Below are 72,089 nucleotides of genomic sequence, written 5' to 3' on the forward strand. Positions count from 1 at the left end.
GGGACTTCCAAGCGGCAAGTCCATACAACTGTGTGCTAAGATGACACAGTTGTATTTGGTCCTCTTAAAAATTAGTATCTGGTGAGAACTTCCAAAATTCCAGTAATATATGCACTTGGGATAAGTTTGGAATGCTTATTTTTGCTATTGAGAGAGTGATGGTCCATTAGCAAACAGAATATGAAATATTGCTGCCTTATCTGCAAGGCAAGAAAAAGGACTGGTGATTGATGTGACTTTGTTCATCCTTTTAGAGCAGAATTGGGTACGAATTGGGATTGGCTGTCTAATTCTGATAACCTGGATGTTTTATTGAATTACCTGCATGTATGCCCAGATGCTATCTTTTTATGTGTAAATTCAGTAAACGAATATGGATGAAGGCAGCTAAATTATAGGTGGCAAGCATGTCAATTTAGCATTTGAGTCATCAGGAGCTTCAGAAAAGGAAACCTCAGTCCAAATGTTAAACCCCATGCCCTTTGATTTTGGGGTGGGTAAGGTGGTGGAAATGGCAACATGAAATCAGGAAAGTCAGCATGAGGTGATCTAAATTATTTTTGTTTTGATGATGCAATAGGAAAATGGGGCAGCTACTTTATTTATTGCAATCAATGCAGATACTCTGAGAAACAACAACAATGTAATAGTATGCTTGACATGTGTCCCAGAGTGGGTCTAGCTTTCTTTTGAAACTGAAAAGGCAACCCTGCATACCTTTAAACAGAACACTGGCTACCTGCCTTGTCCCATCTTCCTTTTTGTATTTTTAAATGCACTGCTTGAAAACTACACGAAGCTTCATTTGTTGCTGAATGCTGCTGCTAAAAGTTTGACTAGAGTCAAACATTCACATCATGCATCCTCCTTGTTGTACAAACTTCCTTGGCTCCTAAGTTTAATTCAAAGTCCTAGTCATTACTTCACCATAAATAGTCCAGAAGCAGAGTACAGTGGTACTTTGGCTCACGAACTTAATCTGTTCCAGGACTCTGGTCATGACCAGAATTGGTCACGAGCCAAGTCAAATTTCCCCATAAGGTTCAATGTAAATAAGGTTAATCCGTTCTGTATATTTTTTTTTAGCACAAAAATTTGAAATAAAGTAACAAAGAACAACAAAGGACTTGTAAAGTACGGTACAGTAGAAAACACTAACCTTTGTGGGATGGGGAAGGTTATTGTTTGGAGGGAGAGTCCAAACGATAATTGTGTGATAGTGATCATGCTCGGGGGGTGGGGGGGAGATGGCTGCAATTGTGATCACGCTTGTGCAGGGAAGATGGGCGCTATCACGATTGTGTTCGTGCGGCAACATGGCCGCGATTGCAGTGGTCACCCAATGCAGAGTTCGCGAACTGAGGCAAACTTCTGAAATTTCTGTTCGCGACCCGATCTGGTTGTGAACTGAGGCATTTGAGAGCCTAGGTACCACTGTACTTGATGAACCATTACTTCTCACTGTAAGCTGTCCATCCTTCCAAATCAGTCCCTGCAGCCCTTCTACACATGTCCTGTCCATGTGAGTTATCACTGGTGACAACAACTGAGGGGTTCTTTCTGGTGGCTGCATCCCGTATATGGAAATTCATGTCCCAAGAACTTGGTTGATCAGCATTTGGCTTTTTCTGGCATTTGAAGACTAGTCTTTTCCAGCAAGCCTTTATTTTTGTTGCTGTTTCTGTTACTATCTCATAGTTCAGCTGAATTCATTTTATGCTGTCTTTCATCTGGTGACCTGTTCTTTTATTATTTTAATTTATTGGGGTTAATATTGTTTCTGTATTTCCCGTGATTTGTTGAACAGCAGGGGTCCTCAAACTTTTTCACCAGGGGGCCAGTTGAAAGGTGGTGCTGGCTGTGTGCGTGGACCAGCAAGGGGGTAGGGGTGGTGCGTGCGGGTGGGGGCACACGGCGAGGTGAGGAGTGGGTGGGTGCGTGCGGCAAGGGGAAGCAAGGCGAGGCAGGGGCAGGCACGCACCGAGAGGCGGGCGCACGAGGCAGAGGCTTGCTTGCTTGGAGATAGTTTTTTCTGAGCAAGCAAACTGCTGCCTCCCCACATGCGAGGCAAGGGGGGGTGGCGGCGGGTGTGCGTGTGGGCACGTCCGTGGTGGGTCCAAATGGGCATGGCGGGCTGGATAAATGGGCATGGCGGGCCAGATCTGGCCCCTGAGCCGTAGTTTGAGGACCCATGTTGTACAGTGTTAGCTGCTTTGAATATCTCCTGTGGTGGGGGAAAGCAAAACTTAGCTGGCCCTGCAGATGTTGTTGGATTGGACCTCCAATAATCCCTGGACATGCTGGCAGGGGCTGGTGGGAGTTGGAATCTGGTGGCATCGACAGGATTATGGCTTCCCCACTGGTTTATATGTTTTGGAAATCACTATATCTGAGGAATGAAAGGCTATAGGAAATTCATATACTGCACAGAAATAATGAACCATTACCATGGATTAACTACCCTGGAGGAAAATTTCCAGGATAGTAGGGAAGGGAGGGACAGAGTGCTGGTAAAGACCACTTCAAAGCCTATTTCATCTGCACATGCCCTTCCCAAACGGGCAGGAGAATGATATTTTATTATTTTAATACAGTTTATATTTAAATTTTAGAATTGTGATTTTATTAGGATATCCTTTTGTTATATTTTAAGTTAAATTGGAACAATTTAGATCTTTAAAGATGAAATATAAATAATTGTAACAAATGAGCAGTATACATCTAGCATACATAGCAATGAATTGAAATATGTATGTGATTTATTCATTTATTACTTTAAAGTATTTTTTTAAAAGAACAATCCTTATTTCAAATGAAAACATTTTCCTGAGGATGGAGGATGGGAAAGTTTTTGTGTGGCTATGCCATTAAATTAATACTTATCAGTACTGGGAACAGCTGATTTCTTCCTGAAACCAAAAGAGAGCTCTCCTCCCCACTGTCAAGGCTCATGAAGGCAATGGTATGTCTGGAATGAATGCAGAACAGACTCGTGACTGTACTCGTTATGCCTAGCCTCAGTCTGTTTTCCCACTTCCCCCATATTATTTCCTGAAATCTGGAAGTTTCCATGGGGGGTGGTTGAAGCCCCATTGATGAGGCTGTTCAAGGACACGCTTGACATAGTAGGCATGCCATGAGCAGAGCTGACTGGAGCCAGGGGTCAGATTGGATGGCTTGGGAGGTCCCTTCTGACTCACTGTTTCTATACCAGTGCTGGATTCTTTGCTTGTCAAGTTGCAAGTTTCCTGCTCAGCCACAGTTTAACAGGAATTGCTTTTCTTTACTAAAGCCGACTCATGCCTGCTCTATACCTTTTATATCATATGTGCACATGACAGATACATGCTTCAGGATGTACATACCATCCAGTTAAACACAGTAAGGACTGAGACTAGCATTTGTAAACCAAGCCTAACCAGAATTTTGCTTTAAACTCAGGTCACTGCCAGTACTATAAGAAATAATAGCGTATGTACAAACTGCTGGGCATGTACAAACGGCTGTCCCCATGTCAGTAAAGCAAGGACCACAGACATCCTGGTATCCATCTTGAACAGCAGAGACCTTTTTCGGGAACCTGTTAGGAACGGAAGGGGCCTTTTCTTGCTGATAAATCCAAGCATCGTTATCCCCGAGACTCCAAATACTAGAATATGGTACGATAAATGGACAAAGTTTTTCTACGTAGTGAAGCTGTGGCTCTCATCTTATGCACACCTGAGAGTAAGCCCCGTTGAATTCTAAGGTCTTTACCTCTGAACACAGGATCGCGCTGCAAGTTTAGGCGCTTTCATTCAACTGGCGTGTTTAACTTTTAAATCCTTTTTCGTCGTGTATTGTGCTACGATACGACCCCAGAATTAAAAGCTTGAGCCTGTTTGGGAGGGTATAGACCGGAAAAAGCGGTATCAACAGGCAAACACTAGATTAAAAAAGAGCCTTTAATAATGCATACTTGAGGCGCAGGTCGGCAAGTGAATTCTCAATCTTTAGTTTATATAAACGCATTCCACCCTAAGTCTTGGAGCGTACGGGCAAATTAAGGGCGGAAGCTAACTTCAAACGGCGGGATCTCTCTGAGCATGCGCCTTTGGATAGCATGCCCATCCTTTTTTCTCAGCTCTATGACTTTCCTGGCTCGGAACTTTGGCGCATGCGTACTGAAGATCAAGTGTTCCTGGCGGCTCTTCGAGGAGCCTCTGCGGGCTGTGGTTCGTTTGTTGCCAGTCGCCGCTGCTGCGGGCGCGGGGCGGCGGCTTCTCCCCGCCAAGGATGGAGAGAGCCATGGAGCAGCTCAACCGTCTCACCCGGTCCCTGCGCCGTGCCCGCACCGTCGAACTACCCGAGGGTGAGAGCAGGACGCCAAGGGGGTTGTGCAGTCCGGGCTCGGTGTCCGCGTGCCTCGTAAGGGGCGTGGGAAGAGGCCGTGGCCCTGGAAGTCTCCCGTGTAGGGTGACTTGGGGAACCTGAGCGTGGGAGGGCATTTTGAGGGGCAAGGGCCAGTTAGGACCGTGGGAAGAGCTGGGACTAGGCGAAGCTTGGCGTGAGGATGTAATTAGCAGCAACGTCAACTTTTGAGAATTGGGACCATTGCATTAAATCGAGAGTTACTACTCAAGGCTACCTGCCAGGTGTAGTCTCCAGTCTGGAATTCTTTGCCTCTAATTCCAAAATCCTTGCAATTTTGGAGTAATTATTACTTGCGGATAAAGGAATCGCAGTCGGCACATGATCTGAACTCCTTTTGTGATCCTGTTTCTGGTATGAGCTTTGCTATTGGTTCTGGTTGGTGATCTGTGGCTGAATAGTTGAGGGGTGTGTGTGTGTGTGTCAAACTCACGTGAGGATTAATAGCAGCTGGGAATTGGAGCAAGGATGCACTTTCCAATATGATTCTCTTCCATTCAGTTACCAAGTTTTAGACTTGGAGTTTGTTTTTACTGCCATGCTTTACCCATAGTTCTTGTGAAATTGGGCCTTAGCTAAGTGATAGGTCCTATGCAAAGCATACAAAAGGCCTTGGACTGAATACATCCAATGAATGCCAAACCTTATTTGCATTGAATTTTCTTACTTGATTTCTATACCGATCAACAGCCAAAGCTCTCTGAAGGGTTGTATTCCCTGGGGGCAGTCTATCAGATGGGCAGGACCAGAGGCAAAAGTCTCCACTCTTGAACCGTTTTCTCCCCTTTAGTCTTCTATCACTCCCTGCCTGGGGAAGTGGGGAACTACTTGCTCTTGCCAGGCCTGAACTTACTGTTTGCTAAAGGCTTTTGAAATTAAGCTGAGGGCCAAATGAGTTTAGACCCAGGGTTGCCCATTCCTGTTTTAGGCCACAGAGAGTTGTTGCCAGTCAACAGAAGAATAGTGTACTAGATAGGGTATGTGTGTACACATTTAGATCAGTGGTGAGCAACTCATTCTGTTCTACAGCTCCCATAAATAAAATGGGTTTTTGAGAATATGCAGACTCATTTTCCTTCAGCAGTAGTTAACAAGTTATATGCATTTAAGAAGAAGGGCTTTCTGGTCAGCAGGCTAGCATTACTCACCCTAGAAACCAGCAGCTCCCCTCCTTTTTGCCAAGTAGCTTAAAGAAAAATAGGGGTTCTGCTAGCACAGCTTCTGTATTCAGTAGTGACCAAAATAAAACTGTTTAAATTTTATTCCCTTGTAGAGGTGTTCAAGGAAATAGAGGCTTGTATAACAGGGACTTCTAGGCAAGGGGATAATGTAATTCAGCATATGCACATTGTAGCTTCCTTTAGTTTTATTGTCTTCATACCTGTTCAGATTCTTCATCCCTTTCAGATGTTAGCCTGGTTGAGTAACATGGCTAAGTGTGTATTTGTTTGTGGTGAGCATAAAACATACACACCTTGGGCTGTGATGACTCTAAAAATGAAATGATGAAAGAGGAAGTCTTATTTCTCAGTTACTAGAAGCATGTACTAACTGCATGTACACAATACTTGTTAAGTGACTCAGGCTGCACTCCTGCAATCCTCTGAACATATTCTCATTTGTTTAAAAGTGGGTATTATTATTATTATTATAACATTTCTATGCCGCCCCTTGCCGAAACCTCGGGGCGGCTTACAACATGATAAAATACATTGAAATACAATAGTACATAATAAATTACCATTAAATATAACAATACAAAAAATACATTGATTTACAAATACAAAATTAAAATTATCAGTATAAAATAAAAATATAGGAGGAGAAAGAGAAGGAAGAAGAAGTTGCCCAGGCCAGATCATATGTTTTAACAATTGAAATGATGTTTAAATAAAAAGGTCTTTACCTGGCGCCGAAAAACCAGTAACGACAGTGCCAGGCGGACCTCTTTGGGGAGTGAATTCCATAGGTTGGGCGCCACCGCAGAGAAAGCCCTCCTCCGGGTACTTACTCTCCTAATTTCTTTCATGGAGGGTTCCCGGAGAAGGGACTCTCCCGCAGATCTCAAAGGGCAGTCGGGCATATACGGACGTAAGCGCTCGTGCAGGTAGCCAGGACCCAAGCCATTTAGGGCTTTGTAGGTCATAATCAACACCTTGAATTGGGCCCGGGCTTCAATGGGAAGCCAGTGAAGCTGATGGAGGACTGGAGTCATGTGAGCATAACGCCCCGTCCCCGTCAGCAACCTGGCAGCTCTATTTTGCACCAATTGAAGTGTTCGGACTGTCTTCAGGGGAAGCCCCACGTAAAGCGCGTTACAGAAGTCTAGGCGGGAAGCCACCAGCGCGTGTGTCACCGTCGCCAGGCAGTCGTATTCCAGGTAGGGGCGCAGCTGATTAATCAGCCGAAGCTGAAGGAAGGCGTTCCTCGCTACCGCTGTCACCTGAGCTTCTAAAGAAAGCTCCGGGTCGAGGAGTACACCTAAGCTGCGGACCTTATCCCTAAGAGGGAGTGTTGCACCATTCAGGACCAGGTCAAATCCACCCTCTCCGAAACCCGATCCGCCAACCAACAGGACCTCCGTCTTGTCTGGGTTGAGTTTCAGTTTATTGGCCCTCATCCATTCCCTTACCTCGGCCAAGCACCGGTTCAGCACAGCCACTGCCTCACCTGGATTAGTGGAGAATGAGAGGTAAAGCTGGGTATCATCAGCGTATTGATGATTCCGCAGCCCACACCTCCTGATGACCTCTCCCAGCGGTTTCATATAGATGTTAAATAGCAGAGGGGATAGAATGGAGCCCTGTGGTACCCCATGGCATAGCTGCCATGACGTAGTCTGAAAAGGGGAGGATCCATGTCAAGTATTAGCTTCACAGATCTTATCTGTATTCAGATTATTTCTGTTGATGGATAGCTTTGCCATTTTTACTTCTCTCTTGTTAATTTTATAATTTCATTCTGTAGTCATCTCTGGACTTAAGAATGTTAGTTATGGAATCAGGTAGACTCAAGTAAATTGATTTATTTGACAGATCTCTCACTGGCCACAGTCAAACCTTGATGCTCCTGTATGTGGGGAGTTTTTGTATATACTTCAGAATATTGCAGTTATGTATGTCTCATATCGCAACATAAATATCATTTAATTTCTATGCAGATAATGAAACTGCAGTCTACACTTTAATGCCAATGGTAATGGCTGACCAGCACAGGTGAGTCTTCAGAAAACCTTTCTTCTTCAGTGTCTTTTATACCCTGACCTGCAAGAGAAGGCATCACTGAGAGCCAGTGTGGTGTAGTGGTTAAGAGCATGGGACTCAGAGGATCTGGGTTCTAGTCCCCGCTCAGCCATGGAGCCAACTGGGTGACTCTGGGCCAGTAACAGACTCTCTCAGCCCAACCTACCTCACAGGGTTGTTGTTGTGGGGATAAGATGGAGGAGATGTAAGCTGCCTTGAGCCCGTTGTAGGAAAAAGGCAGGATATAAATCGAAAAATAAATAAAATAAATAAAAACCTGCTCAGTGGCCCACTGCTCAGGACTTTGCAGACACGATTGCTGAGATCCACTTTGGCTTGAATGTAGTTGCTGTGGTCCCAGTGGCTCCTGCTTGTCGAGCATTATGGCATACTTTTCAATCTCTGCTGCCTAAGGATTTAGACAGGATCATTGGAGAGGTGAGAGTCACAGTGTGTGTTCTGGTTCCTTGTCCATTAAAGGAGCCAGAGGGAGAGTGCCTGAGTGGATGTGGGGTGTGGTTAATGCCACCCTGCCTGAAGGAGGGAGTGGTGAGTTCGATATGGAAAAAAGCCCTCCCTGAATCCCACTGTAATAGATAGTTATTGGCTAGTCTCTGGTATCCCACTTTCAGACAAGGTATTAGAGCATGTGTTGGCTGCCCAGATTCTTTGATGAGGTGGAGCATCTAGAGCCATTTCGGTCTTGCTTCAAACTTGGCTATGAGAGGTGAACAGCTTTGGTTTCCTCGGTAGATGACCTAAGCTGGGAATTAGACAGGGCAATATGTCCTTTTGGTTCTGCTGGTCTTCTCAGCTACTTTCAATACTATTGACCACAGTATCCTCTTTCACCACCTTGCTGGAATGGGCATTTTGGGCATTACGGTGGCACAGTTCTTTCCTGGAGTGGCAAATCCGGAGGAGGGTGTTGGGAAACACTTGTTCAACTCCCTGGCTGCTGGACTGTGGATTTCCTCAGTGTCTGGTCTTGTTCAGCATGCTGTTTTTACAGAGAGATGAAACTGTTGGGAGAGTTGTCCGGAGTTTTGGTGTCACCAGTATGCTGATATGGACTGGATGAGAGGAAACCAGTGGAAGCTTAATTCAGATAAGACAGAGGTGTTCCTGGTCAGTTGGAAGGGGTGCAACCTATGCCAGGTGGGGTTGCACTCCTCCAACAACACTGGTCTGCACCTTAATTCTACTCAGAGCCTGGATGCTCAGATTTTGGTGGTGGCCAGGAATGCATCTGTACAGTTACAACTAGTGTTCCAGCTGTGCCTGTGCTTAGAGATGTCTGGCTTGGCTGTGGGGACACATGCCTGCACTTCATCCCATTTGGATTACTATAACATTGTAATGTGTTGTATGTGGGGCAGCTTCTGAAAAGTGTTTGTAAACAGCTTCAGAGACTGTTTCTTGGGGCTGACTGTAAGAAGCACATAATTCCTTTGCAGAAAGAACTGCACTGGTTCCCTCTCTGTTTCCAGGCACAATTCAAAATGCTGGTGATGCCCTCTATGGCTTGGGTCCGGGCCATCCGAAAGACTGCATTCTCTCTTATGATCCTGCAAAAGAACTTTTGTTTTAGGCCCACCACCTTCACAAGGTGCCCCAGTGCTCTGGAACTCCCTCCCAAGGGAGGCCAGATTGGCACCCTTCCTGTTGTGTTTTTAGAGGCACGTAAAACCTTTCTGTCAGACCATTGGAAATAGTGAGGACCTGTAAAGTTGCCTTGGACTGAGTTGTATTCTATACATATTTAGTGTTTTTAATTTCAGTATCTTATATGAGTTTAATGATCTTCAAATTTATTATATTTTTAACTTTTGTGTATTTCTATGTTTTAATTGTATACATTTTAATGGTGTAAGTTGCCTTCAGTCCCAGTATAGGGAACAGGCAGAATATAAATATAATAATAATTTCAGTCTATCTAAATCAAGGATAGTCGTGAAAAAACATTAGGGCCATTGATTGCTTTTGCTTATGATCTAAACAATTTTTGAAAGGGCCTTTGGGCTAAGTTTTGGAAGAAACATTAATGTTAAATAAATGTGAGTTTCTCTTGTGATGCTTCTCTAAAATGGAGTAATTATTATTCATGAGAATGATAATCAAATAAAGCTGCATAATTGGCAAGGGGTCAGAACTGCATAGTTCTTTCCAGTTACCCAGCATATGATGAGTTTTGAATTCAGAACAATATACTCCTGATTTCTCTGATGAAGATAAACATATATTCTCTGATGGTTGAGAACTTAAAACTGAGTTCTAAGCTTGTTACTTGCAAGTGGGGCATCCAGCTGTATTTTGTATGACAGGCTACAGCCCTACACAGATGCATTGTCCTCTTTTTCATCTGATCGCCCCACTTGCAAGAATTCCCAGTGAGACTGTTAGGCTTCAGCTTGTTATCCATGTTTAAACCATGTGGTAAGTTAGCTTTACTTTTTTCCCTCTGTAGTATATATGGCATCAATTTGCTATTATAAAGTAACTGAAAATACAGTTTTTTGCTAACTTAAATTTATTTTAGATCTGTCTCAGAGCTGCTGTCAAATTCAAAGTTTGATGTCAATTACGCATTTGGAAGAGTGAAGAGGAGCTTGCTTCATATCGCAGCTAAGTAAGACAACATTTAAAAGTCTAGGGAATACTGCAATAATAAAGATTTTATTACTACATCTTTGATCTACATCTACAAAGATCTACATCTTTGCTGAAGAAATGTGTTTTCAATTTTTATTTAGTTTTTTGCCTGTAATGGTGAAAGTACTGGAGAGTAACGGTGCACTGGAAAGACTGCAATTTTTGTTTATGGAGAGAGTTTCTGTCTTCTGAGCTTAAGTATTATTACATGGACAAAGTCTGTGCTCATCAGTATTCCCCATCACATTTAATCTGACAATCAGACTGGAGACAAAATAATAAACTTCAGCAAACAATCCATCTAACTAAATATGTGCTAATTTTTAATGTGTTTAGCTCTGCTTTTCATGTTTCAATTAAAGTACTGTAAAAATGGAAACCTCAAATTTATTTTATTTATTATTTATTAAAACATTTCTATGCCGCCCCATTCGCCGAAGCCTCGGGGCGGCTCACAACATAAAATATAATACATAAAACAAATTAACAATATAAAATAAGTCGCCCTGGCCAGATAAAATAAGCAAATAATATTAACAATTAAAATGACGTTTGAATAAAAAGGTCTTCGCCTGGCGCCAAAAAACAAATAATGACGGCGCCAGGCGGACCTCTCTGGGGAGCGCATTCCATAGATTGGGCGCCACCGCAGAGAAAGCCCTCCTCCGAGTACCTACCCTCCTAATTTCTTTCACGGAGGGATCCCGGAGAAGGGCCTCTCCCGCAGATCTCAAGGGGCGGGCGGGCGTATATGGATAAATTCTGTGGACTGTTTAAGCTATATTTTTGAAGTTTGCATGGTAATTATTGTTTTTTTCTGGAAATTATAATTTTCTATTTAAGTTCCTTTGACTTTTTGTTAAGATCTTTCTACTTTTTTCTCCAGTTGTGGGTCAGTTGAATGCTTAGTTCTATTGTTAAAGAAGGGTGCAAACCCCAACTACCAAGATATTTCTGGATGTACTCCACTTCATTTGGCTGCCAGAAATGGGTAAGAGAGGTACTTATTATATTTAGTTATTTACTCCTGAGAGGTTAAATAAATTAAATAAGAACCTTCGATGCAGCCTCTGGTCATTTAGTAAGATTTGAATAGGAACCATAGAGAAGCTTAGATGATATAAAGAGGTTATGTGGAGCAGCCATGCTTGCCACATTGGTCTAGTATGTTATTTTTTCACTCTCTGGGTATGATGTAGATCTGACTAAAGGCCTAAAACATGAGACAAAGTAGGTCTGCTTTGTTTTGTTTTTGAGACCTGGAAGCATACAGACTAAACTGCTGTTCAGATTAAATCTAAGGATATAGTTGGTGTCATGCATTAAAATATGCCAAAATAAAATATAAAGAAAAGTTTATTAGATATTTTAATCAAGTTAAGTGTTAAAAGAAAGCATTGGAAAAGTGATTCTGGGTAGCACATTTTTAAATAGAAAAAACAAATTTTAAACAATATTCTATAGCCTATTTTTCACAATTTTATTTCCATGTCTTCCAGCTTGACTGTGAATTAGCTTGTGATAGTTCATAAATTAATAATAATGATTATTAAAAAGAAACTCTTTAAAATCTTTGGTTGCACTCCTATATGCACTTACATGGGAGTAAGATACACTGAAGTCAGTATTTCCTTCCACATACACTTCCTGAGTTCAGTAGCGTTTACTTCCAAATACACATTCCTAGGATCACAACCTCATAAAAAGAAAATAAGGGGAACCCATGTAAACTAGTTTAATATTCAGTGATAATGTGTTTTCATCTGGTAAACTGCATGTATAGTAAAGGGAAGGGTCATAACTCAGTGGTGGAGCCCATGCTTTGCATTCAAATGGTCCTTGTTATGATATTCATCATTTCCATGTAGACTTGGAAGACTCTTGCCCAGAGAGTCACTGCCGGTCAGTTTAGCTAGATGAACCAATAGTCTGACTTAGTATGAGATAGCTTTATATGCATGCTTGTCTCCAATTCCTGTTCTGTGAAGTTGCTACCATGCCACAGGCCCTCCAGTTGTCTAGCAGTACTTAGAAGACCTTTGGACATTTCTAATTGGAGAGCTGCTATCATTAACAATCCAAAGACATCATGCAGCTATTCTTAATGGATTTTTTTCTGGTGAGAGAAAAGATGGAGAATCAGTGGGAAGTTTTTTGTGAACCACCCCGAGGCTTTGGCAAATGGGGTGGCATAGAAATTTTCTAAATAAATAAATAAATATGAGAGAGTTGGAAATCAAAGATCACTGTCTGGATCTGTCTGCTGCCTATAAAATTCCATTAATAAGGCAGTGTGATTACACAATAGAAGCCTTGTCTAGAAATACACTTTCTGTGTCTGCATCCCTGAGAGATAATGCAGTGCTGGGAAGTTGCAACAACAAGGCTGTGAGACGTGTTCTAGTTATAGGATCTCTGAAGGGTACAGCAATCTTTCTCTGTGAAAGAGCTTTCCCATTAATTTTAGCTGGGAGCTAGTCTGCACATGCTCTTGTTGCTCTTTGCATGGAAAAACCTGGGAATACTAAATGTGAATGGCTTTCTGGACTCTTCTTGGACTGTCCAAGAGGAGCATTCAAGTAGAATTTATGTGGTTATGTGGAATTGGAATTTATGACTTCAGAACCCAGCTTGCAAATAAGTGGCTTGAAATCTAATTCATACACTTAGAGCATAAACCTATGCTTGTCTAGGCCAGAAAACATCCTACAAGTCCCAGCATTCCATAGCAGCCATGCTGGCTAGGGAATGCTGGGAGTTGTAAGGCTTTCTTCTGTTCAAACATGCATAAGGGTGTGCCCTTAGCCTACAGTCCTATACAGACTTAGCTGGGGGTGTCTGCATTTCTGTGTAGATACGCATAGCACAGCAGTCTTGCACAGAAGCTTCTTTGCATATTGATGTGCATCATACAGGGAATGTACATGTGAGGCAGGCGTAACGTGTAGAGAATGCTGTGCAGAAGTTGAATTGTGTAATATTTTAAAATGACAGTGATCAAGTAAATTAAGCTTTCATATGTTCAGACCACAGTATGGGGTGCCTAATGGCTGTGTGTGTGCTTTAGAGGAACAGTTATCTGCTAAATCTATAAACCAGTCCTAAGAAAGGAAGAGAATAGTTGAGGAAGTCTTGTTTTATCGGACTCATGACTGATATTTATTTTCTACACAGCCAGAAGAAATGTATGAGCAAACTACTGGAATATAGTGCTGATGTCAACATTTGTAATAATGAAGGCCTCACAGCAGTAAGTCCTGTAATTTTGTTCTTATCACTTTCTTTTTAAGCACTCCAATTGTATAAATACTCCACTGTTTCCATATTTCACTGCTTGGCCTTTTCCTGGTAGTCCTCACTGTTTAATGAAAACCACACATCTTGCCCACTGGAGATGGTGGTACTAGCTGTTCATTCTGAATTGCTGTACTCAAATTGTTATATAACAAGTAACACACACACACACACACACACATGCACATGCGTGCACACAAATACACTGGACTTTGCACTTAAATGCTGTATAGCATAGTGACTTAATTCTAAACATTTGGTCTGGCATGTGACATCTGAGTAACATCATCTGTGATGACAGACTGGTGAAACAAGCATGAAAACATATTTTTTTTCAGTTAAGATCCACTTTCCTTATATTTTCACTTCTGTATAAGTTGTCCAGTGTTTTTTAATCTCAGATATGAATGTTTAATAATTTTGCACAAATACTGGCTAAATAATAAAATTTTGCTGTGCATCACCAGTCTTGCCTTTAAAATTTGCATGCTCTTTCTGTCTTTTAAACTTGTGACTGCTAACCAATGAAATGAAGATATGGAAGATGGTGAGACAGTGGTCCCACTTTCCAGGGAGCAGTTTCTTGCACTGAGCAGTAACTTACAACATGTAATTATTTACTGACTATAGTCTTCCCCGCATCACTTCGTGCATTTAGATCCATTGGCTTGCTGTTAATGGACGAACAGAATTGCTTCATGATCTTGTACAGCATGTTACCAATGTAGACGTTGAAGATGCAATGGGGCAGACAGCACTTCATGTGGCATGCCAAAATGGCCACAAGACGGTAGGCTAAATAACAGAACTGTCATTAATCAGGGATGCTGGTAAAGAAGTCTATTTTGAGAGGAAAAATCAAGAGTTTTGATCTATTATTGAATCTCAGCTGATCATACTATCAAGAAATAGTTGCTTGTTCTTGTGAGAATGTTGAATCTTTTGATTTTACCTAGGAATATATTAATTTTAGTGTGTGTGTGTGTGTGTGTGTGTGTGTGTGTGTGTGTGTGTGTGAGAGAGAGAGAGAGAGAGAGAGAGAGAGAGAGAGAGAGAGAGAGAGAGAGAGAGAGAGAGATGCATTCAGGGCTATACCCTTACAAAACATCTTGCAGTATATAAAATGCATTTGAAAAGTGCAGTGCTCTTTCTTGCCTGCATTGTACAAAAATTAAACTACAAAGATTATATTAGGCATTCATAGTTCAGTCTCTAATTGAACCTAAATACAATATATGTATCCATATAGAATGACCTTCTATATGACCTTCTTCAGAATTCATTTATTGTCCTTTTAAATACAATGTGTGTTATGAAATGGCAAACATTTGCTATTGAACTTAAAAAAAAAGAGCTTAGAGGGAGTAGAGAGAGCAAGAAATGAAATACTTTGGCTGAGCTGGATTAAAAAAATGATTTCTTTGAATATGAAACTTTTTTGGTAACTGAAGAGAGGCCGACAGTACAGTCCCATACATGCTTCTTCAGAAGTAAGTCCTCTTGAGTTCAGGGCACCTTACTCCCAGGTGAGTGGGAATAGGATGGTGGTTGCAAACATACATTTACTTTGTTCAATCCTTTTTTTCCCAAAAGACAGTTCAGTGTCTTTTAGACAGTGGTGCAGATATTAACAGGCCCAATGTTTCAGGAGCAACTCCACTCTACTTTGCTTGCAGGTATGACTTTTTTCATTTTCAGACTCTTATATGAAATATATGACGTTAAATTCATAACCTTATGAGTAAATGGGAAGATTGTTGGACAAAGCCTGCAAGATCCATTCTTAACCACAAAGCCCACTGGATAACTTGGAGAAATTGAAGAAATTACTCTGTTTTCTTGAACATATGAAATTACTTTCATATAGGGCAGTATTACGTGTTCCAATTCAGAGTGGTTTTTTGCAGAGAGATCTTCCAGACCTGCCAAATGGTTTTTTTTCAGCTAGTGATCCTGGGGGTTACTATTGAAACCTCCTGCATGCAAAGCTGAGTTTTGCTGCTGAGCTATGGCCCTTTCTCATCATCCTTCAGTTCGTATTTGTGGTTACACAAACTAAATATGGTTTAAAGACCAATAATTAAAAAAGCTTTTTGTTTGTCCCTAATAAAACACAGTTGCTTATATACACATGTATGCTCTCTGACGTTTCTTCAGTCCCTTGCCAGTGAAGGTGTGTTACCCAAACCAAAGTCAGGATGGATAGCTGGTTAGTAAGGCTGACAGGGGTAATGCAGTGGCCAGCTGGAAATGGTAAGAAATTGTTCTTGGATCCCCAGTGCTCAGGTTCTTACCTGTGATGATAGATATACTAATATTCCAAGTCTCAGTGCAGTTTAGGTCTTGTATGACTTGAATCACATTGTGAACAAAATAGACACCTATATTGGAGTTGCTTTGCACATGCTATAAAAGTAGTAAGGCAAGAAACGCAAGTGAATTCTGCTTCTAAGTTACTGTAATAGGTGAAAAATCATCTTCCACTTCATGCCAGACTTAGAAATATGGAAAGAGAAAGCATGAGTCACGTACCTTTCCCCTCTTTCTGCTTCTGTATTAACAACATTCTAAGGAATCTTCAGTCAGATGCCCTTAGGATACCTTGTTTTGTTCATGAACTACTTAATAGATTCTAGGAGGGGTTGGCTGTGGCAGGACATTATTATGGCAGCTTTTCCTGTATGCAAAGCTGTTTAGATGGTTCACCTCTGGAAGCAAATGGATCTGGTTAGTTTCCAGAGGGCATTGGGGAGGTTTCTGGCTGATATGGCTGGTTCTTCTGCTGTAATCTTAGCTTATCTATAGATTGCAGAAATAACTTGGGCAGTTGACAGAACTGCTCCTGAGCACCCCTTCCACAGCAGAGCTAGTATTGGTTTGTAGTGTGTTCCAGAGCTGGGAGTGATGAGGAAAACTACTTCCAGTGAATGCAGCTGAGTGATAGTGGGATCTGTGGCCACATATATATATTCAACAAAGAAACAGTATCTTGCCTCCTCCAGTGTATCTTTTATGTGCTGCAGATTTTCAAGGTATCCAGGGTCCATTGCATGTTGGCCCTAAGAATACTGTTGATCTTCCTGAGGCCTACTGTAATACATTTGCTAGTAGCTTCAAGGACAAAATCTTGTCAGAGCTTAGACTCCAGTTTTATAGCAGGTGAATCCGGTCAGCCTTGTCCAGTTTTCCTGGATAAGATTCAGTTGAGAACACTGGCAAAGCACCTGAGGTTCGTGCAACCACTTCTGTATTGTATCCTTGCTCCTTTTGGTGTGTAAAAACTGGCAGGGAGGAACAGGAATTTGACCATCTGTGAGGAAGAGTGGTGCTGGGTCACATGAAGCAGGTGGTGATGAGAGCACTCCTGAAGAAGCCCTTTCTGTACCCAGAAAATCTTAGTAATTTTAGATTGTTGGCAAGTTTTCCTTTCTTTGGGCAAAGTTGTGTCAAGTTGATGTCAAGCCAGCTCCAGACATTCTTAGTGAAACTATCTTGATCTATTTTAGCTGGGTTCATACTGGGTTTTGGCACAGAAACAACCTGTGATGACTATGTCAGGAGAGAGATGGGGAAGTATGAACTTGTTGATGGGCTTTGGTTTCTTGGCAGCGTTTGATACCATTGACCATGGTATCCTGGAGCAATTGCCTGAGTTGGGACTAAGATGAATTTCACTGCACTGGTTTCATTTGTAGTTGGATGGTTAGCTTCAGAAGGTCATGCTTGGTGCTCAGCCTCATAGATTCTACAATATGGAGTTCTGTAGGGGTTGGTTTTGTTCTTGCAATACTTTTTATCTTATACGTAGATCAATTGAGTGTGGTTGTCCAGAGTTTTGGTATATGCTATCAAGATGCTAATGACATGCCGTTCTCTTTTTCATCCTCTTCATCAAGTAAGATGTGCTAGATAGGTACCTGCAACAAGGGACTAGATGAGAACTAAAGCTCAATCCAGACAATGGTTAGGGCCAATGAACAGAGGGTGAGTGTTCACTCTGTTCTGGGGGGAGTTCCCCACAAAAGAGTGACTTCATAGCTTAGGAGTTTTCCTGGAAGCCATATTTGTCACTTGAAGCTTAGGTGGCCCTTGTGGCATGGAGTGCTTTCTACCAGTTTCAGCTGGTGGCCCAGCTATGTCTCGGTCTGGACAGGGATAAACTGGCTTCCATTGCCTATGTTCTGGTAACCTGTAAACAAGATCACTGCAATGTGATCTATGTGGCATTGCCTTTTGACAGTGGTTCAGCAGCTGCGACTTATGCAAAACATGGCAGCCACATTGGTAACAGGGAACAGAAGGTCTGGTTCTGTCCTACCTGCACTGGTTGTATGTGTGTTTGTGAGTCTGAATGAAAGTGCTCGTTAAGGACCTGTAGACCTTACAAGTTTTGGGACTGCATTTCCAAAGAAGGCTCGGAAGGCAACAGCAAGTGAGAATGGGCTTTTTTTTTGGATTATGGTTGCCAGTGATGATCCCCCCAACATGGTTTATCTAGTATCAACATTACTCTGTTTTTGATGCCTGGTTAAGATCTTGTTCTCTTAGGCGGTTGGCAGCGTATGGTGAAGTTTTTAAACTAAACTTGACTTTTTCTTTTAAAATGTTTTAGATATGCAAGTACCTTTGTGTGTTGTATGTTCATGTATATATGTATGGTTTTATAGTATATTTTAAAGGTTTTAATTTTTGTGAACTGCCTAGAGAGCTTTGGCTATTTGGCAGTATCAAAATGTAATGCATGTACTGAACAGGTCTAATAACTTTCTGTGCTTCATATAGCCATGGCCAAAGAGACACTGCACAGATCCTTCTGATGAGAGGAGCCAAATATTTGCCAGACAAAAATGGAGTCACACCACTTGATCTCTGTGTACAGGTACAAACTAACTACAAGTTTATATGTTTTGCATGTTTTGCTTAAAACACATCTGGTGCCATTATACTCTTTGTCTACTGACCGAGGATGTCAAATGCTGATGGAAGATGCTCATGTGGCTATTGTATCTTCTTTCTGCTCACAAGAAAAAGGTGCAGCCCTTCTTTGCTTTCCCACCTGCCCAGACAAGATGTGTGATGTTTCTGATACAAAACTACTGGGTACCCCAGGGAGAGGCATGCTGTTTTCCTTATATTAGCCTGCAAGGATGGGAAAGAGTGTTCATGAATCACTTATGAATCCTCTGTTAGTATTTCATTATAATATACAAAGTCACAGTGTGAGGAAAGGCCTTTGAGCAGGGATTTTTGTCTTCTGTACACCTAGGTAGTTACTGAAAATAAGTAAGTTTTAAAGTCATATAGTAGTAAATCTTAGAACTTGCACCTGGATAGATAACAGATTACTTGTACATATTGTTCAGCCTTCAAGTATATTTCACCTAATCCTAGTCTGAGAGAGACATGGTAGACCAACATTAAAAAAGATACACAAGACCCTGTGTTCAAGCCACTAATAGCATAACCCATTTTCAAATGGCACTCTGGGAGTTCAGTGCACTTGCACTAACAAAGCTTTACATAATAGCATAAACATAAAATTCAGATTCAAAGCTGGATCACACTGTAAATTGAAGGTCACTAAGAGCAAACTAGTGCTTAAGTGGTCTCCGGGGGATGGTGGAGGACAGGAAGGCCTGGAGGAATGTTGTCTGTGGGGTTGCAATGGGTCGGACACGACTCTGCGATGAACAGCAACAAGAAAAAAACCCTGCATTGTCTTCATGCATTGCCATTGCCCTCAACTCATGGAGGGTGACTGTCTTAAAACAGAATGCTCTTGTATCAGTGGAGGCTGTCCACTTAAGCCAGAAGGCTCTCAATAGACCATTTTTGAAGGATATGTTTAGAATGGCTCCTCACCTAAAAATACTGTCTTTTTCAGGGTGGCTATGGAGAGACATGTGAAGTTCTAATACAGTATCATCCTAGGCTTTTCCAAACGATTATTCAGATGACACAAAATGAAGAACTCAGAGAAAGCATGGTAAATGCAGTTATCTTTTAAATGTTAAGAGCAAATCTTAAAAATCTCAAATGTTGCTTTCCTTAGAAATAGCTGTGCCCTTTTTTCGTCTATAGATCTTTGCGATGGAGCATATTTGTAGCTTGATCCTATGCATGTTTACTTGGAAGTAAGTCACAATGACTTATTCTCAAGTAAGTCTTCTCCACTTGTAGCTGGACTGGGATCTAGAAGATCTGGGTTCTAGTCCCCACTTGGCCATCAGTCTGAGTTACTTTGGGCTAGTTACTGACTCTCAGCCAAACCTACTTCACAGAGTTAATGCAAGGATAAAATGAAGAGGAGGAGGAGGAGGATGTAAGCCACTTTTGGTTTCTTGCAAGGCAAAGGAATTAGGGTACAAATGTAGTAATATTTTTTTAAAAAATAACTTTATTAAAAAAAAGTCTGGTGAAAGCCATACTTTGTATTGATTACTATTAGTCTGAAGTTCAACATTTTCGTGTAGTATGATCAAAATTTAATAATGGTCTTTTCTTTGTTCAGTTGCGACAGGTTTTAGAACACTTATCTCAGCAGAATGAAAATCAGTACCTTAAAATCTTGACTAGCCTTGCTGAGGTGGCTACAACAAATGGTCATAAACTCCTCAGGTAATTGGGTTATCACCACAGATATTTATTCCTTAGTTTTCCTTTTTCCTTGTTCTATTCCTTGGAATAGAATACTACCATCAATAAACTTACATTATAATACCTTTGAAGGGTAGCTAGCTAAGCTGTTGGGACTGTCTTCCTTTAGTTTATGTGAAAGAGGTGATGCTACAGTTTGCCAGAGAAAGCAAAGCAGAAAAAATGGGTTTAATATGCCACTGTATTAGTAGCATCTATGCATATGGAGGATGCCTTCTTAGCTTCTCCCCACACTTAAGCCTGCAGGCCCATTCCAGCTTCTCTGAGATCCCGATCTTGAGGTTTCCCCAGATAGCCTTTCCCCAGTCCCTTCCCCTGATCATTGGTTTAAGGGCACTTTCCTGACTTTTATGCCACCCCCCCACACAGGTTTTAAAAGTCTGTCATAAGATACTAGCAGTAAGAGTTCTAAACTAAGAATTGCTAACATTTTTTGGCTCTGTTGCTGTTGTTTAGTCCCATCCACTAAGAATGGGTGGAATGTGGCCCTTAAGAGTGTCTTCAGCATGGCCCCCAGCCCTCAGACTGAAGGAGGCTTAGCTGCCTGACAGGTGTGGTTACATTCTTCTCCTGTCCCCATCATTGGCAAGAAGAGCAGAGCATAGCTGTTTGGGAAGCTGGCACCCAAGGTCTAATTTCCCTTCCAGAAAATGTACAGTTTGGTGGAAAACTGGATTTCTGAGCAATGAATATGGCCAGCTGAAGAGCAGAGCTAATATGTCAGTGGGGAATTGGACTGCATGGATCCCTGAATCATGGATACTTAGCAAATTTTAATATTTTAACTCTCACCCACACCATAGGATAGTCCCCTGTTACACTAACCATTTAATATTCTCTCTTCCAGCTTATCAAGTAATTATGAAGCTCAAATGAAGAGTCTGTTGAGAATCGTGAGGATTTTTTGTCATGTCTTTCGCCTTGGCCCATCCACTCCTAATAATGGAAATGACATGGGGTACAATGGAAATAAAACTCCAAGAAGTCAGGTGTTCAAGGTCAGAAAAATAATTGACGTTACTAGGAAGATAGACCTTAAGGAGATGAATTTTACAAAGCATGCATTCATTAATCAAGCATCTCATGAGGAGGATGTAAGTTTGGCTAATACCCATTTCAGGTTGGGACCATCTCCTTATCTTCACTTTATTTCAGTGCAAACATAAACAATTACCATGCTTTTCTAGATATTTTTCATTCATTTTTCCAATTCATCCTATGTAGTCTGAAGATGTTTTTAAAGACTGCATAGTCGATTTGTTAATTTCATTGCTTCTGCCCAAATGTAGCTGTTTTTGGAATCATTGTGAAAATCCTGTGTTTTTTATTCTTAGGAACACTTCTGTATTGCGCTTATGGAGATACAGATAGTGTTTGCATGTAACTGTGAGCCAGAATTTTTGTGAATTTTGGTTTAACATTAACAAACAAGTGTTTTTGAGTATAATTAGGAGAGGAATTGAAAATAAAACTTCTAATATATACTTTCCTAATACAAATCTGTGGTGTGACTCCATTTAGAATACTTGGTACTCTTCTGGTCACTTCACATAAAAAGGATATTGTAGAGTTGGAAAAAGTGCAAAAAAGAAAACAAAAATGATCAGGGAGCAACTTCCCTGTGGGGAAAAGTTATAAAAGCCGTGATTGTGTAGCTTATACAAGAGACAAGTAAGGGGAAACATCATAGAGGTGTGAAGAATTATACATGGTGTAAAGAAAGTGCAGAGTGAGATGTATGAGTATTTCTCCCTTTCTCATAATACTAGGACCCAGGACCATTCCATGAAGCTGATTGATGGGAGATTCAGCGCAAGGAAGTGCTTTATCACATAGCTGCATAGCTGAATTAGAATTCGTTTCTATCAGATATAGTGAAGGTGCAAGTTTGGACGGTTTTAAAAGGATATTGGGGAAATTCATGGAGAAAACGCTGTCAGTGACTCCAAGTGCTGATGGCTACATGTTTCTTCCAGGATTGAAGGCATTATGCCTGTGTGTAGCACTTGATGGGGAACTTGAGTGGGAAGGTCTGTTCTGTCTTTGGGATCCTTTAGGCATCTGTTTGGCCACTGTGGCGGATGGAGCTTTTCTTATCCAGTAGGACTATTCTTATGTTCCTGTGCTCCTCCTTGTCTCCTTCTGCCGGCTGGAGTGGCCAAGCAAGCTAGAAAGCCTCCAGCACTGGTTTGTTTGTCATTGCATCCAAAGAGGGATTCCTGGCTTGTTCTGGTCTAACAAAAGCTGGCTTCACATTCTGGCTTGTAACAAGAGGCCAGGAATTTCTGTTTAGACATCATGCTAAAGAAACCAGTGCTGAAGTTTTCCTGTTTTTTTAAGGTGTTACTGCTGGTGGGAGGAGGCTAGCAGTGAGTGATTAATATGCACCAGCATCCTGCTAATCATAAGCCATTTTTCAGTAACTCCAGCTTATTGTTATGTGCCAGTAATAGTGGGTCTATGGAAATGAACCCTTGGTGCCAGGTTCTTGGCCTTTCTAATGTTGGATCTTTCTCTTCCCTTGTTGCAAAATGTTATCATACGTTGTGTGTACAAGGACACCTACACACTTGCTGAATGACATGAGGGTTGCTTCTCATTCAAGAAGCTGAGAAATGTATAGCTATCACAACTGCATGGGTGGGATGGTTATGTGTTTTAGTACCTGAAAGGATTCTAATATTTTACCATGATTGGCTATGTCATAAATCAACCCTCTTTTCCTCATTTCTTCTGTTTCATTTAGTGACACAGAGGAATGTACAGGTAAAACAACCATAGAAATTCTTAATACAACCATTACTACTAAGTACAGTATGATAGCGTTACAAAATAGAACAACTGTTGCTTCCCACCCGCTGTGGCAAATCACTTCCTGACTCTAAATAAAATTGTCAAATTTGGTAATGTAGACTGAACACGTATTTAATGATACACTGTTTATGCCCAATTAGTCTTTTGCAGGATAAATAAAACTCATCAAGGTTGTGCTGTCCCTTCATTTAGAGTGATGCTTTGTGTAGAAAAGAGAGACCATATTTGATCTGCACTACAGTATCTGTCCTCATAATAGTTGTTGCTTCTTGAGTGCCTAAGAGCCCAGGGACTGTAAATGGATCTACAATAAAAAAAAAGCCCTTGTGTATAATAGATTCTTTAAAAATGCTCAGGTAGCTTGGTAGAAAGGATGAGAAACAGAAGACCTTGCTTTGCACAAAATGTATGCTTAGTTTTTCAAAACATGGGAAAACAAGGGCAGCTTAAAGACATTTTAGAGAGGCCTTGAAGACTGTATTGCATTAATGTCTAACTGAGCACCTTTGAGACAGATTCTCTTCAGATGGGCATGGCTGGTTAAAGGCACAGTGACCTTGAAAGGTATGACCACTTACGTCCGACTATGTGGCAGCATACTGTTCCTGTAATCTCCATTTGGTTGAGTTCCGTTCTGGAAGCCGTGATTATATTTAACTGTTGCGTATTAGTTTAATTTTAAAAGGTTTACTTAGAAATATCAGTATCTTCAGCTTGAGGCATAATATGTAGTACAGTGTTAGTTTGGCTTTGCTTGATGAGGATGGTGATATTTGTATTTCTCATTTTGACACCATCTTTGAATAAATAAGGGTTGTTTATAGACTTTTTCACAAGGTCACAATTGCTTTCATATGTCAAATTGGAAGATGAGTTTCAGAGTGCTTGACTTGCCAGAGATCATAAATTGGTGTCATGATGGTGCAGTAATGGAAAATGTAGAGTTATCTCTCCTGTAAATGGGTTATGGAAAATAGTGTTTCTGATTAGGCATTAAATAACTCAGATTTTGCATTGCTATTGTCAAGAGTATATCCTTGTAGAAGTTGCTGCAAAAACTGGTAGGCATTCACACTGTATTGAAATTTATCTTGTTTCTGCGGGCTTCGTTGAGGTGTGCAGTGAAATACTTAGAGTATCTGAAGTTGTGTTGCTTTACAGACCCATAACACCACAAAAATGTGGCTGAAGAATTCTTCTTTCAAGTGGTTAAACTTAGTAGAGATTCTGTCTGCTTTACAGATGAGTTTTGGGTAATTCTTATTTTGTTCTTAGTCATTTGTACAGAAACTACCAATTCCTATGTTTGCATGATTTTTTTGTCTGTTATCTTTTTGAGATGTAGAAGACATGTCTGCTAGCTAGCTAGATAGCTGTATTCTTTGTGTGATGATATAAGGAAGGACTTAGTTGGATGTCTTTCTTCTCTAGCCAGTGAAGACTGAACTTTCTCATATATAAATTATTTACACATAAATGAAATACTTGTACTTTTTATCTTTCACTTTCCTAGAAATTTTTATGTGGCATTCTTGATGTGAACTCTATTCAGGGATGAAAAAAGAAACGTTGGGTACTCTTTCTGCTGAATGCTGGGAACTGAAAGTTGTGCTGTGGGACATTGTAGCCTAAGTTATAATCTCTCTCTTCCTTGTGCTGCTCCTTGTCACTGGTGATTTTGTATGCTCGTCTATTGATAGTATAAATATGTTTACTAAATGGGATGGAACAGGGGTAGAATCTGCTTCTGTACCACCCATGGTGGTGACTAGATCCTGTGGCATCTTAGATTGCAAGAGTGGGATCTCCTATGGCATTGCAGCATTATGGCCTTCTACTGAAGGAAGTTACTTTATACCATTGGGGATTACCACAACTGTGTGCATAGTAACTATTCAGAATATATTAATGAAAATTCAGAAAACTACTTTGTCAGCATTCCTGTGCTTGTTTTTATTCAAACAGTCTATTTTCATTTATAGATGGGTATGCCAGAAGAAATGGTAAATTGCAGAAATGTCCTATCTTGTTTTATTTAGAATTGTATAGTACACTAGAATTGTAATGATTTCATTGCTGTCCTCTACAAATATACATAACGGTTCACTTCATGTTCAGCTAAGGGTCTTCCCACATGTTTTCTTTGTTTTTTTTTTTGTGCTCTGCAGCCTCTGGAATTACTCTGGCATTCATTAGATGAATGGTTAGCTCTAATATCAGCAGAACTGATGAAAAACAAACAGAGCTCTGCCAATATCACTTCTATTTTACTGAAGCAAAAAGGACCAAATCAACAAGATGGCACCACTACCCATATTTTTGATGTTGCTCCATCCGAAAAGAGCAAAGCACTTTCTGCAGATACAGGGGGCACTAAAATGTATGAAGCTGGCAATACACAAGAAGCTTATGCAGATTATCAGGATGTTATTTCTGTGACAGCAAACCGGCTGAGTGCTGTCATTCAAGCGTTTTATATGTGTTGTTCCTGTCAGATGCCGCAGGGGTAAGGTGGATTTGTTTTTTAGATCTTTTCTGCTGCTTTTTCATATTTTTTCCTTTCATTTTTGGCAACAAAGCTGATGAGAATTTGAAGTTCACTATGGCTACTGTCACTAAATAGATTGCTTTGTTTATTAAATGGTGTAGAAGTGTGATCAGTCAATATATTAGCTGTCATGAAGCTTTATATTTGGGTTTTCCTTTAAAAGAAAACAGAAGAGAAGATGCACCATTAACCTGGGTCCTGTATACTGTTTGATGCTGATCACTGAGGATAGCCAGTAAACATGGTATAGCTGGAAGTTAACTCTGTGCAAGAGGTTAGCCTCCTGTGGCTCATATATCTTTGGACTAGCAGTTGCTAAGAGTCCTCACTTCTAGTTCACCATCATGTTTGAAATTTTGCCTCTCCCCAAATTGATCGAATATAATTTAAAAAATGCATCACACTGGTCACATTGGTTTTATATTTTCTCAAGCACAGGAATGAATTGGATAAGTTCACAGTTGATGTGAGTCAGGCTCTCTTTGAAAAACACTAAATTGGTTTTTGGAAGGGTTCACACTGGTTGCAAAGGAAATGTATGTTCTGGAAATAAGTACTGCTCAGTCAGTGTCAGTGGAGACTGAAAATTAGCTTTCAGGGAAAAGGGAAAGCATATCTGCAGAGGAGTGCACTACTGACTACTGCAGTGTCCCTGAGAAAGATAAATACATTTCCATCCTTGCATGATTGTGGAGAGCTGAGCAAATTTCTTGCTTATGTCTTCCATACCCTTAGAAGAAGAGATGAACAAGGCTTAGCTATGTGGAGATAGCCAAAACTTTAATTCAGCCCTAAGGCCAAATTAGAACAGTTATCAAATGTACAATCATGTGCAGGAGAATTTTGGAGCATTGTTAGAGAATAAATCTCGTGGACAGGAAAAGGTTTAAGCTTCTCAGTTATTTCTTAATTCTTTCTTATTTCTTTCTAGATTATAAGTCCATCTTTCAGGGGTAAAACAATAGGCCAGGGTACAGGGGAGATACAGAATGTATGACTGATTAGTACAATATAGTAGAGAGACCTAGAACATCTGGTCCAGAGGCTTGAAGCTACAAAGCTCATAATTTTAACATTTGTGGAACTCACTTACTCCAAAGAACTCAGAGTAGCGCCTCTGGAGTTTAGTCCCATTGTATGGTCAGAGCAGTTACGTCAGTTAAGATAAATTTTGAGGTGATGGGCCCTGCTCATGGATGAACAGGACTGTCCCAGTATTAATGCTAAAAGGCCTATTGTTTAATCTGGAATATGTGACTTAATAAAGCTGCTCCAATGTAAATTTTTTGGATTGCTTCTCATGAATTCAGTCCTGTGGGAAATTATTGCCTTATTAGATTTGGATACCTTTTTAATCTGATTGAATGTTGTATTGCAGAATGACATCTCCTCGCTTCATAGAGTTTGTCTGCAAACATGACAATGTTCTTAAATGCTTTGTTAACCGGTATGTCATTGGAAATTAACACCTTTTTATTGTTAGCACTGTTAACTTCAAAGTGGGGTGTCAGATAAAGCAGCTAACTAGCCTGTATACTTCTCTGAAACTTGTAGATATTGCAGATGAAATTAATTGCAGGTGTTTATGGTATGTACAATTAGGAGTGTGTGCTTAAACTTTTAGCTAGCTCATCTCACTTCATGCCATATCAGAATCACCTGCACAAATGTCCTATGTGGAGATGGGTGGTGATGTCCCACCTATGGATGTTCTCACCAGGGAAGCTTGGCTGCTGCCTTTTCTGCTGTCCTCTTTGTGGCAATACCTTTTCATTTTCCTAGACCTTCTAAATCAGTTTTATTTGCACTGTTTTTACATTGTTTGTACCTGCAGTGTTTTGATTTTATTGTTATCTGCTTCATGTATTGTTTTTTTTATTGAAAACTGTATTGAAGGGGGAGTATCTGAAATCCTAAAATAGCTTAAGAAGACAAGCCATGGTTTGGTATGGATATATTAATTCACAAATATGGTTTGTGAATTACTGTAAAATAAAAATTGTACCATGGTTTGTGACAAAATATAATTTAGCATAAGGTCTGAATTTAGAAATCATAATTGCAGTAACCACTCCATTTCTAGCAATTTGAGGCAGAATGCTGAACAGACAGAAAAGCAGAGAAGACCCTGTAAAGTATGTTATACATTTAGAACTTTAACTCATGTTTGGTTTCTAAACCAGCATTCCCCAACCTGGTGTTCTCCAGGTGCTTTGAACTACAGCTACAGTGGACCATGGGCCATGCGTAACTGATAGGAGAAGACCTTCAAAACATCTTGAGCACCAAGTTTGTGAACCACCTTCTAAACTGTAGTTAATGCAAACCATGGCTTGGCATGATAGCTAAATTGTCCATTGTGCTTTCATAATCTGGTCTTTGGCTAAAGCCCAGAATTTAGCATCCTATTCCATCTGGAAGAGTCATGTTACCCTTTAAAAATTGTTCTATGCTCAGTAAAGTATGGCTTTGATATAATTTGGATTATATCCAAGGATTATATTATATCCAAAGGATTTCCTTGATATAAGTTGGATTACTATTTCCAGAATCCCTGGCTATTGGCATGCTAACTAGGACCTTTGGGAGGTGTAATCCAAAGAATCCAGAGGGCACCAAGTCACCTTTTCCTGGCCAAGCTATCCATGATGATCTCTCAGTGGATAGTAAAATAATTTAATGCTTGTTAATTCTGAACTTTGATCATCTCTACCATCGCTGGTTTATCTTCTACTTTTATTAAAATGTCTACATTTTAGTTATTTTCTTCGTTTTTTTAGTATACACCAATTTGGGGGTTATTTGGTGCAGTGGTGACAAGTACAGGACTGGGACTCAGATCTGGATTCTCATCCCCACTCAGCCATTCAGGCAACTGGGTGACTTTGGGCCAGTCACAGACTGTCAGCCCAACCTACCTCAGAGGGTAGCTGCTGTGGGGATAAGATTGAGAGCAGGAGGAGGAGAATGATGTAAGCCGCTTTGAGTTCTTTAAGAAGAATAGGTGGGATATAAATCAAATAAATAAGGAAGGATTAGAACTTGTTATTAATAAATTAAAAATAGTGACATTTATTAACCTTTTCTTATTTTTACTTATAATTTATTTATTAAATTAAAATAAAATCTGATAGCCATATGTTACATATTCTGTTAATTTGTGCATTATATGATACCATATGGCAGTTCTGAATGTGAGATTATCACTTTTGTAGTAAACATACCAGCACTAGTGGGTATATTTGTTTTGTATCGCTTATTATATTTGGACAGCTGTTTATATATAGTTGAAACATGTACTGTCATTTTTTGCATGACATTTAATTTATGAGCTGTTAATTCTTTGAAAATGCTTGTACTGTTTGTCTCCGGGACCAAAAGTTTGTCATGTGTGCTTCCTGAATCAAACAGGGTGCATGTAGCTTAATCTCAGGTTGTATTCTTTCCCCAGAAATCCAAAAATTATATTTGACCACTTCCATTTTCTTCTCGAATGTCCTGAGCTCATGTCCAGATTCATGCACATCATAAAAGCACAGGTGAGTGTTGAAAATGTTTGATATCATGATCTGCTTTGGACACCATGACAGTTTGCTCTGGGTTAATTCACCATTACAGTGCAGCCATGTGCACTGCCTGCCATCATGAATATGTATGTCCCAGCTGGAGCTTGCAGTGTGCCTGACTCTAGGCAGCTGGGTTTATGTGAGGGCTTGCCCAGTCACTGTCTGTTTTAGAGTTGTTGAGGATTGGTTAATCCCCATATAACTCCTTTTACCCAAAATGACACAAGCCACTGCAACCCTAAGCCAAGGCTTCCATCTCATCTTCATAATGGCAGATAGCACACACTGTGATACTCCGAGAGTTAATCCATGATGGCTTATCTTGTCATGTCATGTTAATTCCCCTAACATGAGGCTGAAGCACACAGTATTTTTAAAGAGGATATTTAAGGCATAATGGGCTGAGCTAGAATAAATGAGCTACAGAAACCATTGGATTTGAGCCTGCAGGTATGCTCTTTGCCATAAGGTAGAGCTATTGGTACACCCAGCCCACTACACTTTTGAAAGGTTTAGTTTTAAATATAGCACTGCTGCTTTGTACTTGGTTGTGCCTTGTGACCTGTAGTCCATGGGTTGATTCCAAGACCTGTGCATAGAGGTGCTTCCACCTTATTTTTTGGTGGGGATCTCCTTCTTCCTGTACCACAACTCACCTATTCAGGCCCTAATCCTCTGTATAGCAGTTTTAGGAACTGTAAGAGATGCTTTGGGAAGGAACAGCCAGGAAAGCCACTTGTCCTTGCCCACTTAGATGTGTCTGATTTTAGATCCAATGCCAGCAGTGAGCATGGGTGCCCTCAATCTTTATTTATTGCAAAGTTTGTGATTTCCCACACACAACTTATTATGAAATACTGTCTAAGCAATATGAAATTCTAGTTTGAAAGATAGAAAATCTTAATTAATGAATGGTTTAAAAAGATCTCAACACTTACGAATTTGAATTTGTTTGAACATTGGTCTTTCTTTGACTGGTTACTGCTGTGCATATGGGCATAAGTATATGAGTGCTGACATTAATCCATGTTCATACACATGATGGACTCATAAGTAACATAGAAACAGAGCGAGTCATAAGGTGCCTCCTGGGCCATCTAGTCTGACCCCCTGCTCCAGCTGGCTCTGTTCACAACATGCCCACCATGTGCATGTCCAGCCTGCCCTTGAACATCCTCACTGATGGGGCCTCAACTACCTCCTGTGGAAGCCCATTCTATACCCTCGGGGTCCTAACTGTCAGGTAGTTCATGGAAGCAGTTAAGATGGCAATGAATAAACTCTTCTTCCTTAAGTATGTAACCTCAAACTTTGTTTTAAGAGGTGTCTGCAGAATGTTCCATTTCTTAACTGACTGTGGCCATCTTACTAGGAGGACTTCAAAAAAATAATAAGCAACTTAGTCATCTACATTAGCTGTATTTGAACCATGTGTGAGTTTCTCTGTAGGAGGTCATAGTCTAATATAAACAGGTCCATCACACATACATAATGTTGTCTCTGACAGTAATGTCGTCTTAAATCAGTAGACTCAAGCCCAAAGTAGTGTAGTATAGTTCACTGTTCCATGTGTTGATGGTGTGCAAAATCACTGGTTCTGATGTTTTATACTTTGGTCTCTTATTTCTTGTCTGATATACTGGGATATTTTCTGTCAAGGCATTAAAATCCCACTGCACATGGTTAAAATTATTTCATGCTCAAGAGAGTGTCACAGTACTGCTGCGGTGCATACCAGATCGTACTTGAATGTGCACCAGGGCACTGAATCAGAGTGAAAATTTACTGCAGTGTAGACCCCAGTTATCTGTAGACAAAATATCCTTTGACAATCTTATAGATGCTGTATTTATTAAAACACCTAAGGGCTCAATCCTGTGTCCTCGGGTGGGAACACAGGATTATTTGGAGTCCCAGCTCTGAGGTCCTGGGAAACCTGCCCTGCCCGGCCCCGCCCCTTTTACAGAAAGAACACTGACTGCCTCCCAGAGGTAAGAAATAAGGAGTCCTGCAGGGCAAGGAGGGAAGACGACTGAGGTGACATTTGGACACAGCATAAGCCCTTGGCCCCACAGCATTGTCCTCTGTGACACTTCATCTGGATGGTGGAAAATGCCAGGGGTGAGGCTTGGGGACTACAGAGATTGCCACCACTGTGCCTGACATTGGAGAGAGAACCCTTGTATTTGGAGTCCTGTGTGGATCGAGGGCAGAGGGCATTGGATCATACACTTAGTGGCATGCAAAGATAGACCACCTAGTTTATTTTTCTTCTCTACCTCTTCCATCGATAGACTTTTATCATATAAGTCCATTGTTGGTAAGCTAAGAAAGGAATAAAGAATACTCTTATGTTTTATAGACTTCAGCTTAAGCCCTGAGTAATAGCACAGGTAATTCTGTATATAGTAACTTCCCTTTGGCATCCTTTTGGTACCCTTCTTTGATACTATCAACAGCCTCTGTGAGGCTGAGATACAGACCTGGTGTGTGGAATACTGCTGGGAGGTTGTGGGTTATTTAATACATGCAAAATACCTGCATGTTCTCAGCATGCATATGGCTCATTGTGCGTTCAGTAATCCACAGTGATCTTGCAAACCAGCCCACACTGACAGAATCAAGGCCACATCTTGAAAATTCCATGGCTGAATGTGGTTTTGAACCTGCATCTCCCTAGTCCTAATCCAGTGTGAATCACCAGACCAGAACCCTCTGGCTCACAAACAAAAGTCTTATTTCCCGTTCCCTTTCATTTTTAGTGTTAATCATGATATATTCTTCCATCTGCATTCATATTAGAGCTGAGTTAGCAAATACATTCAAGCTTAGCTCATAATACATATGACACATTTGGTTTTATGTATGTTTTCCCTCCCCTTAGCCTTTTAAAGATCGCTGCGAGTGGTTTTATGAGCATTTGCATTCAGGGCAACCCGACTCGGACATGGTGCATAGGCCAGTCAATGAAAATGACATTCTCTTGGTCCACAGAGGTAAGGAACTTCATCTGTGCCATCCTCTTCATGAGAAGCTTTTCTATGTTGACAAAGTTAAGAAATTAATTGGTTTTCATATTTAGATTCTATTTTTAGGAGCAGCTGTGAAGTTGTGTCTAAAGCAAATTGTGCAAAGTTGAAACAGGGAATTGCTGTGCGTTTCCATGGTGAAGAAGGCATGGTGAGTAATTACATATTGTCTAATGTATAATACATAGTTTTATGAAATGCGTATAAAAATAGTCTCTGTAGAACAGCAGTTCTGAAACTGTCATAGCAAATATCTCTAAATTGAGAAAACCTGCCTGGGCCACTTGGCTCATTGTTATACCAATTTCTGAGGCAGTTGGATTGAAATAAGTGTTTTTGAGGGTGAAGACCTAGTTTTAGCGCAAGAGACCTAATGTGTGTCACCTTCCGTCCTTTTGGTAATGAGGGTGATGAACTTTATCGGAATGTAGTTCTTGTCAAAGTATTATGTCTGACACTGAAGTACTGATATTCTGTTTACTGTCCCCAGATAGTCAGAAACACAGCAGGAAAAAGCTTTGTGTGCAGATAAGGCTTGGGGTGTGCCTTCTTTGGAAATGCCACCTGACCTCTCATGAGATTTTTTTTTTACCTATTTAGTGCCTCACAGAAGTATTTATCCCCATTTGAATTTTCTATATTCTGTTGCATTACAGCATGGAACTGAAATGGATTGAAATAGCACTGTTAGCATTTGATGGGCATAACATATTCATCACTGTGGAGGTGCAAAATATTTTTATTGCTGTACAGATTTCAAGTAAATAGAACAAATAGGCTCTTCTTGTTTCATAGGCATTCTTTGCCCTGAGTCAAGAGTCAAAGGGGCTTGAATATTTCTGAAAGGCCCTACACAGCATGAATTAAAGTCTCTTTTAGTGTGCAGTTACCTGGCTAGGAATGTTTTAAAAAAAAACCAAGTATACAGCATAAAACTGATAACTGAAGTCTTGTAACCTTTTTTTTGTTTGTTTGTTTGTTTGTTTGCAACTAGGGTCAAGGTGTAGTACGGGAATGGTTCGATATCCTCTCCAATGAGATAATTAACCCAGACTATGCCCTTTTTACGCAATCAGCTGATGGTATGTCATCTGTTTTATCTCATAATAGTTTATGAATTAATATAGAACGGCTGAATTTTTTTTTAAATTGCACCATTCCTGATGCTTAAAAGGACGGGTTCTGTGTTTTTTTGCTGGACCTCTGCTTTCCAGCTGTTGCATGAATGCAAATGAGATCTCTGGCCTTTTTTGTTCAAATGACAAATCCTAATCTTACCCCAGAAAATTGGTGCTTTCAATGCCCTTCCCTTTCAAGTAGCCATGCTGCAGGCTCAAGACTCTTTTTGCTTCATAGAACTGTCCTGGGCTGTGTTTTCCCAGTCTGAAAATGCATGAGAGAATTGTCATTTTGTTATGTAAGGTCAGGATATCAAATTTTCTAAAGGGAGAAAGTTGCTCTTCTTCAACCAATTAGTTTTTAAGTTCAGAATTGCTTAGGAGGAAGTAGAATGCTGCAGCTATCTTTGTAGGTACTTGGAAACAACTTTGAGGTGCAACAGTATTATTTATAAAACAACTAATGCAACAATGAAAAGTCAACAACATATCTTGTGAGACCTTAGAGACTTGATGTTTGTGGTTCTGCCATCTGTAGCTTGAACTGAGATAACATAATTTTTGTCCTACTACAGCTCTTAATTAGTTTACCAAGGCAAGGACATTTATTAACACTACTTTGTCTCTTGTGACTGTAACTTTTTTCTGCATACATCCACAGTTTAACATAACGCTTTCTTTCTGCATGTCTTGTTTCTCTTTTCTCCCAACTACTCGGCTGATAAATTCTTACTCTTTTTGTATTGATATGCGTGTAATATCCCTGCCAACTAAGGATGGCATACCACAGTGGATTTTAATCCTCCAACATTTATATAATCCACAACACAAATAAAGAAACCCAGTTACATATTTACCTATTTTTAGTTTTGCATCTTATTGTGGCAAGACTTGCAGAATGTATTTTTAGCCATGAACATTCATTCCATAATACATTGGTTGGATGTCATTCCAGTAAGCTAATATGACTGCCTCTCTAGAAACATTAGAAATCCAATAATGTTCATATATTACATATTTACGTAGCAGTCTTAATCAAATTTACCATCCTGGGACTCAGTGAAGGATGGTATAGAAAAGCTTATAATAAAAACAAACAAAGAAATAAATTTACTTGGAACTTCCCTGTGTCCAGTATAGCTTACAGTATAGCATGTTTGTTAGAACCACAGTCTTAATATATGTTCTAATCTGAAAAAGTAGAACAATTTTATGTTCTACTTTTATGGAAAGTAGAAAAGTACTAGTAAAATAGTACTTTTCTACTTTTTTTACATATTATGTAAAAAACCTTGAAAGACAATATTTTTTGTAGAGTAGTTATCCAATAGAGGCTTATGTCCTGGCTAATTTCATTCATTCATTCATTCATTCATTCATTCATTTAGAATATTTATATGCCGTCCTGTCGCAAAGGCCTCAGGATGGCTTACATAATAATATAAAACATAACACAAATGAATTACAGACCCACACCGGCTGCAGTTAAAAACATATAAGAACCAATATTAAAAGTTATTAAAATATTGCTGGAATAAAAAGGTCTTAACCTGGCACCACAAAACAAATAACGACGGCGCTAGGCGGACCTCTCTGGGGAGCGCATTCCATAGGCAGGGTGCAACTGCAGAGAAAGCCCTCCTCCGGGTACTTTGCCTCTTAATATCTTTCACGGAGGGTTCCCGGAGGAGGGCCTCTGCTGCCAATCTCAGGGGGTGGGAAGGCAAATGTGGAAGAAGGCATTCCTCGTTTGCATGCTGATGATTCCATTCTACAACCCGCACTCACCATTTGTTCAATGGAGATTTAGTGCTTCTAGAAGCAACTGGAAGCAAGCAGAAAAGCTTGTTTCAGGAATAGAGTGGATCAGTGGAACTAACGTAAGAGAGCTCCGCTGACCAATTCTGATCCAGAAACGAGCATTTGCACTCATTCCAGAGCTTTCTCTGGGAAATGCTAAATCTCCATTGTTCACGCAACAGGTCCCACTTGCACAACAGATTGAATGGGAGATTCTGCTTGTGCAGCCAAATCAGCATAACAGAATTGGCAGGGGTGTTGGAGACCACCCATAGTGTTCAAGCATTGTAAGTGATACCAGCTTTGTTTTTTCCCTAGGTGGTTTGTGCCATTCCAGTTCCAAGCCAAAAATGTAAATTATGGAAGTGTAAATGGGGAAGATCTGCCCCATTATTTCTCTTTCTGCCTACTGACAATTCTGTGTGTGCTCTGACAGTATTTCAGTAATGTAAACAAAACAGAAAGCAAAGGCACATACATGAATTACATTTTTGCACAAGAATTTTGCTTAGACTATTCTGAAGTCAGTTTTTTTTGCAAATAAAAAGATAGCATTATCATCCTTTGCTTGCAATAAAAAGTTTCTTTAGAGGAAGACTCATTTTAATTATAAATTAAAGTTGTATCTTTGAGATATATTTTGTTTCTTCATTTTTTGTTGGAAAATAACAATTTTGGCTACTTTATATTTTGTGGCACTGAATCACAGAATTATCAAAGCTTAGTGTTCTATACAGTCTTGAAAGCCAAGAAATGAAAGATAATCCTCCTTGTTTTTGTAGGAACCACCTTCCAGCCAAATAGCAACTCTTCTGTAAATCCTGACCACTTGAACTACTTTAGATTTGCTGGACAAATCTTGGGTTTAGCACTGAATCACAAACAACTGGTCAACATTTACTTCACAAGGTCATTCTACAAGCATATCCTTGGTATGTTTCATTAAGGCTTTAATCTGTTCTGTTAAGATGTGTGGTATATCACAAACTGTATCTGACAAGCTAATTCCTGTTACAGTATTTGAATTTCTTTCCTACTTTATTCCTGAGTAAAGCAGGAAGCCACAGCATTACTAAAGAAAAGAAAGGTTCAGCTTTGCATCGTGTCTGCAGCCTGACCAAACCTTCTGATGCTGCAAGTTGTTGTTAATATAGTGCTTTTAGAAAGAACAGATGAACAAAGAACATAGTCAAGTAAATGTTACAGCAATTCTGTAAGGCAGCCCAATATGATGCCCAAATTGCCAGTGGAGGTGGGAAACTTGAAAGTAAATGACTTGCTGTAAACCCACCTGGAATGGGAGCCTCAGCTAAGATTTGGCATGAGGACCTCCCTGTGGGCATAGCTCATGCTTGCCACCGCAGCATACACAAGAAGCATTATGAGTGTAGTCTGACCATTCTGGAAGCCACACATCATTTTGTGGCAACAGAGCAGCTTATAACAGATCACCCTTGTCTAGGAAATATTTGTCATGGATTGCCAAGATCGTTTCCCCTTCACCCTGCACTGTTTCACTGTGTCTGTAGAGGGCACTCCTTTACTACAAATGAACAGAAAAAGACAAAGAATATCTAAACTAATATGCATGAAGGAGTTTGTTTTGTTTTTCTTTCAAGGTATCCCTGTAAACTATCAGGATGTGGCATCTATTGATCCAGAGTATGCAAAGAACTTGCAGTGGATTCTAGATAATGATATCAGTGATTTGGGACTAGAACTGACCTTCTCAGTTGAGACAGATGTATTTGGAGCAATGGAGGAAGTCCCTCTGAAACCAGGTGGTGCAAGTATACTTGTCACACAGGAAAACAAAGTGAGTCATTTTAGATTATATTTACAGTGCACCTGTCTGTTGCTTTGTTGTTCACAAAGTACAATGAAAGACTAGAAGAACAGGTCCTTGTAACAGCAGCTTTGTTGTTCTGCTACTTTGAGCCGCCATTCTCAGCGGAAACACAGTAAAGTGGAATCTTAAGAAACTGGCCTCTCTGTATTAAATGTGATTAAATCTTCATGGAATAAGCTGGCCAAAGGAAGTTGCTAACGTAGACGGGTTTAATTCAGTCAGAGTTTAGCTAAGGATCTGGTTCACAAGCTCAGTGTAATTTAAGGACCTGTAGGCATGTGTAGAGTTTCTTTTGTTTGCTACTGAAGAACTGTAACACATATACTGCTTGTAGGTCATACAGTTCTACCTGGAACAGACTTGAGTGCTGGTGTTTCTCATTTGAAAAATGAAGACCAGCATGTACTTGTATAGTGTAAGCAGTGTGGGCCTCGTTCCAAAAGCTAGTATTTAAACTCAATTCTGGCTGGTTCAGAAATATTTGTTTTGGAAGGTGAAAGGACTTTGCTTGAAAATGGGAATAGGCAGGGAGAAAGGGAATTGGTGGATGTGTTAGCAACCCTGTTTGATTCTGCCCAGTGGTTTTAAATGCACGATTGCATGTGCTACAGGTGAATGAAACTTTAAACCCAAGAACATATATTGCACATATTGATATGAAATCGAATAATAAAATGACTTGTATTCCTCACAAACTTTCCCCCAAAATAAGCAAACCTGAAACAATGTAGGCTGCTAAATTTCTGGTTTAACAACTAATGCTTTGTGTGCTATTTGTACAGACAGTTGGCTTCTTTTGTGGAAGAAATGCTACTTGAGATGCAATATACTTTTTGCACAATTTGGTAATATTGTTAATTTCAAACAGTCCCAATAGGCTCGAAATTGGATAATTGTAATACAATATACAGTTAGCAATAACTTTAATGATTGTAGCAGGTGGGTTCATAGAGTGCAACAACGCACAATTAAGTGACAAACCACACTCAGTCCATACTCAACCTTAAGTGTGGGTTGTCATGCTGTGTGAACCTGATCAATAAAGGTATGCTTCTAGGTTTACCGATTAATATGCTGTTAACCAAGCCTGAGAGTGCTTTAGAAGTACGTTACGTTGGATGGAAATCTTAAAAGAAATTTTAAAGAATCATCAACTCAGATTTTCCAGTCCACCCATCAGAAATTGAGCTGTGAGGTTTCTGCTGTTTGATTGCATTTGAAACAGTCAAGGCCTATTGATATAAAAGCACTGTAGGAAGAGCTCAAGATACTGCTCCCTTCATTTGGCCTTGGTTGGACCACTAAGAAGACCATATACAGTCTTCACTATTTTATTCTCAAATGTCTAGCTAGAACTGCATGCCTGTCTACTTTTATTAAGCATAATTCCATTACATTTGTATTAATAACATCTCTGTAACCTAAATTGATAATGCATTAGTTTGGATCCTGGCTTAGGCATTGTTAGACCCATTGCCATCAAATTGGATTTAAGTTATGCATAATTTTTTAAAGTTCCATTGTTTCAATAGGTAAGTATGGCTAAGTCTAACCCAGTATAACTTTTTCAGTACTACAGTCTCCATGGGGAAATTATCTAGCAAATAGGAAGTGTTCAAATTCACCACTATGAAGAAAGGGAATGAAGGGATTGTAAATAAGAAGTTAAGTATACTTTGCTTTGCCATGGAGCTCAAATACAACAGTTTGTGCTGGCCCAGAAGTAGCACACTGGTGAGGCCTCCTTCACTGTCTACTCTCACTAAATGTCCTTTCCACAAGATCCCTATTCATGGATATCCCTCTGAGCTATCATTGATTACTGAATCTTGTTGAGAATTAATAGCTGCCATGTTACTCATTGGCCACTTGGTGTCACTTTATTTTTGCTGCTCTGCTGTTGGTACTTCATGATGTTTAATATGCAATGTATTATAACAAATGTTTGTATTATTCTGTGGCATGATAGTTTTGACATTTTAAAGTAGATAAATTCTACATGAAGATGGAAATTGAGATCACTAAAGAATGGTATTGAAACTGGCCTGTGAATATACCCAAATATTATGCTTGCTTCCAATTTTTATTTGAATGTTTGTGAGGAAGAGTGCAAGTAATGCATCCTACAACAACTAGAATTGTGCTAGTTTCTAGTTGTGCTTAAATTTTGAATGTCTGACTACACATACTTGTTAGTATATGTTAGTAACAGGACTCTCAACATTAAAGATAATAGCAAAATGCCTTAATATATCCTTAAATACTCCAGTTTCACTGCTGATTTGAAGAGTCATCTCTTGCTATTTACCTGTCTGCCTAGTTTAGGGTCAGGGGCACGTGGTTGGTAGAATACATAGAGTAACTTGGATGTTCACTGAATCTATGAGAACTGGCACAATAGTTGTAGGCTATCTCTATATGATGTATTAGGTTTGTTAAACATATGTAGTTACCCATACACTATATGCATCTTAACATGGGGAACTGCTGTACAAAGATGTACCATGCTTATTTGAAATTCACCCAATCTGGTAGTTGCTGTTACACCATTATTTGACAGGGGAGAAGTAGTTAGACTCTGTGGCTGGGAAATTTTTTAATCATATGAGAAGCAGAGTCGTCGTGTGCACTTTGCAAATTGTGTGAGACTAGCAGGCTATAAGAGAAACATTTGGCCTTGTTTCAATATTTGTCTCCCCCTGAGTGTTCTGTAGAATATATAGTTCAGATGCCTCAGAACTGGGTAAGCCTAGTCCCTTTAGCTTTTAATTCAGCATTCTGGCTGTGTCTTTATTCCTCCTTGTGAGGCCTGTCTGCCCGTGTGTCAGTCTGTCAGTCTGTTGAGAGAATCCCTTACGGGTCTGGGAGAAGGAATGAGATATTTTATAAGCACAGCCCAGAACTGCATCACCTCAGGGATTTTTGTATCTTTAAACAAAATTATATCCTGCATTCCTTCAAATACTTTATTCCAGCACCTGCTAAGCTCTTTGAGTATAAAAAGAATTCTCATTTCAAACAGCTTTGAAATACAGATGTTCTTCAAATGCGAATGTCCTGTTGTTTATGGAAGTGGGCCTCTGGGGGTTTCCAAATGTGTTCAGAATATGGTGTGCTTTTCTGTCAAAACAAAAGATGTGATTGAGGCTTATGGAGGCACAAATGTGTGCGTGCGCATGCATGCGCGTATGCCCTCAGCCCAAGTACTTTTATGGCCATGAGTAGATAAATAAAATAGACAGTTGTGTATGAGGGTGTGGGTATGAAAGTTGTCTTGCTTAATTCTGTGGGAGGAGCAAGATGTGGGAGGAGCCATTTGCTAGATACAAATGGAGACACATCCATGCCGCACATATTCAGGCACTTGTACTGTAGGCTTGCTGGCTAGCAGAAATAATTTTTGGCTACTAAGCCTGGATGTAACTTGTGGACTTCTGGTTATTGCAGTGGAGCTCTTTTAATTATACTTCTAATGCCGTGATTCTAGGAACTACCATGTTGCCCGAACATGGTATATTGAATAAAAGTTTGGATATAAAGGACAGTAAAGCAGATGTAGCCTTCATAGCCAATAAAAGAGTAGGAAAAGCAGTACTGGGATACAATCTCCAAAATGACAGAATGATCTCAGTTCGAATCCAAGGAAAACCATTCAGCATCACAATAGTCCAAGTCTATGCCCCAACCACTGGTGCTGAAGAGGCTGAAGTTGACCGGTTCTGTGAAGACCTACAACACCTTCTAGAATTAACACCAAAAAATGATGTTCTTATCATCATGGGGGATTGGAATGCTAAAGTAGGAAGCCAGAAGATAACCGGAATAACAGGCAAGTTTGGCCTTGGAGTACAAAATGAAGCAGGGCACAGGCTGGTAGAATTTTGTCAAGAGAATACGATGGTCATAGCAAACACTCTTTTCCAACAACCCAAGAGACAACTCTACACATGGAAATCACCAGACGGTCAACACAGAAATCAGATTGACTATGTCCTCTGCAGTCAAAGATGGAGAAGCTCTCTATACAGTCAGTGAAAACAAGACCAGGAGCTGACTGTGGCTCAGACCATGAGCTTCTCGTTGCAAAATTTAGGCTTGAATTGAAGAAAGTAGGGAAAAGCATTAGGCCACTCAGGTATGACCTAAATCATATTCCTGATGAATATACAGTAGAGGGGACAAATAGATTTGAGGAATTAGATCTGATAGACAGAGTGCCTGAAGAACTATGGATGGAGGTTCGCAACATTGTACAAGAGGTAGCAACTAAAACCATCCCAAAGAAAGAGAAATGCAAGAAAGCAAAATGGCTATCTGAGGAAGCTTTTCAAATAGCTGAGGAAAGAAGGGGAGCGAAAGGCAAGGGAGAAAGAGAAAGATACACCCAATTGAATGCAGAATTCCAGAGAATAGCCAGAAGAGATTAGAATGCCTTCTTAAATGAACAGTCAAAGAAATAGAAGAAAACAATAGAATAGGGAGGACCAGAGATCTCTTCAGGAAAATTGGAGATATGAAGGGAACGTTTTATGCAAAGATGGGCATGGTAAAGGACCAAAATGACAGGGACCTAACAGAGGCAGAAGAGATTAAGAAGAAGTGGCAAGATTACACAGAAGAACTATACAAGAAAGAGCTTAACGTCCCTGATAACCACGATGGGGTGGTCACTGACCTCGAGCCAGACATCCTGGCATGTGAAGTTAAGTGTGCCTTAGGAAGTCTAGGCAGCAACAAAGCTAGTAGAGGCAACAGTATTCCAGCTGAGCTATTCAAAATCCTAAAAGACGATGCAGTAAAAGTGCTACACTCAGTGTGTCAACATATTTGGAAAACTCAGCAGTGGCCACAGGACTGGAAAAAGTCAGTTTACATTCCAGTTCCAAAGAAGGGCAATGCCAAAGAATGTTCAAACTACCACACCATTGCACTCATTTCACATGCTAGCAAAGTTATGCTCAAAATCCTACAAGCTAGGCTCCAGCAGTATGTGGACCGTGAACTACCAGAAGTACAGGCAGGATTTCGAAGAGGGAGAGGAACTAGAGATCAAATTGCCAACATACGCTGGATCATGGAGAAAGCTAGGGAGTCATCTACTTCTGCTTCATTGACTATGGTAAAGCCTTTGATTGTGTGGATCACAACAAATTGTGGCAAGTTCTTAAAGAGATGGGAGTACCAGACCATCTTATTTGTCTCTGGAGAAACCCGTATGCAGATCAAGAAGCAACAGTGAGAACTGAACATAGAACCACTGATTGGTTCAAAATTGAGAAAGGAGTTTGGCCTGTTTAACTTATATGCAGAGCGGGGCCAGATGAATCACAAGTTGGAATTAAGATTGCTGGGAGAAATATCAACAACCTCAAATATACAGAGATACCACTCTAACGGCAGAAAGTGAAGAGGAACTAAAGAGCCTCTTGATGCGGGTGAAGGAGGAGAGCGCAAAAGTTGGCTTGAAACTCAACATTAAGAAAACTAAGATCATGGCATCTGGTACTATCACTTCCCGGAAAATAGATGGGGAAGAAATGGAGGTAGTGACAGATTTGATTTTCCTGGGCTCCAGGATCACCGCAGACTGGGACTGCAGCCAAGAAATTAAAAGACGCTTGCTCCTGGGGAGGAAAGCTATGATAAATCTAGACTGCATACTAAAAAGGAGAGACATCACCCTGCTGACAAAAGTGCATATAGTCAAGGCTGTGGTTTTTCTAGTTGCAATGTATGGCCGTGAAAGTTGGACCATAAGCGGTCATATTTGCCCTCCTGCCCCTTGAGATCGGCAGCAGGGGCTCTCCTCTGGGAGCCTTCCGTGAGAGATATCAGGAAGCAAAGTACCTGGAGGAGGGCTTTCTCTGCGGTGGTGCCCCATCTGTGGAATGTGCTCCCCAGAGAGGTCCGCCTGGCTCCGTTGTTATTTGTTTTTCAGCACCAGGCCAAGTCCTTTTTATTCAAACAATATTTTAATAATGTTTAATATTTATATATTTTAATTGTGCAGCCAGTGTGTTTCCAGGTTTTAATTGTAACTGTTATTGTTTTATTTATTTATTTCTGTGAGCTGTCCTGAGGTTATGTAGCAAGGGGATGGCATAGAAAAACTTTAAATAAATAAATAAGGCAGGCAGGCAGGCAGGCTGAGTGCCAAAGAATTTAGGCCTTTGAATTGTGGTGCTGGAAAAGACTCCTGAGAGTCCCTTGGACTGCGAGGCGATCAAACCGGTCAGTCCTAAAGGAGATCAACCCTGACTGCTCTTTAGAAGGCCAGATAGTAAAGATAAACTCAAATACTATGGCCACCTAATGAGAAGGAAGGACTCACTGGAGAAAAGCCTAATACTGGGAACAGTTGATTGCAAAAGATGAAGGGGACGGCAGAGAATGAGGTGGCTAGATGGAGTCACTGAAGCAGTTGGTGTGAGCTTAAGTGGACTCTGGGGGATGGTGGAGGACAGGAAGGCCTAGACAAATGTTGTCCATGGGGTTGCGATGGGTCGGACACGACTTCGCGACTAACAACAACAAAGCAGAAGTGTGTCCCTTTTTGGTATATACACAGAGGGAGATTTCATGCCAATACCATGGAAGGAGAACCTCCAGAAGATGCAGAGGCCTTCCTATCTGCACTTAATCCATTTGAACTCTCTTGACTAACCATCATTGCCATACCACCACCACCACCACCACTACCGACTCATTAAAATTCATTAGCATCTGATAGGGTTTTTAAATGTGCAGTTACATTCTTTTACTCTAAACTCTTTAACTTGCCATGCTTGAAATCCCCTTTTTTTCTGGGGAACACCTCACCCCAAAGCAATGCCTTTAAAAAAAATATTGCCAGTAAAGGTTTAGTTCAGGCTATGCTTTTGAGAGAGTCAGTTTTTCCACAGCCTGTTTGCTTGACCATTGACCTACCTTCCTCTATACAGAGAGGTAGTTTCTGGCCACTGGGGTTCTGTTCCCTTATAAGCTTCCCATAGTCTGGCAGCTCCAGTGGCTTGGGGAGCAGGCAGGCACAGAAACCCCTTCATTGTTTCCTGTGTGTAATGGGACATAAGAAGGGGACTCCCCTCTGGACCACTTCCCATCCCAGAGGAAGACAGGCTGCATGCAGGGTTTTTTTAAACCTCTGATTACAAATTTCCATAGGGAAGGCACTGCACACTCAGGTAGCACTGGAAGAACTAGAAGCAGGAGGGGAGCCAGTAAAGGAGGCATCTGACTAGGTTGGCTGTTTAGGAGAACTGATCCTCCAGAAGTCTGCCTAGTCCAGGGGTTCTCAAATTTTTTAACTAGGGAACCAGTTGAAAGGTGCTGGTGCTGGGCATGGGCCGGAAAGGTGGTGCTGGTGGGGCGTGCGGGCCAGCGTGGGTGTGGGGGCAGGGCACTGCGGGGCATGCGTTGCGAGGGGAGGCGAAGCAAGGCAGGGCGGGGGCAGGCATGCGTCGCTATGCAGTGGCTTGCTCGCTTGAAGACTGTTTTCTCCAAGAGAGTCCAAAACAATCTCCTCATGAGCAAGCTGCTGCCTCCCCGTGCTGGGGGCGAGGTGGGCGGCGGTGGGCACGTGTGGTGCGTGCATGGTGTGCAGGCGTGCTAGCAGCACGTTGAAAACCTCTGAGGTGGGCCGGATCCGATCCCCAGGCCGTAGTTTGAGGACCCATGTCCTAGTCCCTTGTGCACTGAGCATGCTGCAGTTCAAATGCAAAGCAGCACCAGCTCCCACAAGCACAGTCTGAATTCCATTCCCCATTCAGACAAAGGAAGAATGAGAAAGGTGAAGCTGCATGTGATCACTGGAGAAGGAAGGGCATTGAGACTAACATCCAGCTGGCTGGCTTGCTCCAGGGAAGCACTCTGTCCTTTAGCCTAAAATAGATTTCCCACCCCTGCCTAACAAAGAGTAAAGGGTGTATAATGATCCATAATCTTGAAACAGCAAACTCTGAAATGACAGCAGACATTGAAGGGAAAGTGCTTTTTTAGTCTCTTTTCTTTAGAATAGGTAATAGCTACATTTCAGTTCTTTTACTTCTTTATTTCCTTCACCCTGCTAGTGCCAATCAGGTTTAATCATGGCTACATGGGTCAAGTTATTTGTATTTACATGTATATCACCATTCCAGGTAGGCCTTGTCAAACTACTTGTGCCCTCCTGTCTCCTTATTTAGAGCTGTGCCTCCTCTTTCTTTCCCTGTTCAGAGCTCTGACGTGCTGGTTCCTCTGTCCTATTGTTCTCTCCACCCTCAGACAGCTTCATAAAGTTAACTAGATGGTGGCTGGTGGTTTTCAAAATGTGCACATATTTCCATAAGAAGGTACATTTGATTATTCTGTTCTTTGACTCTGGGCTCATTGCTAACTGTCCAGGTTTAAAGAACCTAGGTTTGGGTCTACTGCTCTTCCCCAGTTGGATGAATCAGTTCCTCCTCCTCCTGCTGCTTGCTGTGACTTGGAGATAAAGACCTGGAACACATAATGCTTGAACACAGGATTTTAAGAAAGGTGTAGAAAATGCACAGCATAATTCATTATTTAGAATTCCAGTGAAGACGTTGCAATGTATTAGGTTTCCTTTAGTACTTTTTACTGAAGTACATGTCTGTTGCATACCAAGAGGATTCGGTCAGGGGACACGGACATTCCGTTGGCACAGAATGGCACATATCCAGTTCTGATGCCACTAAATGCTTGAATAACTTGCAGGACCTGAAAGGTGTGTCTAAATGAAATAATAGTAATAATAAAAAACCCAGCTTCTCTACTTTGTTATTCATTTTGTATTCCAAGCGAGAAAGGTAGCATGTGAAACAAAGCCTGACAGGTTTTTATTTTTATGCAGCTTGAAATTATGACTCCCCCATGAACATTGCACTGTCTTATAACTGTCCTTGTCTACAGTATGGAAGGACAGCTACAGGCAAGGGACCAGTATAGGATGACTTGTGGGCACATCTGGACTGTGGAGGTTAGCTGTGCATCGGATGGACATCTGCTTCTCTAAAATAAAAGGGCCTTATTATACATTAAAAACGTCTAGCCCTTAGCACTTGTAAAGTGGGATGAATTTATTTTCCACAAGTGTTGGTGTAGAGGGTTTTTCCCTACATGGAGATAATCTTAATGTACTTAAGAAGTGATCTGTAAAGTTGTCCTTCTATGTCTTTTCAAGGTCAGGTTGGTAATTATACTGTTAGACTGATGAATAGACAATTTTTATTCATCAGGTAATTTGATCTAAAAAGTTATTGTGCATTTTAGCTAGAGCAAGACTATTTTGACAGCTGTTGGAGTAAAGTGACTTTTCTGGAAGGTAATTTTGAGTTTTGTTCTTTGTTTTCCTTTTTGCTAAGGTGATTATTTGAGTTTCAGATATGTGTATTAAATATGAATTATTATAATACTTCAATTCATTGGTGGCAGGATTTAGAACTGGTTTATATTGCCATGTTTGTTGATTTTTTCTGTAAACAGGTATGGAATACAGTCTTGGACTCCGAAGTTCTGGGTTTACCACCTTTTTCACAATCATGAGCAAAACTTTGAATGCAAACTGGGACTTGTAGCTCTTTGCTAGAATTTTTTGTGCTTGTGTTGTTTCTTAAACCTCTTCACATATTGCTTGCACTGTGGAAATACCAACAAAAATCACTCTGTTTTGCAGAAGGGGTACTCAGCATAGGGGTCAATAATTAAAAGCACAGTGAAGCTCCTTGAATTGGTGTATTGCTTGTAAAAATCAAGTGTTCTGTATTTGCCAGGAAGGTAGTGTTTTAAATAGAATGAAAGCATTGCAAATTGATTAGGCAGAAGAGATCAGTTTGCCCATGTTAAGCTAGACCTGAATGCAGGATTTTGAGGCAGCATTGAGAAACTTGTTTCTCTCACCTCCTTCATGTATGTCATGAGCGGAGCCAGCTGGAGCCAGGGTTTAGACTAGATGGCCCGGGAGGCCCCTTCTGACTTGCTCTGTTTCTATGTTTCTATGTACCAGTGTTGACTGCAGGTTTGGGTAAGGGAGAATGTGGAATAGAAGCAGTACTGGGTATAAAACAATGAGGAAAAGCTCTAGAGTTAAAATGGTAATTCTTAGACTTAAAAAATAAAATCCTATGCACACTACTACTAAAAACTAGAGCAAGTCCCAGAGACAATTGTCCTGAGGCAAGAAATAATAAGAATTTATTTAAATAAGGCATTTTGGTATGGGAATTTCTTTTTGCAATCAGGCCCCATGGAAATTATGACTTTGATAAGATTATTGAAGGATTTCAAAAATAATCTTGGTCAAGGATCATCTCTCTTCCCTAGAAAACCGGAATTGAAGAGGTCACAGCTGTGTAATCTGCAGTGCGCCTCGAGGTAGGTAGGTAAGAAGGAAGAAGTTTGGCACTAATGCAAATCTATGTCAGTTTTATCCAGTATCTGAATAGCCAGGAAAGCCACATGATTTCCTTATAGGAACAGATTTCTGCTTGGTACACAAGAGAATCTGGCACGCTCTCATTTCAGTTATATGCTTCTTGCAAGGGGCATAAAATCAACCTTCATGAAAGGTCAGAGGTAGAAGGCTTTATTGTGGTGGCTTCTAGCCAACAGGTATCATAGTATGGCAGTTTTTTACAACTTGAAAAGCAGATGCCACAAGCATCATGTTCCAACAATGAGTGATGAATGCAAAGACATATTAAGGTTAGTGTTTAGCTTACGAAACTGCTTACTTTCATTTATATATAAAATCAACGTAAGTGCAAATATTTTACCAGGAGTTTGGTAACCCACTGGCTGACGTAGTATGGGCTGTATAGACTCGATTTGCAATTGCAGTTTTAAGTAAATGGAGCAAATGGTAGCTGATCCAGATTGTCATGACCTGGACTGTCTCTTTCATTGTGTTAGATACACGCTATGTACAAACTGGAGGTGACAAAGTATTTAGAGACTACTAATTCAGATTGCAGGTAGATGATAACCATATCAGTAAGATATGATGATGACCTTGCATGTCTGAAAGCATGCTGGAGAAAAATGTTCTAGCTTTTTCTGTCACTTATGCAAACATTTTATCCAGAAGAAATCGCTCTTGATGTAGATGAGTATTTTAAACATCCTCCAGTCCAAAGTGTTAGTCGCCCAGAGATGGTTTTGTTACAGTGTTGCACATGCCATTTATTTCTACAAGGCTTATTTATTTCTCTTGGAGAAGTGAGATTGTTTTGTGAAGCACATGCTCCAGAGGGAAGCCGCTCCTCACTTTTCAATACCTTTTCTATTTTAAGTTTTCATCCCACAGTTATCTATGCATATTCAGTTTTCTTTTAATTAAAATTAAAATGAAGCATTGCCCTCAGTTATGGATTAAGGAAACCCATATGTGCAAGAGACATGTGAAGAATAGAGCTGGGAGACGGAGAATACTCTAAGAATCACAACAAGCTCTACTACAGTTTAGCATGAGTGGGTCTCAGAACTTTTGTTTCTAATGATACAAATTAGCTTTGTCTCAGTTTCCTTGGGTATTCTTTGTATTTATGGGAACATTTTCATATATAGAGTACTAAATACTTTTTCCATTCTTCCCTTGAGTAACACTTTGTGTTCAGTTGCAACTTTGGTGTTATTTATAAGCTGGCTGTGTGTGTGCATAGGCTCTCAATCTCCTTTATGTTTTCTGTCTCACTCTCATATACTGCCCCTTCCCAATATTGGAACCCCGGGACCTCCAGATGTTTTGGACTACAGTTTCCATAAAGCCCACCATTGACCATACCAGCTGAGGCTTATGGGAATAGCAGTCCAGAATATCTGAAGGGCTCCATATATGTGGGCACCATTTCTCTACCCTGTCATAGAAAGAACCTTCCCTTCAGTATTAGGATGATTGCATTATAGCCATATATCATCACCATTCTTAATAAGTGTGTACTCACATAAATATCTATAGGAAAATTACCCTGTATACATCCACACTAAGTAGATTGGCTTGATAAAATTTTATTTTCCTCAAAGAATATTTTAGGCTTCCTTGGGTACCTCATACTAGACTATTTCTTTCTTTGGTTCCAGCATTTCTTGCTTTTGGCTCCCAGTTTGACTGGAAATGGTTTTTCAATGAACGAATAAATCACTGAAATCCTGAATGAGGCATTTAAAACCAGGTCAAACTGGATTAGAGAATGTGTTATAACAATATATTTTTTTCAGGCGGAATATGTCCAACTTGTTACTGAGCTTCGGATGACGAGAGCCATTCAGCCTCAGATAAATGCTTTTCTTCAAGGCTTCCATATGTTCATTCCTCCTTCTCTGATACAATTATTTGATGAATATGAATTGGTAAGTAAAACAATTTGCCATACTACGTCAGGAGAATTCATTATGATGCAACAGTCATTAATTTCTGTAAGGAGATGGTATAGAAGCAACTGATTTAGAAATTTTGGGGCTATTAATTCAGGAAGGCTTTACACTTAGTTATTTTGGCAGCAGGCTAGGAGATTCCATGTGACTCATTTTTTCCCCCCTAAACATTGAAGAGTTGGTTGACTCTGAATTTTCTGTATTGAACAACTGGCAAGTGCCACTTCTGTTTGCAGTTCCTAATATTTTGGATCCTGCTAATAATTGATGGAATAGCTCTGAAATTGATTTTTTTAAAACAAAGAATCCTGCTTGCACATTACACTCGAGGAGCACCAACACTTTTGAAATTAAAATTGTGAATGTTGTATGTGTCATCTTCCCAATCTTGGTTTGGTGTCTTCTGTTTTGAAGGAACTACTGCTCTCTGGCATGCCAGAAATTGATGTGAGTGACTGGATAAAAAATACAGAATATACAAGTGGTTATGAAAGAGATGACCCAGTTATTCAGGTAATACATTTCAGCAGCTTCCCCTCACCTGGTGCTTTTCAAATGTTTTGGACTTTGGTTTGCATCAACTTCAAACAGTAGAACAAATGGAAAGAAATCCTGGAAGTTGTAGTTCAAAACAGTGAGTTGGCAAAAAGGCTGTTTTATAGGATAGATGCGAGCAATTAAGCATTCTAGGGATTTGCTTCTTCTGGGTTTAAAAATGTGCATCCTTGTTTTTGTACAGTGGTACCTTATCTCACGAATGCCTCAGTTCATGACCAAATTGGATCACAGACAGAAGTTCCAGAGAAAAATAGCCTCAGTCGTGAACTCAGCATTGGGTGATGACCACGATCGTACCCCTTTTCCTCTCCTTTCCCCCCCCCCCCTTTTGGTCCCGCCCCCCCCCCCCCCAGCATGATCGCTATGGCACGATTATGGTTTGGACTCTCCCTCCAGAAAATAACCTCCCCCACACCTAGGTTTTTGTTCTCTACTGTATTGTACTTTGTTACTTTGTTGTTCTTTGTTACTTTGTTTCAAATTTATGTGATTTTAAAAAAATATTTACAAAACGGATTAACCTCATTTACATTGAGCCTTATGGGGACATTTGACTTGGGTCATGACCAATTTGGATCACGACCAGAGTCCTGGAATGGATTAAGTTTGTGGGCCAAGGTACCACTGTACTTTTGTCTCATAGGAATGAGGCACAGTAGAATTGCTTGAACTAAGCTAGAATTCATGTTCAGTTTTTGTTCTTTGGTTGATATATAGTAGAAAAAATATGCAACTGGATTTATTTTCCTTCTAGTGGTTTTGGGAAGTTGTAGAAGAATTGACTCAGGAAGAACGAGTGTTGCTGCTTCAGTTTGTCACTGGGAGGTGAGTATTTTGTTTGTTTGTTTTGTGTAAGGGGGTATGGTATTTGTCTCTTTAATTCAGTGCAATTATTTAATGAATACTGGTGGCTATAATATAAATTGTGCCACATCATTTACCTATATATGCATCAGTATTGTTGGGCTGCCTCTGGAGGTAACAGCTTTACCCTTATTATTTTAACTTAGCACTTGTTAATCCTTGGTCAAGTAGATGAATCTTTTCCATCATCAGTATTTGTTGTTCCATGGATTACTTTGGGATCACATGGCCTTTTTTGCTGGGGGCGAGGGGCGGTTGAACTTCTAACTTACCCAATAAAATGACATTATAGTTGCACTATTGTAGCAACAGAAAAAAGGTGCTCTAGAGCCTCATTGTTGATGTACAGTTTATTTAGATTTGGGTGGCAGTGTGATTTGCTTGGTAGCAAGATGGGACATGAGAGAATAAAGTTTGCTTGCTGCTTCCTCCCTGGTTATAAGAAGAATCTGATGGCAAGCTCTTGTGTGTGACCAAGAGCTATTGCACAGTGTTGGTTTCTACTAGCAAAACATCAATCGTAATAGAACCAGCGAATTACTGGATCCTTCCTTTGTTCCTTACTCCGCGTCTCCACACCAGATCAAAGCAAATTATGATGAATACTGATAAGAAAGCTGCAAAATTATTATATTCAAAGGTGGGAAAAGAACCCAGTGGATGTTTCCTATGAGGAAAGCATAAGCCTGAGGATTAAATGGCCAGTCAGAATGCAGTAGAATGCTTTTCTGGTCCTGTCAACCAGCTAGTGATGACTCACACCAAAGAGGCAAATGATAAGGGAAGAAAAACATTAGCTTATGTCCTGGTGGAGGGTTGAATTAATAGCCCTGTAGCTGACCTCATGGACAAGGTTCTCTCTACAGTCTACCCACTGGCCTGTCCTCTAACTGACAAATAAGTGGAATCTTAGCTTTTGCTGTATGAACAGCACAACACAACAAAAGCGTCACCAGCCATATCACTGCTCACTCTCCAGCCCCGGACAAGCAGTAGACTCCCGTCTGAAGGGTTTTTGTTGCTCTCTGAAGCCCACATTCTCCATCCTTTGGGTTGAACGGACCAGCTTACTGCATCAGTGAACTGGAATGACTTCAAATAGGTCCTCCCTTCTGTGGTAGCATCTAAAATCTGATTCACAGGCATGTTTTTAAACAGACCATGCAATGGCAATATCCTTTATGGATTTCTTTTTTCCTCCTTAAAGCTTTGCATCTTCTTTTGCTACATAAATTGGCAAAGTCTGAAAAAGTGACAGTAGCTTGAACATCAAATGGTAATTCATTTTGACAGGCAGGATACCTTGAAACGTTTCCAGACTTCAATATCCTACTGTATGTGATCCAGTCTAAGAGGGTGAAGGTAGTTTATTTTGGGATTTGCTTTCAGTCAAAAAATCATTTAAAAATTGTACTGCATTCATAAGGGCAAGCTGGTAGAATCACATGCATAGCTTTAATTATTATCTTCTGGTCTGAAAATCACTTGCAATTGACTGTCCCTTGCCAAAAACACTTGCACTACCTTTATCTTGGGCTCCTCATAGTACATTTTTGAAGTCCATAAGTCTAGACTCTGTAATCTAAGGGAAACAGCTGGAAACCCAATTTAAAATATTAAGTGAAGACAAACTTCAAAAGAACTGCCAGCATATCTGTCTGCAACAATCTTGTTAGCATTAGCTGATTCTAAATTTCTATCTGTACAATATGACCAGTACTCTAGAAGCTGAACCCCACCTTCCCTAGGACCCTTTTGAAAATTACATGGCTTCCTATAGAAAAATGTCAGATTCCTGTGGAAATTCTGTTCATCTGTAGATAGGACTGCTTTGTAGGAATGTAAGGCTGGCTTATGCTATCAGCCAGACAAGCCTGTATCTAAATACCATTGTATACTCTTTTTTTTTAGAAAGCACTTGTCTGTCTTTGCTCCATCAGTCCCCCCTTTTTGTGCTCTATGCTTTATTTCTTTGTGTTGTGTTAATATGTTCCTACACACAAGCACTTTAGTCTAGTGTGCATCCAAGTTCCCAGGAACCTAATTGTTGTGAAACATGACTGATCCGAGATCTGCAGAAGACCATTTCCCCTGGAAATTCTGAGTGTGTGGTGGTGGTGATGGGGAACCAGGAATCATGACTCAAGACACCTTCCTGGCAAGCTTCTCCTCATGTGGCTCCTAGCTGGAAGTAGGTTAAAATACCATACCATCGCTAGTGGGAGCCAGATAAAAACACTGGGGAAGCAGGGAGATTTGTAGGAATGTACATTGCCCTGTGAAGGAAGAGTTGAATACCACCACATCATTAGTAGAAGATGCAAGCAGTCTTGTAATACAGCAAAGGAAGGGCGAGTTGTCCAAACTCCTTGCTCCTCTTGGCAGTGGGCAAACAATTACCAGGTGGACTGCTACCACCCGTTTACATCCCCCTTGTCCTGAGCCTGATGACTCTCAGCGCTCACAGGACCCTCCAAGGGCTGCAGACATAATGGACCAAATCCGCACCCCCTGTTCTTCTTTGGGTTCTCTGTGCATCACATGTATGGGCTTGCTGCGCAGTGCCTGGATCAGAGTAAAAATATAGCAAAGCATCCCAGAGTGGACAGGAACATCTCCCTGCCCCTCCAGTTCTCCAGAGAAGGGGGTGGGGCTCCCGCTCAGCCCATAGTTCCTTTTTGACTGCACATGCAGTCGTGTCACTGAATGGAACCTCTGCTGCTCTTCTCCTAAGTAGCTCACACTTTTCATCTGCTGCTCCTTTTAAAAAACCCTGTCTTTACTTATTAAACTTCCAAACCAACTTTATTCATAAGCTCCTGCTATACTTCTCTACACTCCTTGCTCCAAAGCCACTGCTTGCTGCCATGCTCTCCTATTTGCGGGGAAGGGGAACAAAGACCCCCTTCTCTTCCTTCCACTTGCTCCTTTCTCTCTTTGTCTCCCCATTTGGCCGATCCGGCTTTCCATTGCTGCTCTTTGTGTGCCACTTGCCTGCCTGCCACAGATGGCCACTCCTGCTGCCTCCTTTGCTTCAGGAAGACTTTTAATCATTAGCAAAACCAAACAGTAGCAAGACCAATCAGAATTAGTATGGAGGTTTTATCACAAAGAAAGCACACACAGCTCTAAAGGTAGACATTAATTGTATGAATTATGAGAAGTGGAAAAAGAAACCAGAGAAACCCCTTGGAAAAGTTCTGCAGACAAAGATACCAGTGCAATATCTAATCTTATCATATGTTAACTAAATAAGGATCTCCTAATAAGTCAGTGCCCAGTGAGATCCAAAATTTCACATGCCGCAAAGTCAGTTGGCATAAGCAGATAACATGATGAAGACCAAAGACCAGCAATAACTTGCTTTATACTTCTGCAGGTCTTTGACAGATGTGAAGGGACTGCCTTAACCAATGCCAGTCCAGCAGAATAGTTTCCTCAGAAGCTACTTTGGCCAATTGGTAGCAGGATGGATAAACCTCCTTGGCCCTTAGAAAGCTTTCAGCACAGCCTGGTTGACAGTTTCATCTAGCAAATCATCCAGGTTAGAACAACATGGGATAACATGGAGGTGTCTTAAATATGCAGGCCCTTCCTCATGAAATGGATTTTCCTTCAGCTCTGCCAAATCTTAACCACCCTGCAAAGGGGTGGGGTGGGGTGGGGATTTCTTGACATGTACATTTTTATCCTGCCTTACTGCTGTTGTGGATAGAACCCAAGACAGCTTGCCTGACTTGCCAGACAGCCTTCCATTCCTGAGCACTGCTTAGTTAAAGTAAACCAGCTGCACTGTGTAGCTGCAGGCTGCGCTCTGCACATGAGCTGAGGTTTTCTCACCGCACCATATTTATGATACAGCAAACATGTATTGCTCTAGCATGAACAATTTGAATGTTGCCACCTGGGCATCCTGGCTTGTGATAAAGATTTCAAGGTAGCATATAGGTCCAGTAGCTCTTTATAAGCCGTGTTATTTACATGCTTTCCCATCAGACCTGAGTTGAACAGGGCTGCTTAGGTCAGGACTGTTTGGAAGGTATTTATTCATAAGGTCATTGTTGGAGACGACTTGAGGGCATTTAAGAGCAACAAATTCAGACCTTGTACATGTTGACGTTGTCATTTTGGATAAACAGGGATGGAATTGTTTTTATTATATGTCTTCTCTTTATTGGTTCAGTTCCCTACCTTATAGCTACATAAAATGAAATACCTGTTGGACACTTGGAGCCAGACAGTCCTAAATGCATTATTTATGCATTATTTATTGTTCTTTTCAAAGACTAGGACTAAGAGATGAAAAACAGTCTTTGTTATATTTTATGTTTCAAATATGCAAGGTACACCTGATCAGTGCTGATCATGTTGTAAAGTGTTACTAGATGTCTTTTTAAATAGGTATGTAGTCACTGACAGGGACTGGGAACTGATAAATACAGCTATAAAAAATATTATAAGCCATCACCAGTATTAACTGGCAGATCCAGAATTGTCTAAGTAGAAGTTAGACTTCTTTTTTCAAGTGTAATTTAAAATCAGGATTGAATCCTATTTGTAAATTGTATATCTTCAGTTTCATTTGTGTACAAAACATATGATTCATATTTCATAAGTTTGCCTTTCTATAACCCAGTTAAATAGTTTTCTAAAAGCGATGTGTGTGTGTGTCTGTGTGTAATGAGGGATTCTTCGTGGATTTAGTATTAACTTCCTTGGCACTCTGTTTTCAGAACTTGGATAATACATTTCTTCTAAAACATGAGCAAATGTTTAGTACCACTTGAGTGGAAAATCAAATATTCCCTTTTCAGCTAGACATCATCAAATTAATTTTATTGATCTAGTAAAATAAACAGCCATGATAGGTGTTAGTTTGCAGAAGTCATCTAAGCATATCTTAGCTTTTCTTCCTTTTAAGTTTTGTTTTGTCATGTGTAACAAAGAGTATATTGTCTGTTGATTCCATGGCAGAAAATGTAGTATGCCTTCTGCCTCTTTTTTAATGTTACTCTGTTCTTTATATCTACCCACATTTTTGCATACTGAGCAAAACCAAAATCAAGTATTGATATATGGCATGTTCCTATATTAACTTTGCAAGCTATTCACAAAATGGGATTGAAAATGGATTTATTTTCATCCTAGCATCATTGCTATTTTTTGTGGTTCAAAGCCCATTTAGATGTGAAAACTGAAAATCTTTAAAATCTTGATATGTATTACATACAAAGCATTTGTATTGGATGCGGCTCACTAGATAGCTGCTTCACTTGTGTGTTATTTCAACGCACCACTTCATTCCTTGATTGTAGAGGACAGTATAAAACTTTGCTACCTATTTCTTTACAGAGTAGTAATTCCAAAAAAAGCATATTACTACTAGTTTAGATATGTTAGTGATTTAAGCTTTTAAAAATTAAAATCTTAAAATTTGATTAAAATATTTTACAGATTTAAAAGTTTGCTAACATTATAAAATTTTAAACATTTTATCTTCATATGTATATTATGAAACATTTTGGTACAAAGCACCTGTTCCAGTCACAAATAAGAGTATGTTATAGTCCCACTTAAGAGTCTATTACATTCACACTTCAGCTGAGCCAGGTCTCATCAATAAGGTGGTCAAACCTCTGCATGGAGTAACCATCACCACCTGTATTTTGCAGCCAGCCTTACTGCATTAATAAACACAATGGCATGTTTCTTTGTATCTTTTACACTGATTTTGGTTTTCAGCTGATGAGCAAGCATCGGCTCCTTCATTCCCCCCCCTCTGGAGCTACAGGCACTACAATAGCACTCTTCACTGAGTTACCCAGCCAGCCTGTTTTCCCCTCAGCTGTGTTTCAGCTGTTCTAACCCTGAAACACAGAGTTAAATTTCCCTGTTTGCTCCTGAATGAACTTTGTGTATCTTGCAGGAAGAGAAATTTAGGTGATGAGCAAAACACTTCTTTGGGCTGAAAGTACCTTACAGGCCATTTTTTTCACTGCACTATTATGCGGTGAAAAGGTATTATTTCCATGTTAGAGGAACTGAGGCCAAGAGAGTGACTTATCCAAGGTTATTCTCTGCTTTTGCGACTTGAGCAGACTGAGTTCAAAACACGAGACTGATAAAGGGGCAAACAAAACTGTCATAATTTGGAGTCATAATTTGTCAGTGACCAATTCTACAAAGTAGAAGCAATAGTATAAACACTTAGTAGTTGTTCTAGAGTTCATGTGTAAATTTCTAGGGTTTTTTTCCTAATGCTGAAAGAGCAGTAACGCACCAGAAATTGGTATATGTGGATGAAAGCTGTCGAACAGCAACTGCCTCAGCGACATGTGTAACCCCTTCCTTTAATGTCTGTCTTGTGAATGCTTTCAGTTCCAGGGTACCCCATGGTGGCTTTGCTCATATCATGGGTGGCAGTGGACTGCAAAATTTCACAGTTGCTGCAGTGCCATATACACCAAATCTTCTACCCACATCAAGCACGTGGTAGGTCCAGCAGCCTCATTTTCAATTTATTACTGAGCCTTTCATTGTTTTTCTTTGGGGAAAGGGCAAGGGTCCTTCAGGACTGGCGGTGCACCTTTGCATAAAAATGCTTTTGCTCCCTCTCATTGCCACTATCCAATGCTGAATTGCTTCATTTAGTACCACTTGGTCCCCTCTGAATCTTTCAGACTACAGTTCTCATCACTCCCAGCCAGTGGTTGGTGATGGTGGGAACTATAGTCTAAAACATCTGATGGGCACCAGTGTGAGGAGGCCTGCTCTAGTCCCAGGCTTTGGGTGCTTCAATTATTTCTTCTGTAGTGTTGAAGAAAGAATTCCAGCTACTGTAGTATAGTTTTAATACTGTATCACTAAAGGGCACTTCAGGTTAAATTGCTATATTGCTTTTTTAGTTTAAACTAAAAGAAAGGTCCTCCCGCTTGGAGAACATCAGAATACTAAAGGGGACTGCAATGCAGCAACACATTTTCTCCAAGTATACTTCATTTTTAAGCTTTTTGGATCAGAATGAAGTCTTGAGAGCATGGTGGCACATGAATTAACCTGTTTGGAACACACTTTTACTCCCATGTTTTAATGTGGATGCCTTTCCCCCCTTTCAGTATCAACATGCTGAAGCTGCCTGAATATCCCCAGAAAGAAATCCTTAAGGACAGGCTTCTTGTGGCATTGCACTGTGGAAGCTATGGGTATACAATGGCATAATGAAGTCAGACAATTTCTCTGATTACTGATGTTCAGTTCAGAGTGGCAGAAGCAATTTAGCAACCTATCAATAAGATGGGGGTTGTTGCTGGAAAAGAGTCTTGATTCTGCAATCCTCAGGTAGGATTGATTTTCACAAGGATCCAATGTTTCTTCTTCCTGAATGTCATCCTGAGTATGAGACATGAGATACTGCTTCATGGGATAAATTCAAAGTGCATTGTAACTTCAGTTTTGGAAATGATGTTTCTATGTTATTCTTCCATCTTTCCTCAGTCCGAGGAATTATTTCCACCATGACGCTAGATGTTTTTATTTTGAGATGCGCAGCATTTCGCATACAAAGCCAATTGCAGCTCGAATTATGCTGTAACACTTGTTGAATCAGGGTTTCTGAAACTTGCCAAGCAGACCTTACGATGCTGTCACCACAGAGCCGTGGTTTGCTCCATTGAGTCATATGGCAAGTGTGGCCTTGCTGGAGCTGCAGATTAAGAGCAGTCTGTGAGCCCCTGTGTTCAGTCCCGACTGTTCCACCGGAAGAAGAGAACAGTGCACGTCAGAAACTGGGGCAAGTCTGCAGCCACTGCCTTTAACTGCAGGTCAACCTTGCATGCAAAAAGTGCCATGTATGTATTTATTTTTTTCCTTCAGGAGCATTGTACAGACAGTTCAAAATTAGTATCAGAAATACCAAATGTGATGTATTCTTTTTCCTGCTTAACTTACTGAAAAAAATACAAAGAGGTTTTTTAGCTTTATAGTATTTTCATATCTAAACATTTGGAGTATTCTTTGTCAGTAAAGAAGAAGTAAACTTCTCAAAAAATATACATTTCAAATATGCATCCAATTTGACTGCTGCTGAAGTATTTGTGACTTAATGTCCCTTCAGAGATTGTATATATTTTGAAGGAATAGATCCTTTTATTTGGGGGATGCATTTTCTCTCATGTCTGAACTGTGTGAAAAGTATGCATTAAAAGTTTATTATAACTTAATCACTGGTCAGTTGTGTTTGTCATTCTGTTTTCCTTGCTCATTCTGGAAGCAACAAGGTCTGCCAGGGCCTTGGGAAGGCAAGGAGGCTTTAGCTTCCTGCTTCTATGGGAGCACCAAAGCACCTTTCCGGACACCCAGCAGTCTTGTGCAGAGTCACTGAGATGAGGACTGTGATCCTGTTAGGACTGTGGGGTACAGCTCAGAGAAAAATCCAACTCTGTAACTATTGCAAGAGGAAAATCCAGTGTTAAGAACTACTAGGGAAATTTGAAAACAAAACAATACCATCATGTGTGTTTGAATTTGCCAGATGCATTTAGCTAAATATGGTTGGAAAGGCAGTGCTGGACTAGATTGTCTCCTCTTATGTCTTTTCCACTGTGGTTGGGGAGAGCTTGACAAGTACTCCAAGCATTTATTAAAGTTTCTTTAAAAAATAATTATGCCTGCCTTTTCATATGGGCATTAGATATCTTTAGGGGAGTGGGGGGCTTGAGTAAGCTATAATTGTTTAGGCCTGAGTGGTAGTGAAACAACCTGTGCTAATTTATTGCTTCACTTAGCTGGTAGGATGGGTTAAACAGTGGCAGGGAGTGCATTTCTAGGTGTACAGTTAAATACAGACCCAGGATGCCGTGGGGCATCTTTGTTCCTAATGAGAAGTGTGAATGCATGGAGCAAGTTGCAAACAAGGACAACCTGTGACAGTGCTCATCATCACTGATCGTGGGGCATATCTGTTAAGACATGGGCCTTTGCTTCCAATTTCTTGGCTTTCTGGAGCTTGGCCTAACATGAGATAGTCTTCACTCTGGTGTTAAACAGGCAGGTTTTTTTGATAATTGAATTTCCCTGGTTTTGGAAAAAGAAATGTCTAATTACAGTTATGGAAATTCTAGCCTCAGTATATTCAAATCTGCTTTCTTGCAAGGTTACCTATAAGATTAATGGGATTATAACCACTTAACTAAAGGTGGTAATTCCATTTCAAGAATCAGTATTCTAAAGTCTCAGGGAAAATGTCCACAAATGGAAGAGGTTGTCCTGTGCAAACAATTATGCCAGACCTGTAAAAGAGTATGGTGAGAAAGAGGGTGGAGCTAGCAAATTTATCCCACACACACACACATGGCAGTGTCCTACCATTTTGCATTTGTTTTACTAGTCAGCAATTTGTGGCTGCTACCAGCATATGTAGAAAATTCAGGAAGGAAAAGGAGGGAGAACGTATTTGATTTTGACTCAGAACAGTGTGGTGGCAAAGAGAAACCATCCTCCTGCTTGACTGACGAACCATTAAATACTTAAATAAAAAGAGGGATGGGTTCCTCCTCCACCCTTCTTGGTTTTGTAAACCTTTGCAGAAAGATCAAGCATTTCAGATCCTGTAGTTAAAAACAACATCTTGAGTTTTCATGATTTCTCCCCCACCCCACAAAGAAAAGAAGTGTGGGGGCAGCTAGTATTTTTTGTTCACCGTTAGATGACACCAACAGAATAATGTCTCCCATTTTCCACTAAAAGAAGGAAATAGACTTGGGAAAAGTCATAATATTTGCACTTGAACACTGTGCGTTTCACATATTCTGATTGATCAGTAAAGGCAGCCTGCAAACAAGCTTTAGCTGCCAGAATTCAGCCCAAGAGGGCAACAAGTGGATGTGCAAAGAGTCTTGCTAAACAGAAGCAATTTCAGGTCGAAAACTCTGCAGTGAACGCCATTTAAGAACCACTTGAGGCAGATACAGTTGCTTTTTCACATATAATTTGCTAACACAACTAAGCAGGCCTTAGTACTTAATTAGTACCGAGGGGATAAAAGCGAGGGTTAATGACTCTGGCCAGCATTGTGCATGACCTGTGCGCATCCTTGATCGTTTCCCGAAACATGGTCTGCAGTGTGCCGAGACACCTTTGTAGCCATGCAGACGTTCCTCATCAGGTGAGCTGATTTAAGAAATGTTATTTGGAAGCATTGCTGTTGGGCTCCTGCAATCTTTTCTTAGCAAATGTTTATGTTAGTACTTGCTAGTGCTGTGCAGTAAGATGCCTGGTCCTTCAGTGTTGGTGTTGTGGATGCTGTTCTTTGGAACATCCCCAGTTGGTTTCTTTTCAAAAGGATGTAGACTTGTGTGTGAGAAGCCCAACTGATACATCTGTAAGGCGATCCCAACTGCCTGCCTGTACAGAAAACACATGGACCTCCCGAAGAGTTACTTAAGGTGAGCATTTTTTCTTAAGTTGATATTTTATTTCTATCAAAAGAGTCTTATTTAAATATACATTGGGGAATAGAGGTACCATTATGCAATTTCTTCTGCAGTATTTAGAATTTTTCAGAAATATTACCAGTGAAGATTTTTTTTTTCTTTTTGGTAATGTAATAGACATGCAGGTTAGGATATTGACATATGATGAAATTGGGATTTAAAAGTGTTGAAAAGGCTGCTTTAGAACACCTGCAACCTATTAACAACCATGGATAACAAGCCTGTTGAGAAAACATAACTTGGTGTGTAGCTTATTGTTTAGAATGATAGATTGGTTTCTATTTTTTTTTGTTTTGTTTCCCTCTGTGTCTTATTTAAGAAAAAGAAATTTCTTGTTTGTTAGATCATAAATCATGAATACTAATTGACTCATTACCTTTAGTAAAAAGTTCTGTGAGTCCTATTAAGTTCTGAAAACATCATTTAATATTGTCAAGCTGCTAAAGCCAGTGACTTCCCCATGATACCAGAAATCAAGGCTGAGAATCTGCAGTAAACTGTTCTCTGATCTTCAAAATCCCAGTTGGTTTACACTTTTGACTACTATAATTTAATAAAAAGGGAATAAAATGTTCATGCTCAAGTGCTTGTGCCATTTCAAATCATGTTTGAGTCAGAAGCTAACTGCATGGCTTTGTGAACATGTACTGTTGATGTGGGATGGCCTGACACCCATCAGACCCCACAGAAGTTTGTAGGAAAAATGTGAACTTGTGCAGATTCCATTAAGGGGCCCCTCATTCTCTATCTTCAGAATATTGAGGCTACTGCAAGCATTTTTCCTTCCTTGCCGTGCAAGTAAATCATTTATGTACGTATGTATGTATTATTGATTTAGTCAATTCATATGCTGCCCCACTAGTGACAGACACTCTGTGCAGCCTACATCATATTAAAATCCATAGACAACATAAAACTGTACAAAGACAGCATGACAATACACAATTACAAAAGTACAATAAAAATAAAATAAATGATGAGAATTCAATAAAACCAAAATAAAGTAATAAATAGAATATATTGATGAAACCTCCCAAAATAAGATAAAAACCATTAAAATTTAATTATATCAAAATCTAGCCTTTAAACATATTGGCAGCAGTGCATTATAAGATAAAAATTATGATTAAAATATAAATACAAATAAAAAACTCACCTAATTAAAAGAACTATGGAACCAAATATGTCTTTAGTCGGTGCCTGAAGGCCAAGTGTGGGCACCAAACGGACCGCCAATTGAATTAATTTCCAAATTTGGGGTGCTATACTTGGAAAAGCTCTCCTCCTTGCAATTAAGATACTTTAGCACATGAAAGTGGGGTTATATTGGGTTTAGGCTGCTGTGTCTCAGGATAAGTGATGTTGGCACAGGGTAGAGGTGTAAAGCATTCTTCCATGTGGCACAATACTTCTGGTGTTACCTGTGTAGCAAAGGAGGAAGAAGTGGCCTGGCACAGAATGATACTGTGCCCAGTTCTCTGTACTCTCCACTGCGAAAATATTCAGCCCAGCCCAGAATCGCCAAACCGACTCCTGAGATACGGCTGGCGGGGCATTCTGTGGCAACCCTGCATAATATTTAACTGAAACATGTTGGACTCAACAGATTGTGGGAACGAGACCTGTGCTGCTCTACCCATCTCCTCTTAAGTACTTTTGACATTTAATGCCAAGAGTTCAATGGCTGAGTTTTCTAGAGAGCAGAGCTATTCATCAGGATTATTAGGATTCTCTGGGGATAGCTTCAGTATACTGATTGTCTTTGACACATCAGTTTGCTTAGATTAAAAGAAAATTGCTACTGTCTAGCTGAATTTTAAACACTTCACAGGAAGGAAAAAGCAACCAAGAACTGGTTTGTATATAAAACCACCCTACCAAGTTATATGGACAGTAGAGTGATTGAGTAGTAACATCTGATAATCATTCAGTACAAATTTATGCTTGCGTGTGTATATTTAGAATTATACAAATATTTTGCATTTAAGACGTTTTTTAAAAATTAGTTTATTATTGTGAAATAATATTATAGATTTTCTGCAATAATCTACTGTAACAATAGTTCAGTGTGGATGGTTTTGAGTTGTGTACAATGCTGTCCTCCAGTCATAGAAAGCTGCTTGATCTAGTGTAGGCTTTTGTGAATGGATGTGAGGGGCAATTTTCACAAATGTGCCCTTAAAGGCAATTGACATTAGTATGGATATTAGTAAAATCTTTGTCTTACTGAAAATATTTTGGTAGTATTGATCATGACAATGCCTTAGATGAAATGTCACATTTAAAAAAAATTAACATTGCTAGGGTTGTTGTATGACTTGGTGTTCCAAGATACTGTGACTGGAAATAATATTAGTTTATTAATGGTGATAATCTTATAAATGGAAATGATCTTTAAATCTGTTGCCACATTTTGCCTCAATACTGTGTTTGATTCAAGCTTTTCAAAGCAACATTGCATTAATTCTAGATTGTCAGTCGTACATGTCATGTACACAATGGAAAAAGACTGGATTAAATTCACATTTTTATCCAACTACTTTGCATTTTCTTACTAGACTGCAAAAGGCAGGAAAACCATAGTTTGTTAAGCTTATTAAGGAATTTGGTGGACTGCTGTGTACTCATACTTATATGTAACTAAATGATGCTGCTATTTAACAGTGTTCATCCCTTCAAGTGTCAGTCAGAATGTAGACACATCATGCGCCAGCTGCAGCAGTGGAAGGCTGGAGGGCGTTACAGTGAAAGAAGCTTTGCAGAATTGCACTGACTTTCAGAGATGGAGGAGCTATTGCATTCTTACAAGATGGCTGGAAAATGTAACACTAGAGCCCTCTACTGAGTTCCTAGGTGTGCAGCTGTATCTCTGGACTGAACAGTGAGGGAAGATATTTACATTTATTTGCATATCATTTTAATAGAGGAAAATCCTCTTTTAAATTTGTTAACACTTTTAAAATATTGTCATTTGAAGGAGCACAACAAATGTGTATGCAACAAGCACTTGAATTCCTTTCCTAATATGAAACATAGTGCCTCTCCCTTAATACATTTAATTATGTGGGTAAATACAGGAATAAAACTCCTGCTGCATATTTACATTTATGTGTAAGTAAATGTTGCAGCTACTTTAGCATCTTTACCATCTACAAGTACATATTACAGAGCACCTATAACAATAAGTGGTATGAAGATAGTTAAGCTGAAATAAGCTTTTCAGAATCTTTCAGCTAGGGAGGAGATACTGCAGTCTTATTAGGTAGCTGGAAAATGTAAGATGGTTGTCTTCTGTACAGCCATCAATAGGCTGACAAGGTCATGAAGATTTTTGCTCATTCATGGGAAAATGTAAGTTATAGGTGTAGCAAATTACCTGTGCAAAAGAACTCCAGTGCTTGAGAGCCAGCAGAATCATTCAAAAGGTTAAGCCAGGTGGAAATATATGCCAAACATCTGCCTCTTAAGCATTAGGGAAAAGCTTTTATCCCATGGTATTTAGAATACTTGAAGCAAAGGTTCACATATGGGTTGGGTGAGAAGGACACGCCAGCAAAATGTGACAAGCAAGAAAACTCTGATAATGATGTAACAGTGACATCCAAGTGACTCGTCCTTTGGGTATAAGAAGACATGAGTTTATCCGCTAGAGAATAAACTCACTTTGCTGTGGCTTTCTTTTGGATTAAAACCAAAAACTTATACCCCACTTTTATTTTAGCTAGGTGAACTCAAGCTTGCCTCCAAAATAGAAACTCATAATAATATAATAATAATGATCAAATTACAGCTGCCCAGAGAAGAATCTTAGCTAATGAGTGGGATAGAACTTTAATAAATAAACTTAGAATAAAACTCCATCCTAAAGGGAACAGCATTAAAATAGCAAGCCAGGAAAACATTCAGCTAAAGGCCTTCTTGAACCAAGTGCTGAAAAGAGCAGTGTGTTAAGAGGCCTTAAAGATCTCACTTAGGACATTCCATAATATAGGATACATTACAAAGCGGTGCCTTAGTAGATTTCTGTTTTATATGACCAAAGAATTCAGAGCAAGAAATCTGGTGTTTTATGGCACAGAAATAAATAGACAAAAATTATCCATCTTGCATATGGTTGGGCAACATCTTTCAGCTCGAGGGCTACAGAAACCATGGCCACTTGGTTTTGATAACATGACAAGATGTGTCTTTAATATTCAAAATAACCTCTGGCATACACCACAGCCCACTATGGCTTAAATAAGCCATGGTGAGCTGTTTGTGTGAACTGATCTAATTTTTGGCAGTGAAATTGTCACATCTATCAGCCTGCTGAAAGTGCATTTCTCACTTTCATGTACGTGTGGTGATTAGTGATGCAAATACATAAATGAACAGGCATGAAGGCAGCAAGGGAGTTCAAATAACCCATGAAAAGGTTGACCCCATAATGCTTCCAATGACCTATCATTTTTTGTTACATATTTTACTTCTATTCTGCCCAGTAGCTGAAGCTCTTGGGGCCATTCACAAGGTTGAAAGAAATGTGCTTTTGTTAGCTATTGGTGATTTGACTACAATAAATGCAGAGGTGAAATATTTGCTTAATCATGGATTTCGATCTCCTCCAGGGGACCTTCTATAAACCTATTGGAGCCAGGGCTTTCCCAGACAGAACAGCTGATAGGCAACTGCCCAAGGCTACTAAGATGTCACTGTGGTGCACAACCTGTGTGTCTTTCTTCTTGGACACGCTCCCAGTTAAGCATGAGTCATGTGCTTTGTAAACTGAGTCTACACCTGAAAATACATCCCTGAATCCTTTGCAACATGTGACATGCAATCCTGCCCACACAATTCTTGAAAGCTGAATGAAAAATTTGAACACTGCTATAATATATCATTGTCTATTGGTGATCAACAATAACAAACACTAAATATCATTGCATGTCAGCTGTCAAATATCGCAAAATATTGATCAGATATAAGTAATATGTAACAAGGTACCAAATACTGGAGTTTAATATGAGATTATAATATTTGCTAGAAAGTTTGTAGGTAAAAAATTCCATTCTAATTACTAAACATTTGAGAACACATTCAGAGTAATGATTGGTCCTCTGCTGCGTCATCACTGTGGTAGTGAAAACGTGCACCCAGAGTCATGCTGTTTTGCTTTCTTCTACTTCTCCCAAGCAGCGAGAGGTTCTAGGTGAATCACAGATGTTCCTTTGGGAGGAGGTTGTGTGAGTCTTTATGACACTTTGTAAAATTTGTTTATATTTACAAATATGAAGATTACCCAGACATGGAATCATATGTTAAACATGCCAACAGACAGCCAAATCCAGATTATATCTCAGAGAAAGCTGGTCAGCACCACAAAATGTGGCTACCTGACACAACCTGAAAACTCAGCCTTTCCTCTTCCTGTGTTCTCTTGGGGTGGGAAATAGAAGCTGTCCCTGTGTTCTTTTGTTCAGCCCACACCTAGATTTCATCATTTGTTCAGCCCACACCTAGATTAGGAGTGGAGGAATAAAGACATGCCACCTCTCAGGTATTTCCTAGGCATTTAGAAGATAAGGATGATCATGTCCGAATGAGGCACATCACTTCAATATCCAAGGCTATTAACACAGCTTTGTCAAGTTCAAGACTCTGGTTAGGTATTGCCTTAAGGCTTGGGTAGGCCTAGCCTAACCTAGTGACCGGTGTAATGATCCCCTGAGGGAAATCCCCCACGCCCCCCAACTCTGTTGGGAAATGACAAGCTCGCACTGGTCACACAACCAGCCAAACCACTGGAACCAGCATACGGCTCAGCCAAGCACAGTTTAGGGGATAAAAATCCATTTATTGAGAAAGTAAAGTATAGGGGTGAAGGGAAGAATGAAAGAAGTAGGATTAAAGTAGCTAAACAGAAAGGATGGGGGATAGCAGTAACCAGAAACACAATAGTTAAAACTGACCCCACTTCTGTCAAGACCCTTAAGTCTTGTAGCACCAGTAGGACAAAAAAAAATAAGACTAGCACCTATCCTACTCTGTGTATACTACCTTTAGGTTGATGGCAACCTCTGGCAGGCAGGCAACTGGTCTCCTTACCAGGAGAGGAGCAAAGCCCACCTCCACACTCAAGCCTTTATCCTGGCCCCACCCCATAAGCTGACCAGTGTGGTGACGGCCAATCTCCCAGTCCCCCATGCCATCCTCAGCTGCCTGCAGTAAACCCATTTAGCCCTGCCATTGCCAGCATCCTTGGGCATTTGGTCTTGAGAACATGGAGATGTGAATTATTCCCTCATGATCAGATATGAATCCTTAGTAACTGGAATTTCGGAGTGCTCTGAACTTTCTTTTGATTGGAGCCATCCGGTTCAGTTCTCACCCCTGCCCTGCCAATCTTAATTCATATGTGACAACATAATTTGGGCTACAACTCACATCACCTCAAGACATTTGCAGGCTTGCCTACATGATTTTTTTCCTTAAGGAAGGCCACAAGAAAACTCATTTCTATACTTACATGTTTGCAAACACTGGTGGACCTGCCAAGCTACTGGGCAAACTGAAGTAATACTTGCTTTCCCTAGACTATACTGCAGAAGTCAAACTCTTCCTTTGTCTGTCACTCTATGGGGTTTGATGTAGCCATTAGACTTACCTAAATGAATCATTTACTAACTGAAAAAAGGAACTTGGAATGGAACAACAACTAACATTTGTCAGTCTGATTCCTTCCTAGCCATTGCCTGATGTGCTACTTCTGTGATGCTGTACTACACTCTCTCTTCAAGCCCCATTCCAGATTTTTATAATCTGTATCTCATTTCCTTCTATTATTATGTGAGTATGTTCAAACACTATTTCCAGGAAAATCACCACTAGAAAATAGCAATAAAAGAAAAATAATGTTTGGCATGTATAGCAGCCATAGAAAAAGAACAGCATTTGCTGAGGAACTGGTAAGGGAGTAGTGGAGAGAGGCTGAAGATGAAACAACTTGCCAAAGAAGCAATGAGAGCAGTTGTTAAATTGTCGGCTTCTCTCTGAATGCACAGAGTGAAAGGTTGTTCTGGGCATAGTTATATGTCTGAAGACTGATATCCCAGATGAGCTAAAATCCTCAATACAGATACGTATTAATTTCAGTGGCACCTTTTAGCTGTGTTGGTAACGTTACTTCTGTTGAAGTGTGTGCACCGATCTTTCTTTCGAATGGACTTTGCCCACTGTGCCCCTAACAGCACCCAGCATGGTGGTAATGGACTGCAGTAGAGCTGGCTTTCAGAGTTCTTTGGAACGTGACTTCTACAAAGTGGAATGTGCATTTTGCTCTTGGAAATAGAAGGCTGTAAAAATCTATCAGGACTGCCCTAGAATCCCAGGCAACCACCCTGACTGCAGATGCTGTTACTGGTCATAAAAAGTTGCTTTGTCTGTACCATTTGACTCCATCATTTTTTAAAACAGAAGCTTTTACTTGTGGTAAAATTCTTTTCTGAAACAAAAGAGCACTAGATAAACAGAGTTCAGAAACAACATCTGTTTCTGTTATACAGCAGTCAGTGGAAAAATGAAGCACATGTCCAAAGAGTCAAAAGTTATGCTAGGAACTGCTGGGAACATTTCCTTGGGGGCTGAATAGACAAGTGATAAAACTTTTTCTCCATGTTTTCACTCCATCCCCAACCTTTGTTTTTTGGGTTTTTTTAAACATTTTAATTAAATTTAAAACATATATATAACAAAACTGTAAGTATGGACCAGTTGACCATGCAACCAAAAGGTACATTGTTGTAGAGGAAAAGACAGATTACAGAATGGATTTGGGGACCAAATTCTACAAGCTGCCGTAAGTGAGTGAGGAATGAGGTCCATTTCATTCAATGAATAAAAACCAGACAGTATAAGAGGTAACTGTCTATGCTCTACATTGGCCCTGAATTAGTTTCTAAGCTTTTCCATTAAAGTAACACCCCAGAGTGTCCAACTGCGTGAGAAGGGTTCTTGCTCAGCTTCCATTCTGTCCGCAGTTCAACATGCGCAACTACCAACAGTAAAGCCAGCAATATGCCATGCCCGAGACCTCTCCTTCCTTGTTTCTTAAATTGTGAGACAATCAAGAGCAGGGGAAATCTCTGTTCTCTGCATTGTGGTTTTCAAGTCTTAAAACTGCAGCACATTTCAGCCATGCAATGGACAGCACCGCTCTGTACATAAAGACATTACTTTGGAATGTCAAATGCCAGCTGTTTAGCAATTTAAGGGGATTCAGTTGTATTTGTGCTTCTAATGGTCCCAAGGATCACGGAGCCCTTCATTTTGGCACTGTTACTTCTTAGAGCAGTTTCCTATGCTCACCTTTTCCCTCTGCTTTCCCACTGTTAGGATGTTCAAAATTTTGTAATAGTATCAAAGAAAACCCTTTGATTTAGACTCAGATGATAGGAACAGTTTCTCAAATTCATTTAGTGGTCTCATGGTAGGGCTTTGATATGAGAAAGATTGTGGTATATCTGGAAGCAACTCAGCTTTAATGTTTTGAAACAGAATATGAATCTCTTGTCCCCTTTTGGTCTAGAAGAAGCATCACAGAAATCTCTATCTCTACCTAGGCCTCTCCCCATCTGGTCCCTATTCTGTCCAAGTCTGTTCCTCTCATAAAGCAGCAGCTGTCTTACAAAAGGGGCCACTGAGGAGGGGGAGCTGACTCCCGTCCCGCATACCCTGCACTTTCTCCTTAAGGAGTGAAAGTTGTCGTCATCGTTTTTTATCCACAGAGCTTGTTTTCTTCATCTATAGAGGGGAAGGCTCTGATCCTGTGTTTTAGAGTTTCCATCATGAAACATGTCTTAGGTCAACCTGCCTTTTGTAGCATCTTCACTGATCTGGAGATCTCAAAAACTTCCATAGTTTGGGTGACCTTTTGATTGGCCTGATGAAGGTATTACATAAGGACTTCTGTATTTTTTGCTTATGGGCTTTGCTGTGTAAACAATGATCAGAAATACTTCTGTCCCTTCATCCAGATTTAATTACTATGCATCTTGGCATTGCAGGTGAGGTATCAAAGAGTTGTTGGTTACAAATTCTTTCACCCTGCAAATACTTCTTGTTAAACCAACCAGAACCAAATTCATGGGAGAGGCTTCATTTCCTACCTTACCTTGAAACTTTGTGGACTTAATGTGGCACTTAATGTAACCTTGTGATGGATTAAACGAAAATCAGCTTATACTGCTTTGAAGTTTTTTTCCCTTTTCTGCGTGATTATTTTATTGGTTGTTTTATTGCTAGCAAACTGCTTATGATTTTCATATAAGGAGGATTAAGCATTGAGAGATCTTGAAGACTGGAAGTTCTCTTCAGCTCCTCTCTCTCTGTCTCTCTCTCTGTGTGTGTGTGTGTGTGTGTGTGCCTGCGCGTGCACATGCGTGCACAAAGGTTTACTGCTGCAAACTTAAGAGGACAAAGGCTGTAGTCCACCAGACCGGCTACAGTAATCAGCTTCACAGGGAAAGAGAGAACTCTTTTTTCACATTCATGATTGGGTCACTGCTCGAACCTCCATCTACCATTCCCAGAAAAATGCCCTATAGGGTTTGTTCACAGCATTTTATTGTGGTTCCAGACCTCAGTGTTTTCCATTGGTAACCCTGTTTGCCCCCAAAATATGTTAAGGAAAAAATTGTTAAAAATATTAATAAAACATTAAAACCAACATACACATGCAACTGACAGAACTGATAACTTCATAAAAAGGCATACCCCACAGTTAAAATGCTATTAAAATAGATTAGCAATTAAAACACTGTTGGAAAAAAAGATCTTCTCCTGACACCTAAAAGAATGTAGAGAGGGCACCAGGTGAACCTCTCTGGGAAGCTTATTTCAAAATCCAAGTGCCACTGTGGGAAAGGCCCTTATTCTTTTCTCCACCTTGCTTATTTCCTGAGGAGGGGGATCCTTCAGAAGGGCCTCAGATGCAGCTCTCAGGTGCTGGGTAGGTTTGTACAGGAAGAGGCACTCCTTTAGATACAGAAAAACTTCAAAAAAACCAACAGGGAACCAGAAATCTTGGATGTTCTACAGATCAAACAGAGAGCTACCAAAAGATTCAGATCTATCTTCTGCCCACCCCAGCTTCAGAACAGAAATGGTAAAGATGCCCCCCCCCCCTGCAAGGGCTGCATCCCTTTTGGAAAAATCAGGGTGGACAGGAACTGACATGCATGGATAGGGGCCAGCTGTTATCCCTTATTCTTTCTCCCCATCTCCAGTTGCTGGACAGGTGCCCATCAGTCCTAACCAGCATAGCCAATGCTGAAGGAGGAGGAGAGTTGCCCTCCAACAGCATCTGGAGGACAAGATGCTGTGGTTGTTTTTCATCCCCATGCCTTTCTTGAAATGCCTTTGGGGACTCCGTAAGAGCTGTGAAGGTTTGATGCCCAAGCAATGATTTTCCAAGGTAATACATTGCATATGTATTGAACAGATATGCCAGGTTCTCCTCTGCATGCAACATTTGTAACATGTTTACAACACTTGTTGTAAAATACAACAGAATCTACACATCAGATCTTTCCCAGGCGTTTTATGGGTACTGACTCTGCCAAGTTTGCTGCACTCATGGGATCTTTCAAAGTCATCCCATTCATGCCAGATATTGAACAGAATCAGCTCTAAGGCTAGGACATTCATTGTTCGGAATGTCACCTACAAGCTACTATATTGATTTGGAGTAATGTAGGAAAGCCAAGGAACCAACATAAAGCAAGGAAAAAGCAAGGACTCAGTTCTTATTCTTTTCCATAACAGAATTGGGTCAGAAAATCCAGCACACA

At 40.3% G+C, this 72,089-nt stretch overlaps 1 protein-coding gene across 3 annotated transcripts; it reads left to right on the forward strand.

Annotated features, from left to right (window-relative positions):
- The first annotated feature begins 4,189 nt into the window (after positions 1-4,189).
- Positions 4,190-58,989, forward strand: HACE1 (HECT domain and ankyrin repeat containing E3 ubiquitin protein ligase 1). 3 transcript variants are annotated; one of them, XM_044427307.1, is made up of 24 exons: positions 4,190-4,351; positions 7,571-7,625; positions 10,192-10,281; positions 11,191-11,295; positions 13,479-13,554; positions 14,257-14,388; positions 15,192-15,274; positions 18,381-18,477; positions 19,483-19,584; positions 20,110-20,216; positions 21,103-21,349; positions 25,238-25,575; positions 26,996-27,064; positions 29,069-29,156; positions 32,068-32,179; positions 32,266-32,363; positions 33,207-33,294; positions 35,913-36,062; positions 36,750-36,946; positions 49,193-49,324; positions 49,763-49,861; positions 50,661-50,731; positions 57,149-57,262; positions 57,886-58,989. In XM_044427307.1, the coding sequence occupies exons 1-24, from the start codon at positions 4,276-4,278 to the stop codon at positions 57,986-57,988; spliced, it is 2,829 nt and encodes a 942-aa protein (XP_044283242.1). In that variant the 5' UTR covers positions 4,190-4,275; the 3' UTR covers positions 57,989-58,989. The 3 variants fall into 3 exon arrangements, with proteins under 3 accessions (XP_044283242.1, XP_044283262.1, XP_044283253.1); XM_044427327.1 differs by having other exon boundaries at positions 21,103-21,253; XM_044427318.1 differs by lacking the exon at positions 26,996-27,064.
- Positions 58,990-72,089: the final 13,100 nt, after the last annotated feature.

This window comes from Varanus komodoensis, unplaced genomic scaffold (assembly GCF_004798865.1).
Source record: "Varanus komodoensis strain SLA01 unplaced genomic scaffold, ASM479886v1 scaffold1, whole genome shotgun sequence".
NCBI lineage: Eukaryota > Metazoa > Chordata > Lepidosauria > Squamata > Varanidae > Varanus > Varanus komodoensis.

Coding starts and splice junctions, on each gene's coding strand:
- HACE1 (XM_044427307.1), top strand. CDS start 4,276: ATGGAGAGAGCCATGGAGCAGCTCAACCGTCTCACCCGGTCCCTGCGC. Junction 15,275..18,380: donor CCACTCTACTTTGCTTGCAG/GTATGACTTTTT, acceptor TGCTTCATATAG/CCATGGCCAAAGAGACACTG. Junction 20,217..21,102: donor AATGGTCATAAACTCCTCAG/GTAATTGGGTTA, acceptor TCTCTCTTCCAG/CTTATCAAGTAATTATGAAG.